This window comes from Rosa rugosa, chromosome 4 (genome assembly GCF_958449725.1).
Source record: "Rosa rugosa chromosome 4, drRosRugo1.1, whole genome shotgun sequence".
Lineage (NCBI taxonomy): Eukaryota > Viridiplantae > Streptophyta > Magnoliopsida > Rosales > Rosaceae > Rosa > Rosa rugosa.
Genome location: NC_084823.1, coordinates 29,362,511 through 29,434,599, shown reverse-complemented (window position 1 = coordinate 29,434,599; position 72,089 = coordinate 29,362,511). Strand labels below are relative to the sequence as shown.

Sequence of the window (72,089 nt, the reverse complement as noted above, 5' to 3'; positions counted from 1 at the left end):
GATAATTTCAAGGTTATCTCTATGTGGGAGAATGTAGCGGGTGGTCAGATGACTCTTGAACTCTCTCCATTTTGCTCCTGATGAGATTAAGACCATTCTTTTGTGTTCTGGACGCAACAAAAATGACAACTGCATACAAGAAAATAGCAGAAAGCACACATCAGGAAGTACTTTAACAAATAAGCATATATTTAACACATAATAGATACCAATAGAACCACAAAAAAAAAAAAAAAAAAAAAAAAAGGTGCAGTTCTCATACCTTTATGCCTTCCCAGATTTTATTTTTTTGTTCCATTAAAACATCCTTCCATGTAGGTATCGAGATTGGAATCTTCTTGCGAGCTAACACCCCAATATATGACTGCATTTCTTTACTAGCTTTCTCTATGGGTTGTCCTTTCTGGTTGAACTGAACTGTCATCCTCTTCCCAATTATTTTTCGTCTCACTATACGAGACATTGTCACACACCCTCGTTTAAGCAACTTCAGTCCTTCCCTTTTCATAGCTCTTTTACCCTTCAATCTCTTTTGTCGTTTCAATGACAACTTTGATGTAGCTTGTACTGAAGTTCCCCTTGATGTTGCTCCATTGGATCGCTTGGTATTGGTAGACCTTGTCCCTCTCAGCTGAATTTCCCTCATTCTTTTGGCCATTGCTACTGCTTGAGATGAAGGTCTTCGCGTAGAAGGTGTCATTATCTGAAAGCACAAAACCATATACAATCAGCTCTTTTCATTTATAATATTTAAATGTTGCGATAGCCTACAAAACATAAAACCAAATACAATCGAAGTTCATAACATTTAAGTGATGCGATAAGTAAATGGGAATTCAACCATTATGCATTATAAGTATTCATCAAAAACATCTCAATACATGTCAAAAGTGCATCAAAATTAATGCCTATGCTATAAAAACATATCGAAGAACCCTAAGGATCCTCTAACTTAAACATTAACTTTGATAGTAATCATTTATCAACCCATATCCCTTCGTTCCCTTCTCGCATGTAGTGGTTCTCATCATCATCAACTATATTGTCATATGACTCAATTGCTGGCATTGTTGGTATAAAGGGCTGCTGCTCCACTTCCAAATTTTCAAGCTCTTCTGCTTCATCATTATCATTTGCATAATCTCTATCAGGACAAGTTATAACTACTGACCAATCATCATCAAGAGGGTCAGCTACATACCATACTTGTTTCACATCCTTACCTAAAACAAAAGGATTATCACTCACATGACCTATCCTATTCAAGTTTACCAACGTAAACCCAAACTCATCTACTTTAATGCCTTTGGCGTTTTCAACCCAATCGCACTTGAACACAGGAATTCTAAACCGTTGATAGTCCATCTCCCAAATTGTTGTAATCACTCCATAAAATTGCATATCATCCAATTTTGGGTTTTTGTCCTTTGCACTAGCTACTTGTAAAGCACGGGCATGTAGGAAAACACCGCTGTTTTGCACTTTTCTTACATCGTCGCGTTCTTTGGTATTGAAATGAACCCCGTTAACCATGTAACTACAAAAAGTAGGTACATCTGGATTTGGTCCATCTGCAATCCACCTTAAAGTTTCAGAGATATCATTATTAGGATTGCTCAATTCTTCAAGAACCTGCGTAAACATATAAAATATATTACTGCACAGCCACTTATTAAAAAAAAATTAAACACTAATGAAGATTACTGAAACTAAATCGATAGTTTTGTTATTTACCTTCTCCTTAATCCACTTAGCAAAAATTTGATTTTGCTTATTAGTCAACCAGTTCTGATTATCTTTGAATTTAGGATAGGTAAGCTCCAAAATCTCCATATGCTTACTGTAAAAATGATATATTTGATTAGTACCAACATTAATCAACTAAACAGACATGTAGAAGTGTAAACAGTAGATAAAAATTGTAACAAAAACTTACATGAAGTATGGTCTTGCCTCCTCTGTATTCTGTAATACGCAAAGATGTGCTAGTTCCAACTCCCTTCCATAAATGGACACAACAGTAGCACCAGATAATGGTTTGGTGCAGCTTTCATCAAAAATGCCTACTGATGGGATGCCAACTGTATTTTCACCAGAAAGTATACGATCTGAGCAAAATTCCACTGCTTCTTCAACAACATATGACTCAGCAATGCAACCCTCTGGATGGTTTCGATTTCTAACATACCCTTTGAGGGTTTTCATGTACCTTTCAAAAGGGTACATCCACCTAAAGAAAACTGGTCCACAAAGCTCAACTTCTCTAACAAGATGGACTGTGAGATGAATCATGATATCAAAGAAGGATGGTGGAAAATACTTCTCAAGCTCACAAACTGTCAAAACTAGATCTTCTTGCATTTTTTTCAGCTTCCTAACATCTATCACTTTGCTGCATATTGCCTTAAAAAAGAGACAAAACCGAATGATTGCAAACCGGACTGGTTTCTCCAAACTTGAACGTATAGCAATCGGTAGTAGCTGTTGCATCACCATATGACAATCATGTGATTTGAGACCAACCAGCCTTAAGTCATCTAAGGAAACAAGGTTCCTTATATTTGAGGAAATGCCGTAAGGACCCTTCATGTTGAAAAAAGACATGCACATTGCTCTCTTCTCTTCTAGCAGCAGATTCCAACTTGCCAAAGGCAACTTGTCTTTTTTTTGCCCTGGTGTTGGTCCCAAACCAGTCCTTATGCCCATTTCCACCATATCCAACCTAGCAGCGACTCCATCTTTCGTTTTTCCAGGAATATTGAATAATGTACCAATAATGCTATCGCATACATTCTTCTCAATGTGCATGACATCGAGATTATGTCGAACCGGAAGAAATTTCCAATACTCAAGTTCGAAGAATATGGACTTCTTCTTCCAACAAGGTCTGGTTTGGTCTTCCAAACCCTTATATATTGGAAGAGGATTCTTTTTACCGAATGACCAGGTCATGCCCTCAACCCTTTCTAATACCTCTTCTCCACTTAAGGGTTCAGGGGCAGTTTCAAACTCCGGTAAGTTATTGAACTCTTTGGTCAGCCTTCGGTAAGGATGATGGCGCGGTAACCATCTCCGGTGACCAATATGGCTCATTTTCTGTCCATGAGATAGCCGATGTGGTTTTGTGTTCTCACAACATATAGGACAACCATTGTACCCCTTAGTAACACTACCCGATAAGTTCCCATAAGCGGGAAAGTCGTTAATCGTCCAAAACAAAACAGCTCTCAGTTTAAAGTATTCTCCTCTAAATGCATCATACACTCCATCTATCCCATCCCACAAAGCTTTTAAATCGTCAATCAAGGGCTGCATGTATACATCAATGTCATTTCCGGGTTGCTTAGGTCCAGAAATCAATAATGTCAGCATCATGAACTTCCTTTTCATGCATAGCCATGGACGGAGGTTATACGTAACTAGTATAACTGGCCAGCATGAATATCTACTACTTAAAGAGCTGTGGGGATTAAAACCATCAGATGAAAGTGCAAGTCTAAGGTTCCTAGGTCATTACCAAATTCTGGCCATTTTTGGTCCACTAACTTCCAAGTAGGGGCATCTGCAGGATGACGCATAAACTCATCCTTCCTCCTTTCATTTGCATGCCAAGTTAGGTTATGGGAAGTTTTTGTCGATTGAAACATGCGTTTGAAACGTGGGATTGGGGGAAAGTACCACAACACCTTCCCGGGTACCCCTTGCTTCTCAATATTATCTTTGCCTAATTTCCACCTTGACTCCCCACATGTAGGACAACTACTCGCATCAGCATGCTGTCCTCTGTACAAAATGCAGTCATTAGGACATGCATGGATCTTTTTATAGTCCATTCCTAATGTAGCCAAAGTCTTCTTAGCCTCATAATGCGAACCAGGTATCTCATTACCCTCAGGGAGAAATATTCCGATCATGATCAACATGTCAGAATAGCACACATCGGACATTCCATGTTTTGCTTTAAGGTTAAAAATCTGTATAAGTGCATTTAACTTTGTGTGCTTTGTACAACCGGGATACAAAGCTTTATCTCCATCCTCAACTAACCTCATGAAGTCATTCGATTCTACAGAATACTGCTCATCCTCACCATTTTCAAAAAACTCCTCATCTTCACTAGCCCCTTTTTCTTCCTGATCTCCCAATCCTATATTATCTACTGCATCACCATCTTCTACCATATCTACAGTAGCTTCAGATCCCCCTTCATTGGCATTCACCGTTGCCCTAGATGGTTCCCCGTGCCATACCCAATCTTTGTAAGTCTCATCTATGACCCTGGCTGAGAACACCCATCTATGCTCCCACATTTCGCACAGGGACAGCATATATTATTTACATCAGTAGCATTCTGTACAGCAAACCTAAGGAATTCCTCAACACCTAACTCATATGCGCGTGATCTTCTATCAGCATGCATCCAAGACTTATCCATTCTAAAAACAAAACACATTCAAATTCAAAGAACTTGGAAAAGCATTCCCCTCTATATCAACACAATGCAGCTACTTTAAAAGAAGAAAGCCAATTCAAATCAGATGTTTTCGACTTATAAGTATGTTTTCCATATTGCAGAATAACATAAAGAACTTGCATTAGCAGAATAAAACATATTCTGTCTTATTGTCCAAATGTAAACCATTTATAAAATTAACATTCTAAGCATTAATGTGTGGCATATATACATCGCATAACTCAAAAGCACAACCAGCAAACCACAAGGCATATATACATCACATAACTCACAAACACAAGCAGCAAACTACAAGGCATGAGTCCAATTTATAAGGTCATGTTCAAAGAAGAAACAAAGAGACATACCTTAAGGAAAGCAAGCTTAATTCAGCCCAGCAACACCAGCTGACCTTCTTCAACCCTAATATCTTTATATACGGATATGTAAACTTAAACAGAAAAAACTATTAGATCGCTTCACAAGGAATACAGATACAATTGTATAAAAATAAGAACAAGAAATAAATTAGAAATGGATCATGAACCTTTAAACTGAATGGCCACTCAATCCAAGCCTAAGTCTTCTGCACTGCATCTCAATATTTGGTATTCTTTGTATGGGGCAAGAGACTGTATTACCGAGAGCATATGAGAGAGTGCAGGGACCCAAGCTTTATATAGAGAATTGGATATTCTGTAACCTCCCATAAAGGAAACAATTCAAGTCCAAATATCTATTGTAATTGCATATCTTTTTAGGTTAACTTAATAACCATGTCATATTAGATTTCTCCATAATTTACGTGGATACACCATAAATAAAATATCGGATTAAAGTCTCAAGATTCTCCAATTACTTATTCTGCGTAAATTGGTAATTGTTGATGACTCGATGTAAACTAATGATAAAGTCCATTTTAGTCTTACATTCTCCCACTTGGACTATCATAAGTTTACTCAACAAGAATACCATTGTGATCAGATATAGTAATCAATTCTTTAGTGCGCACAAGAGAATCATGATCTTTTAAAATCTAATTCAAAACTCTGTCAAAGAACAACCACAACATAGAGCCAAGGAGGAGCTTTATGTTCAACAGAACACAAGACCTTCATAACTACTAATGTTGCAACTGTAATCTACATGAGTTACCAAACAAAAGATATATCCGTAATGTACAAAGGCTCCTCCATGTATCAAAACTTTATGCCTTGTACTTGGTCCTCTTAATGGTTTTGAATGATAAAACCTCAAGGAAACACAAGTTTCCAATGAAACTCAGCTGTATGTGTTCCTTACCATCTTGATAGATTCCATATGTTGCCTCTGCAATACGAGAACAACTAAAATCAAATAGCTATTTATATTTCAAAGCACATAATGCTTTAGCCGAAAACAACACTGCTGCAGCAAGAAATAAACATAATACCATGGAATTTTAATCATGAAATCCTTGGTAGAAAACTTCATCATAGAGCAGATATCCCAAACCAAATCTCAACAAGAAAATCATCAATCAGAAGAAGTTAATAGCTCCAGCTGAGACTATGAATTATCTCATCAGAGAGTTCTAACCTTAACGTTGCCTTAAAAATTCAAAGACAACATGAACAAGGAAAAGACTTTGAATATTCATAATCTGTGGATAATAACCAAAACCTTCTGGCATAAGAACTCGAGTCCATGGAAAAACTTAATCCAATAAATCTGGGAATGCACTTTCAAGATAATCGGCAACTTAACAAAAACAGTTGCTAAAGGAAGAACTGTAGGTCAGTAAGAAAGAAAGTACTCCCACTAAACCAAGGAAATTTAGAACTTCCACTAAAGAACATGAAAACAATCTTTATTCAGTGAAAATGGATCATAAAACAGACCACCAATTTCTTGATTTATCCTTACTTAATAGCAATATCTAAATAAGAAAATTTAACTTGTCCAAAATCTATAAGATTGGGAAAACTTCATAGGCTATTAAATAATGTCAAAACTTTAATGGAATTTTATTTATTTATTTTTTTTTTTTTTGATAAAAGAATCAGGAATATCTTTTCTCATGAAAACTTAACTTGTGAAAGTAAATCCTTACTCCCACTGTCCCTTATCAAATCCGAGCATCCATATGACCATGAAAAATGGTGAAACTGTGAAACCATAAATTACCAAGTAGTACATTTTAAGCAATCAAGTGATAAGCCACACAATTCTTTTACAGTAAACGACACACATATGTCAAATACTTTCCCCTGTGAAAAAAAAAAAAAAAATCGTTGTCTAAAAACAAAACTTTCGTACAGACAATAAGACACATAAACAAGGGAACTGTGTAGCCAAATGCTCGTTAGGATAAAAGGTGGTGATGCTATTTGAAATTTTTATGTCAATAGCCAAATCAAGTATCATAATATAAACATGCTCCTTATTGCAATTTGCGTTTAGATCAAGTAACTAAGGAACTTAAACCATGTTTATACCTTGAAAAATATACCATACAACCTTGTCAAAACATAACAGCAATTTTCTTGACAAAAAAAAAAAATCAACATATACCAGATATATTGAATACCACTAAGCATCACATTAAACATGTGAATGATTCAAACAAATAGGTTCACACTCCAAGTACTTGGAAAATTTGCTATTGTAAATTGCCATGCTCAACTTAAACCATATTGATAATTTCAACATCCATGCCAACTTTAACGTTTCTGCAGTTTGCTAGTCTCACAGGCAATGGAAAAATAACAGACAGCTTAGCAAACAATATAAATATAGTGATCACATCAAACAAGATGTACCGTAGTAAGCCCCTTTAGACAATGTCAAGCAACACCTGTGTGGCAAGAAGACATGACATTCTGAAGTTTCTTATTCACAAAACCAAAATGGATAAAAATGCTATTTTGCTAAGATCAGTCAACACCTTTAATGGCAAGAGGAAAAGATCTAGGCAAACCAAATACATTTGTATCAATTTTGTGATGTGCTGTATGTGCAAGTTAAAGCCATGTAAAGTTTGAACCTCCTTTGGGAGATACAGTCATGAAATTAAAATGCACAACACAAGTTTCTTGATCTTATAACCTTTAAAATCAATAAGAGATCCTAGTGGCGGTTTGCTGTGTGCAACATGTACCACTAAGACACCCCAGAGATCTAAGATCAAAGTTGGTTCCCGAAGTTTCGTCGAGCACAAGGCTTGATGAAAGACACCAACTGTGCTTACGGTAAAATTTAACAAGACTTACTTTGGGAGATATTTTCTTGTTATTTAATTTTACACCAGCAAATTATACACAATGATTATCAACATATGCAAGATATTCCAGATCATACAAGAGCACTAGAGATAGCATATTCACTGTAGTTATTATATGATCATCACAGAATATATATCCTAGTTTTAAAATATTCAGGGTGCATCCCTGATACACTTTAAGCATCACTTGATAATCAATGATAAAAAATTTCAAGAGTTCTTGAAAACATACCTTAATTGTCTCAAATCATGTTCAGCAAATGCATAGATATAACCCTCATAGAATCCAGAAATCTTTACAGTCTAATTTCAAGGAAAACTTATCAAAACACTTTTCTTTCAAAATATATCACTTAGTCTAAGAAAATATTGACTAACAACGTAGAGTAGTCAAGTTCTCCTTTGCAAGATAATTCAAAACCAGACATTAACACTTTTATGCTAAACTTGATTTATTACACAGCGGAAAATGAATAGAACATATCTTTATCCAAGTTCATGATATAAATTCGTTAAAAAGACTTCATATCATACATCAAAAATAGCCTTAAAATATAATTCCACGACAATAAACTCATTCACATGATTAGTCATATGAATCCTTCAGCTTATAACAATTCTTAGAAGGAAAAACCAGAGGATATGCATTGAAGGAAACTGATGCATAATCATCTGAACTTCGTGAGCCCAACTTGTGCACCGCACAATAACAGATGTGTATCCAATAACAGATACATTCATATGACATATTATAAACTTCATGAGTCTAGCATTTTTACCCATTTGTTGGCCAAATATGTCATAAATTATAAACTTTTAAGTATAAGATAGAGACAAGCGTCAACCAGACTTTGGTTTTATTTTCAGCTGAGAGCATGTAAAGAGTAAAAAAAACACATATGCAATATAACCCCTGAATGTATGTATATGAATACGTACGTACATAGCCTGACCAAAAACAAAACAATACATATAAGGGGAATATGCATACATATGCATCACAGCTTGCCATGGAAACATATTCGGCATGTTCATTTTATGGTAGCAAACCCTTCACATTGGTTCTCAAAATATCATGATCTTCATTTGGGATCATTCCTTCATGTTCTGTATTTCCAGTGGAATTAAGCTACCATTACCCTATTAACTAGCACTTGGGTGACATACACTTCACTCAAATAGCCGGCAATTTTGAAGCAACCAAAAACAACTATACTAGTTTCTAGTAATCATGCATGTAACTTACAATCATGCTCACTGTATAAAATAACAAATATTTTTACCAACAACAAAATAGATTAGTTCGGCCAAGTTTCTGCAAAGAGTAATACTATTTATCATAAATAGTCCAAGTGCCTGTTATGCAGGCATCCTCTATAAAAGTACATCCACTGCCATTTGCAGTTTCACGTATAGCAGAACTCAACATTGCACAAAAGAATTTTCAGAAATCCTTTTAAATGTCTAAAAACATACTCTTGATGGTAAAAAAATATCGTCATTAGTCTTGAGGAAATGTGGTTTCTACGTTTTGTAATATAACAATTAATCAACAAGGAGAACCACCACAATCAATTTTTCAAGACACTATGAAGGAAACCAAGAGAGATCCAAGTTTCCTTACAACTACATCATAGAAAGGAAGCCTGACATGCAAACTTTATCATGTAATTACCTCTAACAGTAGAATAAATAACCAGAAGATATATATTTTACTCATGCATATTCAAATGTACGTTGGATTGCAAGTTCCACAATGATCCTCGGTAAATACATGAAGAATTCAAATTTGCAGTGGGTAAGAACATGTCAATGATCTTATAATTTTGATTGACAATTTATTTATGTCCCAACCCCGGATATAATCATGTACAAGACAAAATTCAATGAAGTCCCAAAAATTAGTAATTTCAGCAGCCACAGTTTCAAGAAAACAGGACCTAGATTTGGTCTTTCTTATAATGCGTTCTTGATAAGGCATTACTTCCTCAGTTACCAAGCTATCGATTAGTCCATCTATTCAGTCATACACATTTGCAATCATGCTTATAAACAACATATAATACCTGAACAGAATATTCATGTGTAAAAGAAGCAATCCCTATGCAATTGCAAATACACAATGGCTGTTTGCCCAGATTAAGATGATCAATTCGTACTGTTTGTCAGAAAGTGTAAAATGCAAATATGCGAGTATTAGCATGAATATACTATATTAAAAGATCCATAGTCATAAGCCTTGCCAAAACAAGGACATGGCCTTATGTACGATTGATACATATATAACTCCTGCGTTCTTCAAAATAATGTAGGATTGAACTTAGGCCAAAATCTCAATCAACCAATTAATTACTACTGTTCTCAGTAATAATCAAAAGCATCAACAATCCGTATATCAATATTGATACAAAACTAATGTTTATATTAAACACGCTGCTTTAATCGCAAGATACGATTGCATCAATAACAATCAAATACACAGCATGTAAATATTTTCAATCGGACAGAAACCAAATTAGGATACTTAGCCTTAATAATTATCTGATAAGGAGAATAAAAAAAAATCTAGGCTTTCACTGATATATATTCATAATGTGAAGTAATCAGTAGCATATTTTTAAAAACACATTTCATTCTTTCCATGCTAAAAAAAATCATTTAGTATGTGCAAATGCAAAAAAACAAAGAAACAACCGTAAGAACACATGTTCTCAATTGTGTTCTTGATCAAGGACAAATGGTTTTCCAATTGGAAATAGTCATTTGCTGATCTCAAAGATAGACTCATACCCCTGATCATCAGTTAATTCAATAAATCTATATGCACAGACACATGTTTTCCTTCATTGAGGAACCACAATCCAAAACCAAGCATGACAATAATAAACTGTGCAGAATATCTCAATATCGGCATTTTAAAGAGTATAAGACTTCAAAACAAAAGCAATATAAATTTGCTTATCTGTTCGTTCCAGCTTTCTGAATTTGGGATTGCATGACGTTTCGACTCATCATCGTTGTCAGATCCCGCATAAGATTTCGATCACACCGTCCCCTTGACTTCAGTTTGTTTCCGTCACAGTCCACGGGGATAGCATTGGGTTTCGTCTGGTTCGACTCTATATCCAATTATAGGCTAGATCATCTACTTCTTTGGTTCGTTGTGCAGAAATAGAGTCAAACCAGTTTTTGGTTTCCTCGCATCAAAAGAAGAAATACGCATTAAAATTAAAAAGAATATATATATAATGACAAACTCGATCTGTAGTTAGTTTCCAGGCTAGGGTTCATGTAAAAACCATTTTCTTGTTACTGTAAAAATGAATATCGACAATGATCTATATTTTGTGAAGGTGGCTTTGATACCACATGTAAACTTAAACAGAAAAAACTATTAGATCGCTTCACAAGGAATACAGATACAATTGTATAAAAATAAGAACAAGAAATAAATTAGAAATGGATCATGAACCTTTAAACTGAATGGCCACTCAATCCAAGCCTAAGTCTTCTGCACTGCATCTCAATATTTGGTATTCTTTGTATGGGGCAAGAGACTGTATTACCGAGAGCATATGAGAGAGTGCAGGGACCCAAGCTTTATATAGAGAATTGGATATTCTGTAACCTCCCATAAAGGAAACAATTCAAGTCCAAATATCTATTGTAATTGCATATCTTTTTAGGTTAACTTAATAACCATGTCATATTAGATTTCTCCATAATTTACGTGGATACACCATAAATAAAATATCGGATTAAAGTCTCAAGATTCTCCAATTACTTATTCTGCGTAAATTGGTAATTGTTGATGACTCGATGTAAACTAATGATATACCAACCAACCTTCCCTATCAAGAGCAATAGATGAACTATTAAAAAACAACTCTAGCATGAGTGGGATATGAGAATATTAAAATCTCATGCCAAACGTAATATACACAATCACAGACACAACAACAGGTATTTATTTATTTTTACTTTATTTTGTTATATATATATATATATATATTTTGCAAAACTACTTGGCTGCATTATGAACACCAGTCTAAAAGCAAACTTGCAGTTTCAATTTGCTATAGAAAAGGCCAAACTAAACTTTATAAACAATACATCACATATCATCCTTAACATACTACACCCAACAGACCAAGTGTAAATTCTAGGTCCCCAACAAAATAGATGCTAGATGCCAAAGCACACAAACCAGAGGAAGCAAAAGATACAAAAGCTTTAGAAAGAGAACTAGCTAGGAATATTGCTTGCCTGAGTGGGTTTGCAAAGGAATAATTTTCGAAACACTTGCTAAACATGGATCCGCTAAACATTCTCCATTTGCAATGAAAACCAGCATGACTTGGGAGATCCCGTACCCGACTTAATATATATATATTCTTCGTGAAACACAGAAATCAAAGACTCCCATTTAATCCAAAAAAAAAAATAAACTCCCAGCAATTTCCATGGTTCTGAGGCCCTATTATATAACGATACATTAAAAACCAACAGACGAGTTGGGAGGTGAATTTGAATCCGCCATGGAAATCGAAAACGTCTACTAGATCCAACGATCTAAACAGGCACAACATATATTCAACATCTTCAAGCTGGGCAGATTTGTTGTATAAATAGAAAAGAATATACCTATATCGGAGATAGTGAGTCCTGGAGCACGTCTGACGGAGCGAGTTTGACTACAACTGGTGACCATGCAACGGATCTGCTCTGCTGATGAACCCTCGATCAGACTTCTAACCACAAGCAGGATTGTCCAAAATCACAATCTGAACAACAGTAAGGAAACAAAGGCAGGAGTTTCAAGAAGAGGAAACCTCAAAGATTAAGATAGGGAGAGCCGCTGAGAGTGAGAGCGAGGGTCGATGAGGTTGAGAGGGTGAGGGCGATTAAGGGTGAGAGCGATGGTGAGGGGGAGCACGATACTGAGTCAGCGAGGTTGAGAGCGATGGCGAGGGTGAGCGCGATTGAGGGAGGCCGAGAGAAATTAGGGAGCAAGGAGAGTGACCTAAAATTTTATTGAGTCAGAGGGAGGCCGAGAGCAATTTGGGAGGGAGAGTAACCTAAAATTTTGGCTAAGGGAGGGAAACACATGTTTTCACAAAGGCTTTAGTGTTTTTTTTTTTGGGTAATAAAGGCTTTAGTGTTTTGAGTGGGAAAAAAATAAATATAAATTAGTTTTTTTTCGTTTTTCAGACGACCGGTATTATTGTTAGTGTTGTCTGAAATCTCTCAAATATACAAAAGGGTTCATGTGTTGGATGAAGTAGAGGTCAGACGACAGGTTTAAAAAATCTGTCGTCTGAATAACTCAGACAACAGCAAAAACTCATGTGTCGTCTGATGGCTGTCGTGTGATTAAGTAATTCTAGTAGTGTAATACTGGAGCGGATGCAACAACTAGAGCAAAGGCTAATCCAGGCGGAGGCAGGCGCCCCGGCACCAATACCAAATCCACTCTTTGCGTCCAGGCCAGGACCATTCACCGCCAGGATCCTGCATGCCATCCGCCGGGCGCACGCAAAGACACCAAATATGTCACATTACAGCGGCATGACTGAGCCCTTTGTCCATATGGACACCTTCAAAAAAGTCACCAATAACAAGGGATTCGATGATGCCACCCTCTGCCACTTGTTCAGCGAAACGCTGGATAGTGAGGCGATGAGTTGGTTTTTTGAGTGCCCGCCGGGATCCATTGACTCATTCGATGCCCTATCAAATGCTTTCCTCTCTCGGTTCATCCTTTTGGCGGCCGGACACCACAGTACAACTCAGCTATTCAGCCTTAAGCAGGGGGCGGAGGAAACATTGAAGGCCTTTGTCACCAGGTGGCGAGCGGCAACGTCCTAGTGCCGCGATCTTGATAAGACAATGGCGCTGGCAGCTTTCAAGCAGGGACTCCTCAAGGGGCCATTTCTCTATCACCTCAATTACAATAATCCAAATGCCGCTTACGACCATGTCATGAGCGAGGCTGTCATCCATGCACAAGCAGAATTCATCACCTATGGAGAAACCACCCCACCACCACCAACACCTGTACAGTCCACCCAACCCTCCGCCAGCCATCAGGAAACCGCTAGCAAAACCTCTTCTGCGTCGCCAACTGATAAGAAGAGGGAGTGGCAACAAGGCAACTACCAGAGCAAGCGGTAGAAGGACCAACATTACAATAAAGACAACCGCTCATCTCATGGGGATAACCGTAATAAACAGACGGAGTCCTCTCAGCGGTACGCAGTGTTTACAATCCTCACGGCCTCGTACGAGGAAATATACGACCAGTGCAAGGACCAGATCCCGCCACCACCCCCAAGAAAATACCCAAGGACGGGAAAACCCATATACACCGGCAAGTGGTGCAAATACCACGAGGACAGCGGGCACAATACCAACAACTGCAACGCCCTCAAAACAGCCATGAGACCTTGTACCGAGATGGTAAGATGGAGCAATTCAAGGTGCACCAACCACCACCCATGATCGCCAACATTGAGCCCATGGGCCGCATCAACACCATCGACGGTGGTGCTCCAATTACCAACATGTCTCACATGGCAAAAAAGCACTATGCACGTGCTAACCACCCCAAGGAGGTGTGCAATATCCGCTATGAGAGGTCAGCTAAACTCCCAAAATCTGGTTGGGAGCCCATTACCTTCTCAGAGGAGGAGGAGCGCGGAGTGCATCTGCCCCACAACGATCCATTCTTAATCGACGCCATACTCAATAAATGGTCAGTGGGAAGGGTCCTTGTCGACAGCGGGTCCGCTGTAAATGTCATCTTCAACGGTTGCTACGACAAACTTCAGCGGAATAGAAAACTACTACAGGATCATGAGCCATTGCTTAGCTTCTCCGGTGACGTCACACAGCCATTGGGTTCTGACTACATGCGACTAGTTATCGGCGCCAGTCCATGTACGGCGGAAATCCATACAGAGTTCATCATTGTGGACTGCTTCAGTTCATATAATGCCATCATTGGTCGACCGACACTTAACAAGCTCAAGTGCATCATCACCGGATACATGCTCCTCATGAAGTTCCCTACTCCCAACGGGACAGGCTGTGTAAAGGGAAGTCAACAATTGGCACGAGAATGCTATTCCACAACCGTGGCACGATCAACGCGCCGCCATGAAATCCTAACAGTGGGAAACCATGCACCGACACCAAATATCTTTGAGGACCCCAGGGATGACGAGAAGAAATATGTCAAAAAAGAGCCTGTCAACCCAGAAACATCCTTAAGGGTTATCAGCATCTCCAACGAACACCCTGAGCGGACAGTCCGCATCGGCGCTCAGCTAGACCCAGAGGTAGCGGCTGAACTCACCCAATTTCTACGTGATAACGCCGCAGTCTTTGCATGGTCCTACGCTGACATGCCAGGCCTCTCCCCTGAGATCATCACACACAAATTAAGTATCAAACCATCCGCCTACCCTGTCAAGCAGCGGCGACGGGCCTTTGACGAGGAGAGATATCGTGCAATAGGGGAAGAGGTGGCCAAGCTCCAGAGCATTGGATTCATCCGCCAAGTCAATTACCCTCAGTGGATTTCCAACTTGGTCATGGTCAAAAAACCCAGCGGAAAGTGGCGAATGTGTGTCGACTTCAAGGGCCTCAACAAGGCATGCCCCAAGGACAGCTTCCCGCTACCTCGCATAGACCAACTGGTCGATGCAACTGCTGGGCACGAGCTACTCAGCATGATGGATGCCTTCTCCGGCTACAATCAGAACAAGATGCACCCTGGTGACCAGGAGTGCACCTCCTTCACCACCGACAAGGGCCTATACTGCTACAATGTCATGCCTTTCGGTTTGAAGAACGCCGGTGCAAATTACCAGCGGCTGATGAATGCTATGTTCGCTGAACATCTGGGCAAAATCATCAAGGTCTACGTGGACGATATGTTGGTAAAAAGCATAAAGGCCAGCGGACACGTGGCAACCCAGAATCATATTCGCCATTCTCTTGGCTTACGATATGCGCCTCAACCCAGAAAAATGCTTCTTCGGCGTCACCGCTAGCAAATTTCTAGGTTACATAGTCAGTGAACGGGGCATAGAGGCCAACCCTGACAAGGTACAAGCCATCCTCAACAGGGCAAACTAACCGCCCTTTCTCGGTTTATCTCCAGACTCACTGACAGATGTCTCCCATTTTTCAAAGTCCTAAAGACAACCCACAAGAAAGTCATCGACTGGAACCCAGACTGTGAGGCGGCGTTCCAGAGCCTGAAAGAGTACTGGGCAGCTGTTAACGTTTAAAGTTCAGCGGTAGCTAAATCTTTGATAACGCTGGTCCGGTGGGCGGACTGATACTTGTGGTGTTCTCAAAGCTTCCGCTACCTGTCAAGTAAAATACAGATAGCGTCAGAGGGAGACCGCGTTGGGCGGTCTTCACTTCTCCGATGCCTAAGTTAGTCAATGTATTTATGTTGACAAAGTAACAGTAGGTAAGTATTAAATGCGTAATTAATTAGGAGAGAAGAGAGAACCTTTTATAGGTGAAGGAGCTGATCTTCTTCATGTTTTCGATGTGGGACTGACATGCTTCAGTCCCCAGCTTCTAGAGCTTCTGATGCTGTTTTGGCGCGGCGCGTGGCGGCGCGTTAGCGGTGATCTGGGGGTAAGCCGGGGCTCAGGCGGTAGCCTGCATGGCTGTGTACCCGTAGGTCACTCCTTTGGCGGGGGTTGGTACCGCTGGCGGTAGCATGAGCGTGGCTCATTATAGCTAGGACTAATTTCAGTTTACCCCCCTGAGGTTAGGGGTCGTCATCATGTTAGTCCCTCGAGTTTCAATTTAATCAGTAACACCCTTGTACTCTCCAAATTCATCAGCCTTGTCCAATTTTTGGACCTCCGTCAAAATTGGCTGTTAAATCTGTTATGTGGGCCCCACATAGGGGGTAAAATGGTAATTTTGAGCTCCAAATTATAAAAAATATAAAAAAAAAATTATGTTTTTTCCTCTTTTTAATTTGTTCTTTTTTCTTCGTTTTTTTTTTTTTTTTTTTTTCTGTTTATTCGCTTATTATTATTATTATTTTTTAAATTTTGTCTTCAACTTATACACCACAAGTTATAATAGGTTTATAAAAACAAAAAAAAATACTCTAGGTGGTTAAAAAGTCGCTCGCTGGTCTACGATATTTGTGATATATCTCCGATAAAGCGAAAAAATTTAGGATATATTTGTAAAATATATCTATAAAATATAATAGGTTTATAAAGTGAAGAATAATATGATATATCCCCAATAAAGTGAAGAAATATTTGTAAAATATGATTAAAAAAATAAATACATATATTTCTTCACTTTATTGGGGATATATCCTAAAATTCTTCGCTCGCTGGTCTACAATATTTGTGGAACATCTCCGATAAAGCGAAGAATTTTAGGATATATCCCCAATAAAGTGAAGAAATATCTGTATTTATTTTTTTAATCATATTTTATAGATATTTCTTCACTTTATTGGGGATATATCCTAAAATTCTTCACTTTATAAACCTATTATATTTTACAGATATATCCTAAAATTTTTCGCTTTATCGGAGATATATCACAAATATCGTAGACCAGCGAGCGGCTTTTTAACCACCTAGAGTATTTTTTTTGTTTTTATAAACCTATTATAACTTGTGGTGTATAGGTTGAAGACAAAATTATAAAAAAAAAAAATAATAATAATAAGCGAAGAAAAAGAAAATAAAAAAAAAAGGAAAAAAAAATTTTTAAATGAAAAAAAAAATGCAAAAAAAAAACGAAAAAAAGAAATTTTTTTTTTTTTTTTTTTTGTCTTGAAATGACCATTTTAGCCCCCAAAAGTCAGACTTAACGGTCCAAATTGGACGGAATAGTAGAAATTGGACACGGCTGATGAATTTGGAGAGTACAAGGGTGTTACTGATTAAATTGAAACTAGAGGGACTAACATGATGACGACCCCTAACCTCAAGAGGGTAAACTGAAATTAGTCCTTATAGCTAATTATGCTTGCAAATGCCTATGTAAGTACAGCAGCAGTCCCACTCCTCTCCATTCCTGTGCAGGGGGAGACATTATATATATACCTAGCGGTATCACAGTCAGCGGTAAGCTGCGCCATTGTCCGGCGGGACGGCCATGATGAGCTCCCTGTATTCTACTCAGGCAGAGGCATGAATGGGGCTGAAACAAGATATCCCCCCTAGAGCAGCTCGCTCTCGCACTCATCGTCGCCGCTAGACGCCTCCGCCAGTACTTTCAGGCCCACATAATTCATGTCTTAACAAACCAACCGCTGAGGCAGGTACTGCAGAGCCCTGAACACTCGGGGCGCCTCAGCAAGTGGGCCATCGAGCTCAGTGAGTTCAACATCGACTACAAACCAAAAACCGCCATGAAGGGCCAGGCGGTGGCGGACTTCATTGCTGAGCTCACCGAGCGTCAGGTTGAACCCAACATAGAGGCAGAGCCCAGCACGGAAATGATAACCGCTGAAGAACCAGCCCCCCAGCAATCGGACTGGAACCTACACGTGGACGGCTCCGCTTGTGCCAAGGCCAGCGGCGCCGGAGTCATCTTGATAGGGCCAGGGGGACTGAACGTGGAATACACGTTAAAGTTCAATTTCAAAGCCTCAAACAATATGGCGGAGTATGAAGCGCTCATTGCCGGCTTACTCCTCGCCATCGACTCAGGAGCTGACAGTGTCAACATATTCAGCGACTCCCAGCTTGTCGTTAACCAGGTCAATGACAGTTTCCAGGCCAAGGACAACCAGTTAGCGGCATACTTGGGGTACGTCAAGACGCTCCTAAAAAAATTCAAATTTCACACCATCACTCAGATCCCCAGGGAAAAGAACGCCAAGGTTGATTCACTGGCAAGACTAGCAACCGCCTAGCCACACCAAAGTCCAGCGGACACAAGGGTGGAATGCCTTGACAAGCCAAGCATCACAAAAACCCTAGCGGAGATCTTCAACATTGAGGTCAATCCTAGTTGGATGGACGAAATCATCGAATACAAGCGCAATGGGACACTGCCAGAGGACAAAGTTGAAGCACGATAGCTCAAGCGGAGAGTAACCCGCTACAACATCCAGAATGGCAAGCTTTACCGCCAGGGGTTCACCCACCCCAACCTCCGGTGTCTAACCCCAGAGAGGGGAAAGGTCGTTCTGGCAATGATACACGGCGGGGAATGTGGAAACCACTCGGGCGCCAGATCCTTGGCCAATCACACAATGCGACAAGGCTACTTTTGACCTACACTCGGTGACGACGCCAGGAGGGTATCAAGATCTTGCCACAAATGTCAACAATATGCTGATCTCCCACATGCCCCGGCGGAACCACTGTCGATCATCATTGGTCCATGGATTCACTCAACTTGGGGTCTGGACTTGATGGGAAAATTCCAAACCGCCAAAGGCCAGTTCAAGTACATCATTGTTGCCATCGACTACAACAGCAAGTGGATAGAGGCGGAACCACTGACGGTAATAACTACACCCAAGGTAACTCACTTCCTCTGGAAGAACATCTACTGCCGCTATGGTGTCCCCCACACAATCATCACAGACAACGGCACACAGTTCAACAATAAGGAACTCATATCTTTCACCGCTAAACTGGGCACCAAGATGAGTTTCGCATCTGTCACTCACTCCCAAACCAACGGCCAGGTCGAAGCAGCAAACAAGATAATCAAGAAGCTACTAAAAAAGTAGCTCGACGACGCCAAGGGTTTATGGGCGGAGAAGCTTCCGGAAGTTCTGTGGGCCATCAGGACTACCCCAACTTCCGCCACTGGTGAAACACCAGTTTGCATGATGTTCAGAACTGAAGCCGTCCTACCTATTGAGATAACTCAACCTACCGCTAGGGTCGAAGGCTACTGCCCCGAGACCAACGACGAAGGCGTCAATCTCGACAAGGACCTCCTAGAGGAGAAACGACACAAGGCCCATCTGCACAATTTGCAAAACAAATAACGGGTATCGCGTTTCTACAACGCCAGGGTCAAGGCCCGGAACCTCCAACTGGGGGACTGGGTAATGAAGGAGGTCATTCCACCGCCAACGGCGCTCCGCCCAACTTGGGAAGGTCCATACAAAATTGTGGAAGTCATTAGCCCCGACACTTTCTACCTAATGGACAAGGATGGCGTCACAATGACCCACCCTTGGAATACCGAACACCTTCGGTATTACTACAAATAGTCATACCGCTACCCTAGAGCATCTTGACTTAGCTAAATTTTTGACTCAATATTTAGCTAAGGGAAGCTACCCAACGGGTACAACCCCGCTTTTTGTAAACGCTGATATATCAGCTATCAATGAAACGAGGAATTATTCAAACCATTGTCGCCAAGTCCAAGCACACAAATCAACTGGCAACGCCAAAAAAATTCGGCGGACTACGTTCGCTACATCGTGCACTTGGAACAATTTTAATCCCTTTAATGTTTCATTGAGTCACAAAACAGCAGTCAAAGCGCTAGCGGTCCATAAATATTCAAACAGTACAATCGGTAAACACATTCATCTCTGAAGCAAAGAAAAACCATCTGTATATTACGGGTCGGGACTCCCCGCCCAAATATATTGTCAAAATACAACAAATGTCACGCCCCGAATTTTGAATAATAAATTCAAATCCGAAACATGAATAATTATAATTACAAAATCCAAATCTCGAAACTTCGAGTTCATTATTACAATTCACTCTCACAAGCAATATTGTAAAGCTCAAATGAGCATAACACACCTCACAACGTACAATTGCTGTAAAACTCTAACAATTGCTCTAACCGCACGATCACCGTCCTGGTTCTCCTGTCCTGTAGGATTACCCGCTACACAATTTGAATAGTGTACCGGGAGTTGCAACAACACAAAACCCGGTAAGCTTTTTACAGCCAGTATGAGTGAACAAGAAGAACTGTTGATTTAATAAAATACATTTCCTTTAACTCAAGTATAGAAATGTAGAAACATCACAATTACAATGATCACCACAAAACCACTTCACTTTCTCACTCTCATATATATATAAATATATATATATATAAATATTATACACTTATGAGTCACTCCCCGTTACCCTCATAAGGTCACTCAACATTTGGCAGACAGACTAGAGCTCTAACTGATCGTTTCCACCTACCCGGCGCGAGGGCGTGGTTCACGATTTAATGCTATTAGTTTCCACCTACCCGGTACAAGGGCGTGGTTCACTAATAGATGCCATGGTCACCCCCGTGACCTATTGATCTCCACAGATCAATATATCTCAACAAATCAACAATTTATTGTTTCTCAACAATAAATTTAATACCTCTCACAATATTGTTGCTTTTCAACAATAAACTCAACACAACCATAACAGTACATAATATCTCACAATTTCAACAATACATATTATTTCACATAAATAATATATATATAGATAGACATTCACACAGGAATGCCCATTAATACCAACTATAGCTCACACAATGACGACAAAAAATAAATTAATTAAAAGTACTCGGTTCGTAATATGAACCATGTGAGGTTTACTCACCTCGATAATCCCGCTGCGTCTTCAATTCCGCTCAAAATACGATCCACAATCGTCCACTAACTCAAACCGTCAATCACCTAGTCAGATACGATCTTAACTTAGCAATCATTCATAAACCACACATATACGGAAATCCAACGGTCGGATTCTAATTTAATGATGATCCAACGGCCAGATCGAATTTATATGATGATCCAACGGTCGGATCCTCACGGATCGCCCTTAGGATCATCCTCCAAAATTATCACGAAGATCCAACGGTCAGATCTTCTTGAATCACTCTAACAAACATCTCCTCAAAATTATACGAAAATCCGACGGTTAGATTCTCACGAATCGCCTTCCGAATCACTATTTCACAATTATACGAAGATCCAACGGTCGGATCTTCGCCCATGACCACACAAAGCCACTGGGACAGTCATAAGATCAACATAACAAAACTACAAGTCCATCGAACGGTCTGATCTTCACAGATCACAAATCGAACGATCGAAATCGATCGAAACTTAAAAATTCATAACTTAATCATACGATATCCAAAAATTATGAATTATATATGCAAACGATCGTATCGACACGTAGAACACAAAAATGGACAGAAACTGTCCTTGGGGTGGCCGGAGGTCGCCGGAAACCACCATCACAGTGGCGGCACCGCCACCCATCCAAAGTCAAAATTAGACAAAACTCCCAACACGAAAGTTCTTCATCTTAACTCGAATTGAAACTTTCATAACTACACCAAAGTCAGATTATAAGCCAAAAAGTAGAATTTTACCTTATAAGGTTTGAAACCCGAAGAACCCTAGTTTTGAATTCGTTCCAATTCGATCTCCACAGATGAAATCGATGCAATCCACCTTAGGGGAAATGATCTACATCCTCAGAAGTGCAGAATCCTCTCAAGAATCACGGCAAAAGGTGGCCGGAGGAGGGAGAACGACGGTGGGGAAAGGAGGTGATTTCCAGCTCGACTGCACCGTGTTCTTCGACTTGTAGCGGCTACCACGTTGGTTATTTCCCCTCGATGTCTTCTACAAAGTTGTAATATAGCTCAGGCCCAGCAAAATCCCTTTTGGAATCAACTCGATTCGAGGTTGGATGAGAGAGATATCGGCCGGTGAAGGAAGAGCAGCATCGGGCGAATTCCAGCTCGAGCTGTGCAGCTTCTCGGCCTCCTAGCACCTTCCATGGTTCTTTTCTCACTTTGATGTCTTCTAGGAAGTTTTAACTGACTTCAAGGCGAATGAAAATACTTTTGGAATCAAGTCGATCGGAGGTCTGTGGAGGGAGATATGGCCGGTGGAAGAGAGAGGAACAAATCTGGGCTCGGGAGAGAATTGGGGAGAAAATATAGGTTTCTGAAATTTCTGTCCTCCAATGCAATTTCCGGAACTTTTTTTTGTATTTATAGAATTTTCCCGATTTTCAATCGCTTATAACTTTCTCATACGAACTCCGATTTTCGCATTCCATATGTCCACGAACTCGTATCGACGCGCTCTACAACTTTTATGAATGAAGTTTTCCCAAATTCCCAATGTATAAAAAGTCACTTTTTGAGACCTCCTAAATAACGTTCGTTTTCGAAAATTAATCGTTCGAACTAATTTCATAACTTCTCCAAGCCTCGTACTCGCTCCCACTATCGTGAAATCATTTCTAAAAATCCACGGAAATTAATTTGGATTTTTCGGGGTATTACAACAAAGGCCTTAGCGGCGCACAAAAAAAAAACAGGCCTCAGCGGCACTCCATAATGCTATGGAGCTATCTTCATGGATTTTGGGAGGCAGCAGCGACATCCTCGCCCTTCGGCGGCGGTTGTTGGTCGGACTGACAGCTCGTCTGATCGGACCCACGAGCGGTACGGCTTGGCGTTATAATGGTACCATCCGCTCGAGTGTGGGCGGCAAGAAAGGCAGCACGGGAGACCACAGATTGACTATGAGGTGGGGTCCGCTGAGAGTCGTCCGCCGGACGCTCACCACTCTCCCCGCTACCCTAGCGGGTACCCTCAACGTGAGCGGGAACCACACCACGCGCAGGAGGCGCTTAATGCCCTGAGGGTCCAGCGGGCTGGGACGCCTTCACCCAGTTGATGGCGCCCTTTTGGTTCAGCAGTTCCACGTTGGCGACGGAACCGGCCTTCGCCGCCTCAGTCATCGCTTTCTTGTATTCCGCCGACTGCTTAAACGCCTCCACAGCGGCGGCCGCCGCACGGTTCCCCTCAGCTCTTAGGCGAGCAACCTCGCCCTCCAGCCTCTTCACCTCAGCGGATTTGGCGACAGAATCCCGCTGAAGGATCTCAACTTTCTTAACCTTAGCCGCCACTTGATCCTTCAGCAAGGCTATATCTTGCTTTAGCTTGGAGACGTGATCATTCCGCTCCAGGTCCCGCTTAACTGCGACAACCAGCTTGCCGCGGGCATCCGCAGCATCACAGTCTGCCTTGGTCAGGCGCTGCTCCACATCCGCCAACCTGTCTTTGGCCTCCCCCAGCTCCCTCTGGAGACCCTTGATCTCCTCCCTGAGCTGCCGCTCAACCCGGGGCTGTTTCGACGCCACCAGGAACACCTCATGCAGCCCAACGGAGAGATGCCCAAAGGCCGAGTTGAAGGGCGATTGATCAACGGCGGTCGAGCGCACAATCCCTTCTAGGCCGCCAAACCCGAGCTGCTCGCAGAGGTGGAAAAGAAATTCCCGCTCATGGTCGGTCAGGAACTCTGCTTACGCGGCAAACGAGTCCAGGTCGCTCGCTTGCACCTCCCTGTCGGCGACCACAGGCACCTTAGGCGGAGCCTATCTTGCCCTCTTCTGATGGCGGGCCCCGATGGTCTCCGCGTCATCCCCTTCCTCCTCTCCATCGGAGTCATTTTGGCGACGCCTCCTCTGAAGCACCACCCGTGTGGATCCAGCAACGCCAGGCCTCGATCCCTTCTGCTGCTCCAGCCCCGCAAAGGTGACTGTTTCCGCCAGTGACACCACTTTCTCCTTCTGCGGCCCACGCCAGTTAGCGGGCATTCTCTCTTTTTGCTACAGTTGCAGCAGGGACCTTACTCCCGCCGGCAGCCCCACGGTCCACGCCAGTTCCCGCCTGAACGACGGGCGAACCATCGGCACCAAGGTGAGAGTGGTGCGGCATCGGTAGCACCACAGGAGTCTCAGACTGACTCAGCGACAGTGTTTCCGGATCAACGACGGTCTTCTGGGCCGCCAGCCCAGAGGCGTACATGCTCTCCAGGAAGTTATTGATCTCTGCGCGGTCCATGGAATTCTCAAACGCCTCGCGGCTCGCTCTGTTGCCCGGCGAAGAATCTATACAAACAACGAGTTAGCCTGACAAAAAATGAACTAAAACACATCAGCGGAAGGTACTTACCAAGGGCTCGTGTCAACTGTTGATCGACCAACAGCTCCCACCCGGTGAGTAGGCGAAGATCTAACAGGTTGCGATTCTGCCAACAGCCTCGAATTCTTGCCACACGACACTCTTCTTCACGCGTCAGGTTATACCGCAGGCCCGCTAAAAAAAAAAAAAAAACGGAACAATCGTTACAACAGAAGGAATTATTGTACAACAAAAACCAACCATGAGTAGCGGGGGCCAGCGACAACCTCGGATAGGTTGGAATTCCGACTTAATCCTAAATGTCGGCTCCCCCTCATTCGAGCCCGCTTGATACTCCTATCGGCGGTGGCAACACAGAAGGTCCCCCGCCAGGGTGACATGGAGTCCTTCAAGTTCTCGATTAGCTTGGGCGCCCCCTGGCGGCGACTCAGATTCACTTGCCCTCTGCATCCTTGGCACTTCACGTACACCAACTCGTAGAAGTGCAGCACCTCCGCCACGGTTGGACCCTCACAACTGGACAGACGCCAAAGTGAGTTGAGCGCCATCAGCAACCGCCACATATTAGGGCAAATTTGCCCAAAGGCGAGGCCAAATTCACAAACCAAAATCTGGAGATTTGGCAGCAGCGGGAATGTCACTCCCTGGTGGAAGATCGCCTCATGCACGGCGGCATGCCCGCCTGGCAGGAACGACGGTCTCTCATCCTTCAGCGGCGGTCGCAGCTTCACTACACCTGGCAGGCGGAACACCCGCTTCACACGGTTGACGGCAGCCACCGTCATCGGTCCTCCCGCCTCGTCAACCGCTGTGCCGTCGCCGAGAACCCAGGCTGACTCAACCTCTTCCCCGCCAGCCTCTCTCACCCCATCAGTGGAGCCGCTAGCGGCGCTATTGCTCGCCAGCCTCTCCTCTCGCCTTTTGGAAGTAGCGGCATCTTCTCTTGCCCTAGAACTCTCAGGACGACCAGCACGACCCATGGCAACTGCCCAGGGTATGGTCTGTAGCGGCACAATTTCTAGCGGTTCGGACAGTGAGGTTCCTGCAGGGGTAGATGGACGCAACGAGTCAATAAACACCCTATCCGCCACGTTGAGCGACTCGTCAGACCCGGAATCCTCACCGCTCGAGATCTCTAAAACGCTAGCCATCCCAAAACCCTAAAACCTAAACCAGTCAGTTCGCACAAGATCTAAGCTAGCCCTTTATCAGTTGCATCCAAGAACATCAAGAACAATTGCCCAGAAAATGCCAAAACAAGAACAAAACGCACCCATACACTCAACCCAGATTCGACCATCTAGCAAATACCTAAACCCCAACTCTCTATCAAACACCAAAACCCATCCCCAAAACTCTCTTTACACCCTCAGAGCACACCGGGGAGGAACAGATTGCACCCCAAATCGAAAACCCAGAAACTGACAGAGGTAAACACACAGAAATCCAATAAAACAGGGATGGGATTCAAGATACCAACCTCAAAGATGAAAGCTTTGGTGCGATCGAAGGCGCTTGTCTTCACTGTAGGAGATCTTCGTGCTTCAAAGATCGATAACTTCACGGAATCGTAGCAATCTTCTTCTCGGAACGCAAGGCGAAGCTTGAAGACGACGATACTAGTTCTAAGTGCCAAGTGCCAAACCACCAAGTCTCTTTTATGTCAACATCAACCCAATCTTGACCGTCCGCTAAAAAAAGACATCGCATGATAACCGTACACGTGCCTCACGCTTACACTTACTCTCCGGATTAACCGAGACGACGCCTCAGTTACAAAATCAATAATTACCCGCATTTATGGCGAGGCGACGGGCGTGCTGCACAAACATAAATCCACACGCTAACCCAATACATGTTGGCCATGTGTCGAACGCCGTCACACGAAGCGTCTATACAAGGTAACCATCGAAAAGGAAAATCATCAAACATCGGGAGACTCAGCGAGATAGTCTCCGTTAAGCGCAACTCCGCTAGCGGAACTTCTCCCCTTCCATCTTACAAGCGAGATAGTCTCCGCTAAGCGCAACTCCGCTAGCGAAACTTCTCCCTCCATCTTGCAAGCGAGATAGTCTCCGCTAGGCGCAACCCCGCTAGCGGAACTTCTCCCCTTTCATCTTGCAAGCGAGATAGTCTCCGCTAAGCGCAACTCCGCTAGCGGAACTTCTCCCTTTCCATCTTGCAAGCGAGATAGTCTCCGCTAAGCGCAACCCCGCTAGCAGAACTTCTCCCCTTTCATCTTGCAAGCGAGATAGTCTCCGCTAAGCGCAACTCCGCTAGCGGAACTTCTCCCCTTTCATCTTGCAAGCGAGATAGTCTCCGCTAAGCGCAACCCCGCTAGTGGAACTTCTCCCTTTTCATCTTGCAAGCGAGATAGTCTCCACTAAGGGCAACTCCGCTAGCGGAACTTCTCCCTTTCCATCTTGCAAACGAGATAGTCTCCGCTAACCGCAACTCCGCTAGCGGAACTTCTCCCCTCTTCATCTTGCAAGCAAGATAGTTTCCGCTAAGCGCAACACCGCTAGCAAGGGTTCTCCCTCGGCACCTTGGAAGTAAGACAGTCACCGTTGACCGCAACGCCATTCACCAGGCTACCGCCAGGCAGGTCCTCGCAACATTGCAGGCCACTTATCATCAGCGGAGGGACTTTCGCCAACGGCGATTCCCGAGGCAATGCCTCACTTTGACAACGACCGCAACGCGGCGTTACAGTCAAAACATGGTCCTCCGGGACAGGTAGGGGGACGCGTCAACACAGTCTTCGACGACCCTGATCAGGCATGTTGACTCCCTCTACTTGGGTATCAAAGATTGGGTTCGCTACCCAACACCCTTTGCTCAGCGCAACTCCCCGCAACAAACAGTACATCGGCCAAACGGAGGTCTATCTTAGCCGGGGAGTGGGGGACTCCCTAGGGGGCCTAGCAGGGGCCCACCCGAAAGGGTATAAAGCGTTTGTTCAGTAAGTCCATGGTTGACAACGCACTGACGCTCTAGGTAACTCCCCAACCAAGATTGCCCTCCTTGACTAGGGACTTGGGGGGCTTGTACTTACATAGGCATTTGCAAGCATAATTAGCTATAATGAGCCACGCTCATGCTATCTCCAGCGGTACCGACTCCCGCCAAAGGAGTGACCTACGAGAACACAGCCAAGCAGGCTACCGCCTGAGCCCTGGCTTACCCCCAGATCACCGCTGACGCGCCGCCACGGGCCGCTCCAAGACAGAATCAGAAGCTCCAGAAGCTGGGGACTGAAGCATATCAGTCCCACATCGAAAACATGAAGAAGATAAGCTCCTTCCTCACCTATAAAAGATTCTCTCTTCTCTCCTCATTAATTACGCATTCAATACTTACCTACTGTTACTTTGTCAACATAAATACATTGACTGACTTAGGCATCGGAGAAGAGAAGACCGCCCAACGCGGTCTCCCTCTGACGCCCTCTGTATTTTACTTGACAGGTAGCGGAAGCTCTGAGAATATCACAAGTAGCGGTCCGCCCATCGGACCAGCGTTAACAAAGGTTTAGCTACCACTGAACTTTAAACATTAACAAACTCAAAATCCATTAATATCAAGTTATTAACTACAACAAAAACACCAGCAAGTAATGATATAGATGATCTCTCCGTCCTCCTTCCTTGATCTCAAGTCCCGCTTTGAGTACTGTCAAAGTTTACAGAGAACCCAATCCAAATCCCAATCCCAATTTCAATTTCAATTTCGTCCTCCAAAATGAAGGACAAAGTCTTCTCGAAGCTTCGCTTGTCGAAGATCTGAAATTGGCGATGGAGTGCACCGCCGATCCTTTCGTCGAGGTCAACTGCGTCGGCGCCGTGTGCCTGAAATCGAGGAGTACTAAGGTGTTGTTGCGGGAGGAATCAGCGAGCAAAGTCAGTCTTTTTAGAGTGTGGTTGATCGAGGGGAGGAAGAAGACGAGAGGTGGAGGGGTGAAAAAATTTAAAGGTAAAAAAGGATCTATTTATCCAATCAAAAAAAAAACATAGATCCTTTTTATTAAAAATATTTTTACCAAAAAAAATATTTTAAATGTCAGTTATATGGGCAAATCAGTCATTTTACCTTCATTTTGTAGCTCACGTGTAGAGGTGGCAAACGGGCCACTAAGCACGAGCACGGCACGGGCCCGGCACGCTTAAAAGCGGCCCGGCACGGCCCAAGCCCGTTAGTGGCCCGGCACGACCCGAGCACGTTAGAATAATGGGTCGGGCTGGGCCTAAGAATATTGGCCCATTGGCCCGGCCCGGCCCGAGCCCGTAATGGGCCCAGCACGACCCGAGCACGACATATTGTGGGCCGGCCCGTTACAAACACAAAATTTCATTTTGTTTTTAAAAATATTAAAAAACTACAATGATGAGATTTGAATATGAGACCTTTTTATTTAAAATCTCATGACAATTCCACCAATGCTTTCTTTTATATTGTCAAAATAATGAAACAAAACATTATATCCTTGTTTTGACATAAGTATTTTTTCTAAATATTAAATATATGTTTATTAATAAAGACCAATCTCATAATAATACAACTATAGAATGAAGGAAAGAATAATAGATACTAAATCTTCATTATATTAATAAAGATTAATCTCACAATAATATACTAAAAACAATATATTTTGAGTTTTTTTTTTTTTCTTTCTTATAGTGGAATATAAAAAATTATTAGAAATCTAATCTTAAAATGCTAAGATTAAGAAAAATGTTGTATAACTTAAATTTATTTTAATTTTCTAAATAGTTAAATAAAATTAATTTTTATTTGTTCAAATTAAGATTTTAAAATCGTGCTTTATAGTGGGTAGGCACGAGCACGGCCCGTTATTGACCCCGCACGAGCACGGCCCGACACGTGGTAAATTTAACGAAGCCGTGACGGAAACTTGACGTGGGTACAACGGTGACAACAAAATAGAAGTTCAGGCATCACATTGATACGTTTAAAAGTTTAGGTATCATTTTGACAGTCCTCAGAGTCTCCAGATACTACTGATTGTGCATTTTTCTCTACAATTTTGTATCGGAAACTTTAGTCCAAAAACCAAAATGGGTATGTGTGTGTGATAAAGAGTCATTGAAAGATGGATGAGAGAATTAAGCACCTTTGACTGACTGGGTTAGTGGGTTTGTGGAAGCCATTTTTGGTTTTGCTTACAAGAGAGGGAGAGCTTTAGAAACTTAATTTTTTGTGAAGCTTTTGCTGTAAAGGCAGTCTTTGAGGTTTCTATTGCTATTAAAATGTCAAATTTAATGCATTTTGTTGCTTCTGTTCGCGACTCTTTATTTTAATCTGGGTTTGATAATCTTCATCATGAGGTGTGCAGCGGTGCGTTATAATTAATACAAAAGAGGTAGCCATGGTAACCATTTTAATCAAATACATATCAAATTCTTGGTCACTTCGAGTCATCCAGTGACAAAGACCTTGCCATATATTATTTTCCTCCTTCCTTGTCCATCCAATAATCCACAAACAGAGATAATTTGGTATGAGTTGTAGAGATTACATGATGGGTCAAATATTGCAGGTTTGATTAATATTCATATTTGTTACACGGGACAAAAAAGAAATCGAGTATTAGTATCCATATTTGGGAGGGAATTAAGGTCTATTGGGGGGCAATAAATTTTTTGAATTGATGTAATCTCCTCGTTTTTTTTCCTGAATCAAAGTTTTATTTGTCTAATTTTAGGGAGATTAGTTTCCATTTCGGCGACCGAAATGTCTATTGGGGGGCAATAAAGGTCTATTGGAAGGCAATACAGGTTTAGAGTTTAGGGTTTAGGGTATGAGATCTCCGACAACCTCTTTGGAACTTCCGGTGAGGTTTCATAAATCTCTATTACCCCCCAATAAATGTCTATTGTGGGGCAATAGAGGTATTGCCCCTCTACTAGGGGGCAATAGACGTCTATTGGGGGGCAGTAAACCTTTCCGGCCATCTCTTTGGAGACCTCCGGCGAGGTTTTCAGAGAAATCCAGTGGGTGGCGGCCTGTGACCGGATTCCGGTGACTGGTGTCTAGAATCTGGCGATCATGAAAACTCTGGCAACCGGTGACCGGAATCCTGCGACCGACGACCAGTGATCGAAATTCGGCGATCGGTGACCGGTGAGCGGACTCCAGCGAAGTCTCCTATGGCTTCTCTCTCTCTTTCTCTCTCTATGTAACAAAAGGGTGAGGGTAAAATAGTCTAAAAAAACATAATTGGGTATTAGGGAAGACGTTATTAGAGTTTTCATGGGTAAGGGAGAATTAAAATCCCTAGAACTAGGGTAAATGGACAATTTTTTTTTTTTTTTTTTTTTTTTAGGAATAAGAAAAAAAATTGAAACCTAAAAACGGTTGAGATGCCAAAATGTGGTCGAAAAATATATCCTACAAGAGATCTCTTAAAATGACCAAAAAAAGAGATCCTTCACTAAAATGGCCCTCACGTTACTCTCATCCAAGCAAGTTGTCATAATTTGGATGTCCACTTTTCATTTCTTTATGTCAAGGGAAAAAGAAAACACAAGTAATGTTTTTCCTTTGAGTGAAGATGCACCATCAACTGATTGATATAGGCCTCATCAAAAAGTCCACGGATCAAGTGGGCCGATGGAGACCCGCCGGCCAGGACCGGCCCGGCCCGTCAAAAAGCCCGCCATAGGCCCGGCTCGGTGGGTAGAGGGTCGGGCTTGGTTTAGGGGTTTGAAACCCGGCCCGGCCCGCCAAAAGCCCGTTAGGCCCGGCCTGTAAAACCCAATTAGGCTCGGCCAGTAAAAGCCCACAAACAAAAAATATTATATAAATAACACAAAAACTGTTGTGCAGAACACCTAACTTCGCTGAATTACTGGGAAACGCTCGGATGGAATTAGGAGCTGTACCCTATATGCACAGAAAGCCCCATGTGTCTAATTTCTGAAAAATTTTACGGTTTGCCATTCTAACTTTTCTAGAAGGAGTTATGGCAATTTAAGTGAAGGAAGTTCAGCTTGAACGAGAATCTGCAACATCTTTTTACAAGTTCATGTCTAGAACCTAATTTCGCTGAATTACTGGGAACTGCTTGAATGGAATTAGGAGCTGTACCCTGTATTCACGGAAAACTCCATCTCTCTAGTTTCTGAGGAATTTTAGGGTTTGCGATTCCGACTTTTCTAGAAGGAGTTATGGCAATTTAAGTGAAGGCAGTTCTGCTTGGACGGGAATCTGCAACATCTTTTACAAGTTCATGTCTAGAACCGAACTTCACTGAATTACTGGGAACTTCTCGGATGGAATTAGGGGCTGTACCCTATATGCACGGAAAGCCCCATGTGTCTAGTTTCTGAAGAATTTTACGGTTTGCGATTCCGACTTTTCTAGAAGGAGTTATGGCAATTTAAGTGAAGGCAGTTCAGCTTGGACGGGAATCTGCAACATTTTTTACAAGTTTATGTCTAGAAGGCCCAGCACATATATTTGGAAATCTTCAGTGTGCCACATCATCATTATTGAAGATCTAGGACTATTAGACATGTTTATATATATATATATATATATATATATATATATATATATATATATATATATATATATATATATATATATACAGAGCTGTTCCAAAGAGGACGTCCGCACTGTTGTTAAAATGCGGACGTCGACTCTGCAGCTCGGCTCGGGGTGCGACGGAGCGGCGGGGCTTGCCGGACGACTCCAGGGGTCGGACGGACCGGTCTGCAGTCGGTGGAGTCGCCGGCGACGTGGTTGCAGCGCTGCCCAGAAACCTGCAGTTGCAGGTGAGGTTGCTGCCCAGAAACCTGCAACTCCGACCTCCTCCGACCTCGAACGCTACCCAGAACCGTCCGGGATGCCTCTGGCCTCCATCCGCCAAGCCTTGTGCCGCCGTCGCCGCCTGGAACGCTGCTGCTGCGTCGCCGTCTGCACTTTAGCAAAGTGCGGACGTCCGCTTTGGAACGGGCCTGTATATATATATATATCTGTGTGTGTGTGTGTGTGTGTGTGTGTCTCGTTGTGTGAGTGTGAACTTGTTGTAATTTGGCTTATGGTGAAATTGGACGTTCTCATACTTCTATATAGAATATGTGCATATATATTCTACATGTCATGATTACGGTTGACCGATTCGATCGGATTCGAAAATATGGTGAAATTAGCTAAATTTTTTACCACACTGATAATTTTATTATATTAATCTCATCTAACGGTCAGTTTTTCCATTTTATTTGAATTGATAGATGTTGCCCTTTGGAGTGTATGATATATAAATATAGGTTTATAAGAGTAACTAAGTTTGACCTAACTGATCGAATTTGAAACGAGAACCAAATTGGCTGGATTTTCTACAACCACCATAAAACGTTACAATCTCTCCATCGAGCAGTTGGTTTCTTCGAATTCATTTTCCATTTTATGGTTGTTTTAGAATGAACCTCAACAATTTAAATGCAATGTATAAGTCAATACAACTTTAGGAGGCAAATTGGTATAGGCCAACGTCTTTGTAATTAAAATTGAAGTTTTTATCTTATGTTCACGCACATCCATCGATGGAATATTTACAGACGTGATGTGAAAAAATAAGCATGTTTCGCGGTCGTCATGCCATCAGTCAACTAAGAAGACATACAAGTGACGACGGTTGACCTATTCGATCAGATTCGAAAATATGGTGAAATTGGCTAAATTTTTTACCACACTCATAATTTATTGTAATAATCATATCCAACGGTTGGTTTTTCCATTTTCTTTGAATTGATAGAGGTTGCTCTTTAGAGTAACTAAGTTTGACCTAGTTGATCGAATTCGAAATAAGAACCAAATTGGCTGAAATTTTTACAACCACCATAAACTAATCTCCCTAAAATTAGACAAATAAAATTTTGATTAAGGAAAAAAACGAGGAAATTACATCAATTCAAAACATTTATTGCCCTCCAACAGCCCTTTATTGCTCCAGGATAAAACTGTTTTTTTTTTTTCATTCTGAGCCTTCTGCCCCCATTTTACCAAAAAACAAAAACAAAAAAAGAACAGATTGTATAATGAAAACAAGACCAAATTAGATGATGGAATTCTTTTCAAAGCTGTGCATGGTTGGTGTAAGACCTCGGAAATTTGTTATTAATTCCTAAATGTTTCATGGGATTAATAAAGTGTTCGTTTGTACGATTTCGTGGTTCGAGGGTGGAGTGGAATTATTTTCGGACGAATAATTATTCGAAGTGCACGTTTTAGGGGGTTCACAAAGGTTGACTTTTTATACGTTTAGATTCTGTGAGAACTTCCTTCACTAAAGTCGTAGAGTGCGTCGATACGAGTTCGTGGACATGTGGAACGCGGAAATCGGAGTTTGTATGAAGAAGTTATGGCCTTCGGAAAAAGTTTTCATTTTGGTTTTAATGTAAATTCCTGAACTAAACTCTATGCAGGGATTTATATGATTTCTATTGTTTGTTTTTAATGTGATCTCCTGAACTAAGTTTCTATGCAGGGATTACTGATTTTACTTAATTCAATTGTAAGTGCGGTTGTGGTTGAGATTTGTAGTGAGTTGTGAAATGAGTCGTGAGGTCATCATTTTGGGAAATTTTTATGTTGAGGGGAAGTGAGTGGGATTTTCGTAGATTTGTCGTTGAGATGGAAAATGATTTGAAACGTCACTAAGGTGACAACTACTTTTGTTGAGACAAATGAAGGTTGATTTTGTGGTTCGTTGTGTTTTAAAATGTTTAAGACATAATTGAGTTTAATTGTTTAGTTGAAGTATTGTGAAATTGGATGCATGAGTCGAGAGTCAGTGCATGTTGATTTTGATATGATATGAACTTGATGTTTGGTTGCGTTTTGTGGAGTTAAATATTGTTGCTTTAATTCATCTCACGAATTGAGAAATTATAAGCATGCGTGACGTGAGTCACTTTAATTGAGTTTACTCATACGGGCTGAAAGGCTTACCGGGTTTGTTGTTTACAATCCTGGTGCACTATTCCATGGTGTAGGGGTTATTGTGCAGGTCAGTGTAATCATCATCGAAGCTGAGGTTTTGTTGCTGTCGTAGCCTGGACGTAGTATGGTATTTTGGTTCTAGTCTTCCGCTGTGTTGTGAGTGTGGAGGGTGCGTTTACTTATTGGATTGTTATTCGGTTTAATTTGTAAACACTTGGTGATGTGATATTTGACTCTAGAGAACGAGTCGGTGTTGACATTGTGAGTTCAGTTTGTTTGTTGCTTAGTTTTAATGAAAAATTTTCTATGTGTTTTTCTTGTGTTTGTTAAGTTATTGCGTTTCGGATTTGAATTTAATTATTCAAAATTCGGGGCGTGACAGTTGGTTTCTCCAAATTCATTTTCCACTTCATGTTTGCTTTAGAATGAACCTCAACAATTTAAATGCAATGTATAAGTTATACAACTTTAGGAGGCAAATTGGTATAGACCAACTTACACAAAAAAAAAAATTGGTATAGACCAACGTATTTGTAATTAAAATTGAAATTTTTATCTTATGTCCACGCATATCCATCGATGAAATATTTACAAACGTGATGTAAAAAAATAAGCACGTTTCGCGGTCGTCACGCCATCGGTCAACCAAGAAAACATACAAGTGACTACGGTTGACCAATCCGATCGGGTTCGAAACTATGGTGAAATTGACTAAATTTTTAACCACACGCATAATTTATTGTAATAATCACATCAAACGGTGAGTTTTCCCATTTTCTTTGAATTGATAGAGGTTGCTCTTTGGAATGTATGATATATAAATATAGATTTATAAAAAAAATTAGTGTCTTTAAATATTTATTATAAATAAAGCCCACAAGGCCCGTCCCAAAAAAACCCGCAAGGCCCAGCCCGGCCAGGCCAGAAAAAGCCCGCAAGGCCCGCTTTATATGGACGAGCTTGGATCATTTAATTTACAATAAAGTCCGGTCCGGCCCAGCCCGCAATTATTTAAAAATATAGTAAGGTCCGACCCGGCTCGTTGACCAGGCCTAAATTGATACTTGTAATGTTACTATCAATTTAGGGTGAATGATTGATTACTAAACAAATGAATGGTGGAGGTGCTGAAGTCTCAACTCTCTACCGCAAAATGCAGTCCAGTACGTTTCACTTTTGTTTTCTTTGTTTGTTTTACTCATATTAGAATATAGAATTATAAAATAGATGAACAAACAGAGCAACAACTCTAGACTAATACGTCTCTTTAGAGGATTGTTGATCTCATACGCCCCTCTGAGCTTGGCACTTTGCTTTGAAAAGGAAATGTGGCAGCATGAAAGCTAGGCCAAATTGATTACTTCATTCCCAGCCATCCATGACCAAAACACGTGTTTGTTTTGACGCAAATAATGAAATAACGTAATTCATTCATTCACTGTAATCGAAAAAACAAGTAGAAACCAAGTCATTCATCTCCATCACTCGTAATAATTTTAACATTAATTGTATGATGACAGGGTACGACATGCGCTTTCTTAATTCACTTTCTCCCCACTTGCTCCTTACCTTAACATTCTATGATTCAGAATCAGTTCCAAGAAGGTTCTTCTTCACCATATCTTCAAAGGGTTTCTGTAGTCCTCAAATTTCTGAAAAGTTCATATATTTATACGCAAAGCAGAGGAGCGAGGTAGGTAGTTGAAGCCCATTTTGATTTCTGAGTGAGAGGGGGGAAGAGCTTGTAAGTTTCAGCAATGGCGCTTTTGCAGCTCTTCATCACCGCGTCGATTCCGGTCTTGAAAGTGCTCTTGATCACTGCACTTGGCTCCTATCTTGCACTTGAGCGCGTTAATATTCTGGGGGAAGAAACCAGGAAGAACTTGAACACTGTAAACCTTTTTTTTCTGTTCCATAAAAAAGACTTGTACGTTTGGTAATGGGATTATGTAGATTTACCCAGGTTAATTTTAGACATAATACAATTGTTGTGTTTGTGAGCAGGTTGTATTTCATGTATTCGGTCCAGCTCTGGTGGGAACTAACCTTGCCCAGACTATTACATATGACAGTATGATTAAACTGTGAGTTCAAATCCTTTAATTTGTTTAGTTAATATCAAAACTTACAATGATTAGTGTATTAAGTATGGTGCATATGACTCTGTGTGTATTTATATAGGTGGTTTATGCCATTGAACATCTTAATCACCTTCATTGTTGGTTCTGTACTTGGATGGATACTCATCCAATTAGCAAGACCACCTCCACATCTCCGAGGCCTCATTTTGGGTTGCTGTGCGGCTGGTAATTTTGAATTTGCTTTCAGATTTCGGAATATTAATTCGTACCAATGATTTCTGAAGTTATTACCTGATTTGGTATGAATAGGAAATTTGGGGAACATGCTCCTCATTATAATCCCAGCAGTCTGTAAAGAAAAGGGAAGCCCATTTGGAGCTCCTGATGTCTGTCACACTTATGGAATGGCTTATGCATCACTTTCAATGGCAGTAAGTAGTACACTTCTTCTTCGTCATCTTCTTCGATCTCAATAGTATTATGTATTGATGTTTCTTTTTCTGGTTTGTGTCTTTTGTTCTTCAGATAGGAGCCATTTATATTTGGTCCTATGTGTATAACATTGTGAGGATATCTTCAAAGAGGAGTACCCAAGACTCCCCCAAGTCTTTGGAGGAACCCTCCGAATCAAACCAAGTAAGTTGCACTGAGCCTCTGCTTTCTTCCAAGGAATATGGGATAGTGGAGGACAATGCCGATCAGTATGCACTACCCTGCACTATATCTCAACAAGACTCTAAGGTACTAAACTTGATTATTAAGTTGCATGACTTATTGCTCTCTGATTGTGTTAATGTACTTCAAACCATTTCAGATCTGTTCAATAATGAACAAATTGTTCACTTGCCAAACAGTCTTGCATGTTATGTTATGAGGCTATCAATCTAAACTACTAATCGATCAGCTGATAAAATTTGGATGTAGAGTTCATATTGATAGTTTGATAACATAACGTGCTTTTGGCAATGTATATTTACCTTATTTCTAACTAAGCATATTATCGTCGTTTGTCGTGGCAGATAGAACCTCCGAGTAAATCCAAGAACTGTCTAGTGAGAATGTTTCAAAAGCTTAATCTGAAAACGATATTTGCCCCTTCAACTATTGCCGCGGTATGACCTTTCAGTACTGCCTTTTGCTGCGTTTCAAATACGTTTTTGATGCTCAATGAGCACTAATTTGGGTGACAAATTGACTCACTTCTGCTTTTTTCTTTGGTAAAGATTGTTGGGTTTGCAATCGGAGTCATCCCTCAGATTCGTAAACTAATGATAGGAGATGGTGCTCCTCTACGGGTGATCCAAGACACTACTAACTTGTTGGGGTATATAGCTTGTACAGAAACTGTACCAACTCTATGATTTATTTCTGAAATTTGAACTTAATTATGGGCATCTTAAATAGCTCCTAACGTCTATTACTTGATTCCAGCTTCTATTGTCGTGCATTCAAATGAGATTACTTCTCATTTTAGCATGACTTTACTGAAGTCCATTCACATAAATAAGAACTACAACAATTGTTTGTATTACTACTTTGTTCTGTAACTTCTCTGTTTATGATTACAGAGATGGAGCTATCCCCTCTCTCACTTTGATAATTGGAGGAAACCTCCTTAAAGGTATACAGTGCCAAATACTAAGTCTACAATTCCTAGATTCATGCGTAAGGTTATTGAGTTCAACTTACTTTACATTGTTCTTCCAGGTTTGAGAGGGTCAGGGATACAGAAATCTATTGTTGTTGGGATCATATTCGTTCGTTACGTGTTCCTGCCTCTTATAGGCATATTGATCATTAAAGGGGCGCTAAAATTTGGCTTAGTGCACTCTGATCCATTATATCTATTTGTTCTCCTGATTCAGTATACACTCCCACCTGCAATGAACATGGGTAACCCTAAATAATTCACTTGCAAGATTTCTCCAGTTTTAGCAGCTTTTTGTTGCTATGTGCAACAGCTATCCCAGGTGTCACTCAAACACACTTTGCTAAATCGTCTCCTAACAACACTTATCCTTTTGTAAATGGCAGGAATGATCACCCAGTTGTTCGGAGCAGGAGAGAACGAATGTTCAGTAATACTGCTGTGGACTTACGTATTTGCATCAGTATCACTTACTTTATGGTCTGCCTTCTTCATGTGGTTTGTGGCCAGGCTAGTGTGAAACAGCTACAAAGCATCTCATTCAAGCAAAATCTAAATCACTCATCTCAGTTCTGATAGAGATTCGTTACAAAAAGACAATATTTTCCAAATTTGTAAGCAACACAGGGACAACTAGAAGTGTTGTAATTAGGTTCTGAATCAAATGCAAAGTAGCAATACGCTTTTACAGATCAATCCTAAGATAGATTTAACACAACTGCAAATATGCTCGAGGAAAGCAAAGAAAGTTCACTACAGAACATCTGTTAGCCAGCAATTCGAGAATCGATCTAAATTCCACACGTAGTGATTCTGTCATATGCTTCATCTTTCTTTTCAGAGACCAGCCTTGTTCAAATCATCAAACTAAGGGTGTCCCATAGCCTTCTCTGCTGAAATGCGTTTTCCAGGCTCATATTGCAACATTTCCTGTACATGTAATCAATTCGAGCAAGTATTATTTACAGTGCAGAGTAACAAGAAACAATTCTAAGTAAGAACAAGTGAGTAGATCGACATACCGAAATTTGAGAAATTTCGGGGTTTTGACTGATGGGTTTAGACTAGAGATTCAAAGTTGGGTGGGTTGGTGATTAGATTATTGTGATCGTTTGGACTGGATTTGTGTCTAAAGCTATTAAACAAAACCATATGGATTCTATAGAGTATCATAGCCTCACATTTTAAAGTAGTTAAACTGAGTTCAGAAGTATGTATGTTGTGGGGCAGCAAGATAAATCGTAAGGGTACCGGTCCAAACTATGAAAAGAACTTTTGAGTTTGGAATCCGTTTGGCGAAAATTCTTCAGTGCACGGTGGTGGAAGTGCACATACAAGACTGATAGACACGTGGCTCAATCCGAGACGTAGAATACGTGGGGTCAGCAGTTAAGTCATCTGAACCATTGATTAAAATGACTTTTATCTTGACAGTCAACGTCTACTGTGAACAAAAAATAGATGGGGTTGTGTGCAGGTAACAAATTTGAGATGGTAAAAAACAAAGAGGTAAATGGAAAGAACAGATCCGACCCAGTTGCTGAGACCTTGAGAAGTGAGTACCAATGTACTCTATTGCGACCAGATGGCGTTGAATTCTGGAGGGTTGGGTCATCGATTCTGGTTTTTGTGGCTCTTGGTCTTCTTTGGTTTTGGAAGTCGGAGCGATTGTCAAAGTTGGGAAGAATAGACGGATGGATCAAACTCTCTCTCTCTCTCTTCCTGTTCTTTTCTGTCCATTGATTCGCGATTGTCAATGTCTTCCTCGCTCGTGCTGAAGTGGAGGGCGGGAATCCATTGATGAGTCAAGTCGTGGACGGCGACAATGAAGGGCACCACTACGGTCACGACGGCGAATGGATGCTCAGAGCGAAGCACCTCCACCTTGTTGAAGCGCAAATTCTGCAAGTCGTACGCGAGCCAAGAGGAGCAGGACTATAGGTTCGAGGGTGTTCAAGAACAACATGAGGAAGGTGAAGAGGCTCCAGCGATTGGATCAAACGGCCTAGCACGGCGTGCTGCCGGACGGGAAGCAACACAGGTCTGGCCGTCTGGGAAAGGTATCGGGAGCGATTGGATGGTTGGAGCGGGTTTTGGGCCTTTGTTTGGCCCGGGTCTCGAGCTGACCATTGGTTTGGGCTTGGATATGGGCCCAACTATTATGAAAAGAAGAACATATGAGAAGTTTTCGGAGCGAAAGAATGCATGAGAATTGATAATATCTTTAAGTTTATGGACATTGAATATCAGCACTAAATACGTAAATAAGAATTAAGGTTAAATTCTAACTCAAGTATGTTATACAACTGAGACAGATGGCATGACGGTTTTGGAATGGCTGTTGTACTGCTCTGAAAGGTTAGATTTGAACCACTTTGGTAGTTTGATTTTCTTACTATGGGGAGTGTGGAAAGAAAGAAATTGCATAGTGTGGGAGAATAAGGTTACGAGGGCTAGTGATGTGACTTTAATGTGCTGTTCTAGACTTCAAGATTTCATTCATTATAATTCTAGTAGTCAAGGTGGGAGCACCCGGGGTGCAAACATGGTATTATGGAAGTGTCCTCCAGTGGGGTGTCTTAAGTTAAATATTGATGATGCCTTTGTCAAGGAGACTGGAGCCGGAGGAGTGGGTCTGGTACTACGTGATTCTTTTGGGCAGTTCTTGCTGGGGAAAGGAAAGTCCATGTTTGGTTTGCTTTCAGCTGAACATGCTGAATTACTGGCTTGTAAGGAAGCTTTTCAGCTCATTGTGGAATACTCTTTACAGCCTGTTATAGTGGAAACTGATGCTCTCACTGTTAAGCAACAGTTGACTGGGATGGGAAACAACTTGTCCTTGCTTGGCAGGATTTATGATGATTTGGGCTTCTTGCTCAAGGAGATGCCAAATGTTCGTTTGGTTCATACCAGGAGGGAGGCTAACCAGGCTTCTCATCTAACAGGCCTTACTTTTTTATGTTCAGAAGTTCCTTCTTTTCTTGCTTCTGTTATAACCTCTGAATCTTGTAATTAGTAGTTTCTTTTTGCTTCAATAAAAATTGACATCATTCATCTCAAAAAAAAGAATTAAGGTTAAATTATATTAATCCGAATTGATCTTTTGTTAATTTAATTCTAGAAATGAATGATTAAGAGCATTATTTTGCATAACCATTTTAATAACAATTTTTGTATTGGAACCTCTAAATTTACTCATTTAACCTCCGTACGTTTTACACCTCCTATTAAATTTTCACATACTAAATTTACTCACTAAACCTCATTAAACTTCTTCAAATAACCTCACTCATATAATTTGCAAAAAACTTTCATCTTTAAAATAAATAAAAAACTTAACTATTTCAATGATATAATTACTCTATAAATCTTAATTAACTGTTCATTCCTTAATTAGACAACATAAATCTCTTATCTAATAAAAAAAATCAAACACAAAGTATTTGCCTATTGGGTTTCAAAAATTAATTTCTAATTTACGAGAAAATGTTTTAGCATGAACTTCTTCTTTTTTAAGTATTCTTTTATGTTTTAGTTGTGCAAAAAAAAAAGAGTAATCATTTATACTTAATGTTGAACTTTTTTCTCTCTATTTCATAGTTTTTTAATTCCTAGTTTTTTTTTTTTTTTACAAATATAATGGATAGACTTAGATTTAGGTCATAATAGAATTATTTTTTTTCCCTCTCACCAATATGCGTTCAACAAATGATAGAAATTTTTCGTTTCAAAAAAAAAAAATGATAGAAATTTTTATGTCACATGATCTATTAGTTTTAATTCTTATGTCATATATATAAATGCTTTAATGAGTATGTAGTGAAATTGAAAAATGAAAATAGATAAGGAAAACAATAAAGAATGCAATTTAATATTATTGAAATGGAAACTCTAGAGAAAATAAACATAATATCTTTTTGATATAATTATTATCCTTAATAGTCATTTTATAGAAGGTTATAAATGTCATTTAATCATTCATAATAGAGTGAGGTTAAGTGGGCAAATTTGGAGGTCTCAATAGATAAATACCGGAAGCTGCCCACATCATACGGGTGTGCCCGTGTGTAGAAGTGGGTGGTCAACATTCTAGAAGTGAGTAGGTAATTTGTATAAAATAATATATATTTTTTAATTATTTATTTAAATTTTGATACTTTTATTCATGACAATTAGATAAATATATAAAAGATGTAGGGCACAAGAAGGTGTAGGCAGAATCTTTCCGCACATAACCGCACATCAAAAATGCTAGTATGAATTCTTCTATTCCCGTTTTCCATTTATCCTGATCAAGCTACCGTACTTGACTAGAACCGAAGGAAGATCTAGCACACGAAAAAAAGTAGATCTCAAAGCGTGGTATTTTTATTACTTAGTTGTTAGAGTAAAAATTTAGTTTTAGTGAATAAGTCTTTTCTCTTAATAATAGTACAAATAAAAACATATGATAATTTTGATATTTGAAGTTTATTTACATGTAATTTAATGTTTTAATGATTAAAGTCATTTTCACAACTTATTTTGCATCAATGATATAGTTTAGGCATACAAGAGTGCGGGGTTGAACAATGCATCAAGCTAGGGTTCCAAAGTTTGAACCTTTAATCCGATAAACAATGGCCATCGTCCCATCATCCCAGTACTCACTGCCATATGCTATTTCCAATCAAAACCCGTTTCAGAGAGAGCCGAGCAGACAAGATAGCCTTCGAAAAACTTTGGATCCTTCTTGGGCTTTTCTGAAAATTCTGATCACTCTGAACTTCTGTTCTGGGTATGACAATGACTAATACTTTTAGTATAGGTACTTCACTTCCATATTATATTATCCAACGGTCAAACTAATAAATTTATATGTTCACCCACCACCTCATTAGTTTTAAAAGACATTTTTTTCATCATGACGAAATTAATCCAATCCGTCATCAGCGGTTTGCTCTTTATGTGTTTATACTTCTCTAAGAGGAGCTGAACCATGAGAAGATAAACTTTTCAAAATTTTTACATTAGTTGATCTAGCTCATAATCATGAGAATGTGAGAAATGACAAATTGAAAAAAGAAGTTGTGAATGAGCGGTTATAAGTATATTAGTTTTATGTGGTATTTAAAGTTTAGGGTTGACCTAGTAGATCGAGACCCAAACGACGACGAAAATAGTTGAAATTTTGACTACAACCATTCCTTCTTATCATGATAACATCCAACGGTCAGTTTTGATAAAGTCTATTTCCTCCACATAGTTTCTAGGGAATGTATACCTTTCGATACAACTAATAAACAAGTTAGACCGTGTTAGTATACACGTAAGGATTTTGTGCGATTAAAAAAATTAAAATGGGAAATCGATAATTTTGACATTAACCATCTATTTATAGCGTATTCATATGTATTATGTAAAAAAATATATATATATGATCGGTCGTCATTTCGACATCAAACAAAGCAGTCGACCCTTTATGTGCTTATATTTCCCTAAGGAGAGCTAAACCATGAGGAGATAAACTTCCTGAAATTTTTACATTAGTAGATGTAGCTCATACCCACGAGAGTGTAAGAGCTGACATATCGAAAAAATAAGTTGTGAATGAGCGGTTATGGACATATCAGTTTTATGTGGTATTTAGAGTTTAGAGTTGATCTAGTAGATCAAGACTCAAAGGACGACAAAAACAATTGAAATTTTGACCATAACCATTTCTTCTTATCATGATAACATCAAACGGTCGATTTTTATAAAGTCTATTTCCTCCACATAGTTGCTCATAGAATGTTTACTTTTCGATACAACTAATAAACAAATTAGCCCCCATTAGTAGACATGTAAGGATTTTGTGCGGTTAAAAAAATTTGAAACTGGAAATCAATAAATTTGACATCAACCACCTATTTACAGCGCATTTATATGTATTGTGTAAAAAAAAAAAAAAAATCTGATCCGCCGTCAAACAAAGCGGTCAACCCTTTATGTGCATATATTTCCACAATAGTAGGCATGAAATAATTTCGCGCGATTTTATGACTGAGAATAAATTGGTAATATTGGTAAAGACAATTATTGAGAATAAAAATAACAAAAGCGTGTCTGCCACAATATTGACTACGTGGATGTACACCAAAATTATGACCAAAAAGAGTAATTTTCTTAGCATGACAATTTTTTCCCATAGTGATCATATACTTGCGGATCGGTCAAATTCTTTTTCCTCCACCTTTTTAGTGTTAGAAGATATACGTTTGTATATAACCAATTGACGAATTTGACCATACCAGTAGGCACATGAGGATTTCGTGAGATTTAAAAAAAATAAAAATAAAAACAAAATATTTAGTGATACCTATGTCGTTACCATCTAGTAATATGCACCAGTGAATAAATTGCAGGGGAGAAATGCTCGCCAAAAGAAGTTGTGAGCGTTTTAGTTTGATGGATATTAGTTTACCACATAGATCGAGACCGAAATGATGACCAAAGATGGTAATTTTTTTGCATTGCCGTTATTTCCCACAATGACACGTATTCACTTAAAAATTTCATCGGGAGGCAAGCGTACCCGCCTCCATCTGAAGAAAAATGGCCACTAAAATTGAAAAAGCCCTCCCAAAATTTGAAGTGAACTTAAGATTCCCTCCATACATTTTCCCCAGGCCCCAGCCATATATATACGAACTGAACAGCTCTCATTTCTTATGGAAACTAAACAAAAATTGTTCACAGACTAGTTCATGAATCTATCCACTGAGCCCAGCGCCAGCCCCCTCTCTCAAAAATCTCTACCTTCTCTGTCTCTCTTGCAACCTCGGTTCTATGGTAAGACCCACCTTTAAACCTTCACTCTTATGCTTAATTCTGCACTGTCAAACATCTCAGGAGATGCTTTAGATTGATAGACTAATAGTCTCTTATAATTGATGGTATTTGTTTCATTCTTGGAATGGTCTATTGGGTGATCCATTATTTCTCTGTTCTTAATTTGATGTGGTGCTTCCTTTTTTCACAGGTTAAGGAGGGGAATACAAGCAGCGAGGACAAGAACACTAATGTTTTTGGTTGGACGACAACTGCAAGGGAAGTAATGGCACAATTTGTTCTCCCACCTGTGATCCAGTCCCCAAGAAATTGAAAATCGATTGGTCTCAATGGTTGGCGGCATTATGTGGGTGTTTCATGAAAGGCACAAATGGTATAAAAATTCTTCTCAGTTTAAATCAACTATGGGCAATATGTAAATTTCCTAATATTTTGAATTGGATTGATGGTTTGCATCTGGTGTTGTCATGGCGATTTGAAGGGTTTAATTCCAATGATGCGAATACATTGCCCGCGGGGCTTTTAGCGATGCCAATTTAGTATATGGTGTTTTACCGTAATGCTCTAGCAATAATGCTTCCCAATTTAGTTTATGTTTGGCATATGAGGGCTGTTTGTTTCACTGGATTAGTAGGCATTGCATTATGGTTATTTGTTAATACATGTCCTGTCATGCTAAGCTCGGGTCAAAGAACACTCGTTTAAAGCCATTGTCAAACCAAACGTATGTTTCCGTGCTTTGTGCTTGTAAACCAAACTACTGTTAGAATTCAAAAAACTTCTTCTAAGTGTCTCTCTGGACCCTAAACGTCACTTTGTGTCCGTTAGCAAGAAGAAATCAGTGACATTTCATCTCTACGTGACTCAATTCCTACTCATCAAATTGGTATTGAAACTTCTAGTTTCAAAATACAACAATCTTTTACAAATTTGAGTCCCTTAGAACTTGTCTTCTGCTTAAATGGGTTTCTCAAGTCTCCAGCTCCATCAGAAGGATTTATTTGTGTAATTTTGGTAAACACAGCTCTATTGGTTTCAATTATCAAAGGCCTCATGAGATCAATCCTTTGAATAGTTGGAATTTGCCTCTCATCTTCGTTCTCAACCTCACCATCTTCAACCGCATCACAAGAGTACATTGAAGACCCCTCAGAATCATTCAAGCTCCATCTTCTTCCTCAGGCAGTTACATTGAGGAGATTCAAAGCTGCATCCCAGCCATTTGGTTAGTGTGTGTAGCCTCAAGACAGAGCACGACTGCTCTGTTTGCCTGACTGAGTGCCAACCAGAATTTGAGATAAACCACTCGACTTGTGGCATGTTTTCCTAATGATTGCTTGGAGAAGTGGTTGAACTACTGGAACATTACATTCCCTCTTTGTAGGACTCCTTTAATGCCTGTGGAAGGGACCTGTTTTTGGTGAACAACTTACAAGCATGTAAGTTAATCGGACTTCATGTGGTAGGTAGTATTTAGTGTACAGGTGGTTTTTTACAAGAATGCATCAGCTGGCCGTAGTGTATTAGTGTTTCTTACACCATACCCATGTTTGTGGGAAATAAAACTATGATAATGTGTTGATGTATCTCAGTCTCTTAGAGACCAAAAGTTTTACTGTTGTACATATTACGAAGTTATTGATGCACATCTTAAAAAAGGGGAGCTAGTTTAAGCCATGTTTGGCGCAGCATGATTAGATAGGAGGAACACAAACAACCAAATTGCTCCGACTTAAGGTATTTTCTTATGCTTCAATTGGGATTAACCAGTAGAAATTAACAGAATCCCCGTATTACCCTCACTGGATACAAGAATTGAATCTTCTTCACAAGAAGAAATTTTCCTAGTAACTGCTCCAATATTCTTGAAATATGCAAACAAGAAAACCCATAATTAACAGAAGCTCTAACACCAAATTGTAGATACCAATCCCAAATTGTAATGCATTCTCATAGTACACGACAAAGACCACTAGTATTTCATAGCACACAACTAAGTATTGATTCATAATCTCCATCGAGTTTCTTCTTAATGGCCTGATCCAGAGTGAACCTACCCCTTCAGCTATGGTAGGCAAACTGATGAGAGCTCCTTCATCTGTTCTTATCTCTTAACATTCGCTCTCAAAATAATTCTCAGAGTGATTCAAGTCAAGATCCTCATCCTAGGACCTAGGGGTCACACCTTTCAAATCCTGGTAAGATAGAAACACTGATTAAACACTATACTCTGGAGATGAAAGGTATAAACTATAATGACATTTTGCTAAAAGCAGATAACATAATCAAGTCAACAGTTTGAGGGTGCAAAATACAACTAGTTGTTCTTTTTTGTTGGGTAAGATAAGGGAAAAAAAATATAACAAAGTCCATCATTTTCTGTTTTCAATAAAATAGAAAAGGAAATTCCAATCAACCAGTAACTAAATGAACAAGTCTTCTTAATTAGAAAATATTAATGTTCCTTTTAGGTGGAAACAATTATACACCAGAAGTTGCACCTTGCGGAAGTCCCCAATTGTGAGATGTACAACCCCTGTTCAAGGGACTTCTTGCAGCAAGAATGATGTCTGCCTCACCAAAAGTAAGTCATTTGAAGAACTAGAGCAGGCATCTCCGCAAGACCTGATTGTTTGAAGTCCATGTTGTTTCACTACCCAAACATGCATTGCGACCAGCCGGATCAAGTCTCCATAGCATCACCAAGCTCATTAAGAGATTAAGAATTTCAAATGTCAGCCTTTCAATTATAGACATAAACTGACAATATATAGCAGACTCCCATCCAATCATGAAGAAAAGAAAGCTTGAAACAATAACTTTATGTACTGCCTATGCAGGATCATAGTAAAGTTTGAAAGCTAGAAATATTGACGCTAAAAGTTTTCCAAAAAGAAGGATGCATGCTAGCACAGACAATCCACTTAGGATGCATGCTAGCACAATGACAACAATCATATCAGACTATAGCCCTGTTGTTGCAAAGACTCGAGCACAATGACAACAATCATATCAGACTATAGCCCTGTTGTTGCAAAGACTCGAGCACAATGACAACAATCATATCAGACTATAGCCCAGTTGTTTCAAAGACTCGGGCACAATGACAACAAATATAGAATGTGATGCTGCCCATATTGAAGTCCGTCAAATTACATTATTGAAAGATGGTCTAAGAAAAGATATATGCCAAATTATCAAACACAGTGGAAACAAGTCCAAATGTACATTTCACCGCAACAAACTCCACCCACCAAATTAGTAGATTGACTTCATTTTTTATATAAAAAAAATTCCAACTGTTCAATAAATGCACCTCAGCAACAGAATGTTAACATGAAATACTTACACCAACCAAGATCAATAGAAAAAAGATTTGTGGGAAGTTCCATTAGCCAAGTACTTTATGAATACTGGCAGGAAGCGTGAGAAATATTAGCAGAACTAATATGCTTATAACAGAACCTGATTCATTTTCGTACTTCCTACTGCAAAATTCAGGTGAAGAGGGAAGCAGAAGATTAAAAAACTACAGCACATATTGATCAAAAGCATAATATTGATTTCTTATGCTATAAAAGAAGCTTCCCTTGACTAATACGTAAATGCATCATTGTCCTCTGTATCTTACACAATCCAGTAGCATCTATGTCAAAGGTTTTAGCAAGACAGAAAACAGGGTGGCTGCGGTCAAAATTTATGCTCATGTCCTCTAATATTCCCTCAAATCTTATTTCGTGCTGAAGATTTTCTAATTGTTTTTTTTTTCCTTCCATAATTACAAAAACAGCTAAAAATTGCTCAAGAGCTAATATAAAGTGGCAGAAATAACTCCTGTACATCAGAAAGGAGCTTTAGAAACAACAGAGGGGACATGAAGGCATACCTAATATGAGTCTACCACTAAAAAAGGGATTGTTCCAGAAAAAATAGTGCTTTAAACTAGGATATTAATATGAAGTAGAACTGACACAAGTAATTTTGAGTTCATAACAGGATTAAGGAAACAACTATTTTTCTGTAATCTAATCCATAATCATTAGTGAAACTATTATTCATTGAACATCTAATACTGAGAGATTAATCAGATTATTAGTCAATAGACGACATGAGCAAGACTTAGAGATATTCCCAAAGGGTCAAATGAGAGACAACAAAATGAATGGATATAAATTTCATACGGAGGAGGTGAAAGTAATTAACATATTCTCACGTTTCATAATTGTACATGATATCAAGAAGATCTGGAATAAAAAAAAGATGCCAATTCTATTCATTCCCAAATTAGTCAAGGAATCAGAGAGTATGTAGGCTAATCAGGTAGTAAGAGTAGACAATGACTACTAACTGACCTGATATTCATCACCAAATCCTTCATTAAAGGCTGCCTTAATAGCTTCTGCGGAAGCTCGATGACCGTCGGTGTCGCTCATCAAAATCAACACTTTTTTGAGGCTACCTGCCACCGCACTATTCACGGCTACTCCATTATCTGATCCTCCGTTGTTATCCCCACCACCAACCCCGGCACAGATGATGATGCCTCCTGAAGCAGAGATAAACAAATCATCAGAACCTCGCAACTTTCATAAAATTTTATACCTCTCAATGCGTACAATCAGTAATCTAAAAAGATTATAAATACTTTTGCAGTGGCGGTGGCGGAGAAAGAAGACGTACATATTAGACACAAATGGTATAAAAATTCTTCGGCTTGTTTTGATACAACTTTGTCAGTGGCTGCATTGAAAAAAAGAAAAGAGAAGAGAAAAAGAAGTGTACATATTAGACAACATGGTTGATTATTATGCATCATGACAAATTATAATATTTTGGTACCTTCAATGTATCAGAAATTTGCAGAATTGAGCATCTTGATTATAACAGTTGTCATTGCATTACCAAGAATGAATCTATGATGTTTAATTCGAATTCCACATAACTTGTATCAAGGATATAACTTTCCAATGAATGAGCACATTAAAGGAAGATCATAGACGAGAAAATACCTTCCGTCTATCTGATGTGAGTTGACGCAGGGTCAACCGTATCACCTGTCCATCATTATTTGGAGTCCATGCCAAGATCAGAGGCAACTATGGCCTTCTCAATAGACTTTAAGCTGAAAAAAGGGGATATGTCTATCAGATAGAAAGATAACTAAAAAATCCAGTTAGTGCCAAATACACTCCCGCAATAGAAGACACCATCTCCTGACAGCTCAGAACATTAAGGTCACTGGAAACATCTTTGTTTAATTGCTGTTCTCGAATGCACTTACAGCAGTAGTGAGAAAATTTTAAACCCATCCTTATCAGTGAAATCTACCTAGCTAGTGTTACGTTGTGCGCTCCCTCCTTTCATGTCGGAAGATTAAGTAAATAAGTAGTTACTAGCATAGCACATGTGTATTATATGAGTGTGAAATCAACATGATGCACTGATCTTCTACTTTCCCTACTACATTAATGCCTTTAGCTTATGAAATACCTGGATTTGTCGTATGGCGAAAGCAATAGGGAAGTTCCATCAGGAGAACTAATTTGAGCAAGGCTCTTCAAGCCAACTGGACTTCCATAATAGTCAACCTAGAAAAGTATACCTCTTTAAGAAAAAATAAAAGGTCGAAATTGAATGAACTATGAAAGGGGCTAGACAAACCCTAAATTAATTCTTACCTCAATCTTGCCCAGCATGGCTGGGCTTGCTCTCCCTGTCCGAATAGAATTGAAATTGGATCGTACCGTTTCAATAGTCTTTTCCATCCTGCCTTTCTGAAATATAACATACATTTTTCAATACAAATGAGCTCTTCTTGACACCATCAGAAAAACTCAAAGAGCCTTAAATACAGTTTACCCAAGCACACACACTACATGTTATTATCCGAGACCATATAGAAAAACTTACAGCATCTTTTTCAATCACAGACTTCTCCGCTTCTATTTCTTCAATAGTAGCACCCCTTACAGTTCCAGCTCTGGATATTTCATCAAAATAAATATCAGAAAGCGAATCAGTCTACACACAACGACTGACTTGGAGAAATTCCATTAACTATAGTGGCAACTCTACACACCCCAAGTCCCCATTGCATTTCAGACATAGAATCATCTTACATGGCTGAGCATGTGAAAACCAACATATGCAATTATAACCCAATTTCAAGTCCATTACAACATCAACAACAATTCCGCAACAGCCGAGAGTACAATTCTGCGGCAATAATAACTTGCCTCTGTTTGCAACAATTGCTGCTTCACGACAATGGGATTGCCAGAAAACTTAGCAACGCCACCAGGAGGTGTCACATAACTAGCAGCTGAGCTCCACGAGCACATATTAACAGCACTGGGCTGGCATTTCTTCCAAACCCGTGCACCGCCATAAGAATCTGTAAAAAAAAAGAAATTGTACAGCATTTAGTATCTGAAACAACAACACCACCCACCAATCCAAAACGAAGCCACAAAACGATTACAACACTGAAGTCCAAAAGGGTCCCTCCGAGATTGAACCAATAGCATAAAAATCGTAACTTTCTAGTATAAGAATGCAATAACTCTACAAAATGGGTAATGGGTGATGGGTACCTCGAATGGAGAGGAGGGCTTTGGGAGGGTTTAGCTTCGGTTGGAGGATGGACCGTGCAGGAGTCGCAGGGTCGCCATGAAAGGCGAAGACTTGTGCTATTCTGAGTGGATGCTTAAGTAGTGAGCGACATAAATGATCGAAACAACCAATTTCGAATTAAATTGTAAAATTGAATACAAAATTAACACCAGGAACTTAGAACCTTTCTATGACATTGGGGTTAGCGAGAGGGAGAGGAGGACCGAGCTGCCACGAATCGGAGTCGGGAACTCCGCCGAGATGCGCGAGAAGTGGAGAGGCGAGGTGCGTCGCTAAGAGCGCTTGAGGAAGAAGCCGAGGAAGCAGGAGGAGGGCAGAGAGGGTCCAGATAGAATTCGAAGGTGTTTGGTAAAACTTTGTTTTACTGCATTCTTCCGCATTTTTCTTGTTCACTAACCCCAATTCACTAATTCACTAACGCCGTTCATCAACTTTGATATCACGTGCCCAGCACATGCGCCGTGTACATCCACGGCCGTGTACTGAAGACTCTCCGTCCATTTGGACTCAAGGTTGAACCGAACCCCATTCATGACATTGTATGAAAAATGTTGGCATATATCGAAATGGACAAAAGATGGTTGAACCGTATGATTAAATTGAGAACCTGTACCTAATGAGTAATCATGATTTGTACTCTTGAGGGTTTACTGATAGGATTGAGAATATTATTTAGGCGCTCCAGCTCGTTTGTATTTGGGATCAAGGATAGGCTTGGGAGTCAAGGACAGACAAGGAAGGACCCGCAAATGAGGCTTGCACTGTAACTTGTATCCTATTGTCATATCGTATAAATGTTAATCTGTAACACGTCATCTCGTTTGTATTTGATCAATGATGGTTTGCTACATGTGTATCTTCTATGCACTATCCTATTGTCAACTCGTATAAATGCGTAACATGTCATATGTCTAGCAACCAGCAACCATTTAAAAAAACGTACTGTACATGTCTGTACAATCCAACACTCTCACCCAACATTTCTTAGGATTTTTTTGAAACTCCACTAAAAGCCATATAGTCTATTCAAGTTTATTATTCAAAAAAATCCATATAGGATACCCCACCCTTCCCCTAAGCATCCAAACCAAAAAAAAAAAAAAACATTTTTTTTTCCTGTTTGGATTTGTGGTCGAAGGTTTTCAATGAGGTTTCTAAATATATGTGACACAGGATTCTGCTATCAGGGTTTCACTACTACTAATTCAGGCTAAAACAAAGAAGGATTTTGGACAGTCCATATATATATATATGGGCAATGGCTCAAGCACCATTTGCCTCTAAGATGGTATATAGTTTTACTTTTCTTATCATCGTTCATCATTGAGTTTTTCTATTGAAACCTCCAAATATACTCACTTAACCTCCTATTAAATTTTCAAATACTAAATTTACTCACTAAACCTCACTAAAAAGTTCCTCAAGTAACCTCACTCATATAATTTGCAAAACAACTATTATCTTTAAAATAAAAAACTTAGTCATTTCAATGATTTAATTACTCTATAAATCTTAATTACATATCCATTCCTTAATCAGACAACATAAATATCTTTTTTAAGGTATTAAGTTTCAAAAATTAATTTCTAATTAACAAGAAAATAACATGAACTATTATATGTGGTTTTTTTTTTTTTTTTTTTTTTTTTTTTTTTTTTTTTCTGTTTTAGCTGTGCAAAAAAATGAAGATTAATCAGTTTTTCTGAATGTATATTTTATTTTCTCTTTTTTCTATATCTCACGGTTAATTATTTAAATATTTGTTTAGTTTTTTTTAATTGCTAGCTCATTTTTTGTTTTGTTTGAAATTGGTTAAGCATTGCCAGAGCATAGAAGAAATTTTCCGAAAATGCAGACGTTGTTTTGAAGAAAAATGTTTCGACCTAGCAAAACTCTGCTAGGGTTGGGAGAGCGCCGCCCTCGGCCATGGCCTCTCTGTACCTTTCTCCGTCCTGAATGGAGTACACCTACGGCATCTTCTTTGGAGTTGCCCAAATCTTGTCCGATTATTGCTGGTTTTTCTTTGTCGCTTGTGTATTCTGAGCCATCGTGGATCAGAGGCGTGGAGACTTGGGTTCCAGATCGATTGTCTCTTGATGTGCATCCCTATGCATCCCCCATGGTGGTGCCGTATTGTGGTGGCTTGTCTAGGCCTAGGCGAGCGCGACTCAAAGGTAGTGTCGTGATGCCGGAGGCGTTGGCAGATCTGCGTCGATCTTGGCGGGCGCGATTGGAGCTTTTGCGGTCTTCCGGGTCGGGTCAGATTTGGTCCGCGATTTCTCTCCACGACTGGCATCATTCTGGCCGTTCGGCGTCCTTTTTTCTGCTATTCGACATCAGGATTGCGGAGAGAAGTTGCGGAGTTGCTACCGGCGGCTTTCTTCTGAACAGGTCGTCTGGGTTTGTGGACCATTGTCGCCGGCTGGTGGGTGGCTCGAGCCAGAGTTGGCGCGGCGGCGGAACAGCGGCTCAGATCAATGGTGATTGGGTGCGGTGGCTGTCGGGTGCCTAGAGAGGAACTGATGCTTGGGGGCCCAGGAGCTTAGGTGCCCTCATCAGATTCACATGGGCTTGGGCTCTTGTCAAGGCTGCTGTGTCAGACTTGACTTTGGACTCGGGCCTGATTTGGATCCGTATTTGGGATCCTGGACGCTTAAGAACCCGGATCTTGGATCCGAGACAGCTGCTCATATTGATCTGGTACTGGTTCTGGTTCTTAGGAGTTCGTTTGATAATTTTCGAGTTTTTGACACCCTCGGTTACTTTCGAACTCCTGGTGAGTGAATCACCTCTTCTAGGTGATCATAACACCGGTTACGGTTACTGTTACTATTACATTTACACTGCTTTCGTGACATATGCAGTGCAGCAATGTCGTTCGACATCAAGTCACATCCTGGTTACCTCTCATTCAAGATGCGTTTGTGCATCTTATTATCCTTTATTGTTTTCTCTTTATTATAGATGCGATTGTGCATCTCATTATGCTCTTTTGTTTTCTTTCGATGCTTTTGCATCGCCTCATGTAACCTTCGGTTATTACTTAATATAGTTTGTCGTTATTCCTTCAAAAAAATAATGGATAGACTTATATTTAGGTCATAATATGATTTATTTTGTTTTCCTTCACCAATATGTATATCATACATTTTTAAGTCACATGATCTTAATCATAGTTTTAATTATTATTAAATATATATAAATGCTTTAATGAGTATGTAGTGAAATTGAAAAATGAAAATAGATAAGGAAAATAATAAAGAATACAATCAATATTATTGAATTGAAAAGTCTAGAGAAAATTAATGTAATATTTTTTTGGTATAATTATTGTCCTTAATAGTCATTTAATAATTCATAATAGAGTGAGGTCAAGTGAGCAGATTTGGAGGTCTCAATAAAAACACTCTTCATCATTATGTGTGTAGCAGTACCACCTGTCAACCAAATGAGTGTTTTTTTTTTTTTTTTTTTTTTTATAATTTTTTTAAAAAAAAATTTAAAATTTTTATTTTTATTTTTTTAATATTTTTTTTTTAAAAAGAAATGTGGATTTCATTAATGTATGACAGGATGACCATTACATATCTTTCTACTGCCTTCGACTAGACAGATCAAGAAGTTGTAGTAAGAGAACTATTGTGATACACAGAAATAGACCACCAACTTTCGAAATAACCGCTCACTTATTTTAAAAGTGAGCCTATAAACTATGGATATATAGTACAACACGTAGTAAATAGGCCCCTACCACACCTATCTATATTTTTTCCTTGCCCTTCAAGCTAGGGCTTAGGGGCTTACCCGAATACAGAACAGTTAAGACCTCATCAGTAGAAACCTTCTGACAGGACCTACCCCAGATTTCACCCTGAAATCCGAAGTGGCCCTGCGGGGCCCACCTTAGAAGAAATTCTACCAAAAATTTGGCGGAACTTCCTCTAAAAGTGGACTACCCAAAACCTGTAGAAAGACATTTACACTTCTATAATAATCCCAACCTTATTCTTCTGGAGCCACTCTGCTCCCTACAACACAACATCTCCCATTTCACAAAAACAATTCTGAACTTAAAAACATCAATCTCATGGGTTATCAGAGCAATCTAATGCACCAGGTGTACAAGAGAATAGAATACAAGATAAATGACTGATACTTTTATAATGTGGAAACTATGACAGCTATGCCTCAACCCCATGTATGCTCGACCTCAAACTAATCTGACCTGCAAACTGGGCATTTGAAACCGAAGGGCCCAGGGGAAAAGCATTTGAAAACCGTTAGAGTGAGTGGATGAAAAATAAGTAATTTCAAATGAACAAGTGAAACTTAATGCTTTCCCAAGTTATTCTCTAAAACCTCGCATGCAGTAAAAATTTTGAAAACACTCTTAATCATCATCTTTACTGAAATCTCGATCACGTAAAATAGAACATCTCGAAATCTCTTTAAAATCTCAAATCCCTCAAATACATAATGATATTTCAAACATCACCTTAAATTACTCATATCTCAAAATAGATGATGACTAAAGGGGTCTGCCGATTAGTCATCTCATGCCACCTGGAGGGGACTGCCGACTGAAATATTCTGGAGGGGACTGCCGACCAGAATGTTGTCTGGAGGGGACTGCAGACCAGACTTACCTGGAAGGGACTGCCGACCAGGTAATTGATGCATGTGCTAACTTATTTACCTCCTCAATAAACTGGAATCAACCTCTTTCAAATAATTACTTCCAGAAAGAAACTCGATATTACTTCAATAAATCATCAATAATTCACCGAAAGGATCTCGATAACTCAAAGCCAAAGCTCAATAAATCCTCGAAAGCATAAATCAAATACTCGGTAAATCAGTAAATGCTTTCGGAAAGAAATGTCAATATAACTTCAAAGCTGATAGGTGCGGAGCTCAAAACTCAAGAAATCTCGATAATTCCATCGTGCTCTAATATTTGATAAATCATTCGTATTCGTATATCATCATATAAACCGATAATCGAAATCAATAATTCTCATAGTATTTTCTTAATCAATCACTTCCCGAAAATCATTCCCCAACTCAATAATCCATTAATAAATAGCTCGAAATTCTACTAAAAGCCCTCGGGAAGGAAATTCACTAGTCTCGTAATTCATAAAGCATAAATAAATCTCAAGAAAATTAAGCTCATAAAATCATAAAATCTCAATAATTCCAATCATAAATTAAATCTCAACTGAAAAAAAAATAAAATAATAATAATATACTGCATGCACAATTAATTTAAAATAAATGTCCACTAACGGTTTGCGGCTACAACGGCCATCCAACTATCCCGTCCTCAAACTAGCATATCTGTCGTCCTGAACAATCAATATAATAAATAATTGTTTCTCAAGAACCGAGACTTAATTTACGATAATAAATTCAATACCCTAAAACCAATAAATCATTGGAGGCTCGAAATCAACACGGAACGAGCCCAAACTTCATACGTTATATCCAATCAATAATTACATCAACATATCAAAAATAGGATCGATCCAACGGTCGGATCTTCCCAAATCAAAATCCGAACTTTCAAAAATTTTGAAAATTCCGATTAATATCCAAACCTCCTCCAATTTCCACCAAACACCTATCTATATATTTGTAACAATATATACTACCCAACAGACCAAAACAACCCACCAGGAACGGACGGACGCGCCCCCACGCGCCGCCGGTCAACCACCATATCTGGCTACCAAATTTCATCCACAGCATCATCTTTCATTACTGTGGCCAAGCTCAATTTCAATTTTAAGTCATTGAAATTACCTCAAACTCGTGTGGAGGTTCTTGTAGTTGATTCGCCATAATCCGGAAAAATTGCCGCTGCCCACTAGCATGGGTCGAACCAGAATGAAGAGGGCTCTAAGAATTGGGTGGTGGTGCAGCCGGAAACGGCCGGAGCCCCGAAATGCCCACCGTGTTTGCCGCCTTGCTGCGCCGCCTACGGCCCAAATCATGCCACCAAAATACCACAGACGTGAAGAGGAGGAAGAGAGGGTTCCATAGCCGCCGGCCTTGTCCAAATCCGTGGCCGGACGAGGAAGAAATGGCTGGCCAAAGCCGACGGGGTCGGGGAGAGGGAAACGGGAGGAGAGAGAGAGAGTTACCCACTTGGTAGATTCTGATCTACTACAGTAACTTCCGATATATATAGGAAATTACCATGAACAGTAACTTTACATTTTTGCTTATAACTTTCACATATGAACTCCGATTTTTACGAGCCACATATGCACACGCTCTGTTTAACATCCTCTACGACTTTCATGAAGAAAATTTTCTCAAATTTTGACCCGAACAAAAAGTCAACTTTTAGGGCCCCCTAAAAGATCGAAACGGAGCCGAAAAGTAAATGTAAATGTCGTTTACCGATCGAAAGACTCGTAAACTGGTAAATTTAGGTTCGGGACGTTACACCTTCTTCGACTTGGGGGTATTGTTTTTGGAGCCGAAAGGCCTTCCCCTTTTCTTCTTTGCACCTGGAAACTCTAGCAATGGCTTTGGCATCATGACTTCAGCCGGCACCAACATACCTCCTGGGGTTTCAACAAGGCCCAAAGACTTGTCACTGAATTTAGATAGAATTTAGGCATTTTACCTTTTTTGCAGGGGCAACCGGGCAACCGGGCTTGTCTTCCCTTCAAGTAAATCAGACATCATGAACTGTAATTGTTTTGGGGAAGGGAAATGATCTGCCTCGCTTAGCCAGACTCTCAGCCGCGACCGGGATAAGCGTAAGGGAGTCCTCATCACTGACCGTTCTTGTTTCTGCATTCTTGATGATCACCAGCTGTCGTGGCTTACTTGCCTCAGCACCACTGAAAAGTGTACGACCTACTGGTGGCAGGATGGGAGTGGTGATGCCTTGGAACCTAAAAGTCCCCTCTTTGAACTGATGGCCATGTGATCCCAGAAACTGATTAGTGAGATCCAGTTTGCGAGCTACAGGTTGCTCCGTGCTCTTCACAGCGGGTGGCATAAAAGTTGGGTTGCAAGGGACATTCTCATGGAAAACACAATCACAGATTTGCCCACCAAATTTTCGAAACGGAAGTGCACCTCCTGCTCAACCCCCTTAGCAAACTTTAGAGTGTTTTTTTTTTTCCCAGAAAGAAAGGCTTCAGTATTAAATGGGATCGAGACACGAACTCTAATCTCCCTAATAGCTTCAAACAATTTCCCATCAATGTACAGGTATTTCCCGCCACCGGGGCTACATTGGCAATGGTTTCTGTTGTTACATTTTAATATTTTATTATTGAAATTAAATTTGGGTGAATTTATTTTGTGTTTAAATTATGAATTTATTTGTGTGTTTAAATTCAGAATTTATTTTGAATTTTATTTTAGAACTCATGGTGTTTTATTTTGATTTATTTTGGGTTTTAATTCTTGTAACCTGTGGCTTTTGGTTACTACCCTATTAATTGTAGGGAGTGTCCTAAGAGCCTATAAATAGCACCATTTGTTGCATGCTAAAATATATCCTTGCTTTTTACGTAATACTATTACAAAACACTACTATTCACCCATCAACTTTCTTTCCAAAATCCCCCAAAGTGTCTTGTGTGTTTTTTGGCCAAAGAAAGGTGTTCTTTTGGTGGAGTTTTGGGTTCCTCCAATTTGTGTAGATTGGTGTGAGCCATACAACTTGTTGTTGGGCTGTTGTATCCTGCAGGGGACAAGTCAAGAGATTTCTGGTGTACCGGCATTGTTCCACAGAGGACTTGAATCTCCTTAACGAGAGCGAGATACCCGCGCCTCAGCCTATTGTCAACGAGTTTCTCAAGAGAAATTATAATTTTTTATTGTAATTTCACCAAAAATTTTAAGGAGATTCAACAAGATGGAGCGTATTCAAGAGAAGCCGTTTGACAATGTGGGAGATCTCAACAAGTCTTTTCGCTTCAAATGTGCACATGCATTTCAAGAGATGGAAGGGAAAAATTCTCTTCTACCTTAATCTTCTCAAAGTTGCCTATGTGCTAACGGAGAAGAATCCATCAAAGAAGAGTACCGAAGGCATGAAGGATGATGAACTCCTTGCTCATGAAGAAAAAGTTGAAAATTTTCAAAAAGATGAGTATAATTGTCTGTACTATCTCTTGAACTGTCTTGCTAATCATTTTTATGATTATTATGATACAACATACTCTTCTGTCAAGAAAATTTGGAAAGCATTACAGAGCAAATATGACACCGAGGAAGCTGGTGCGAAAAAATCCATGCGTCATAAACAAAAGGAGATTTCCTTGGAGACCTTGACGACTCACATCCGCGTTGAGGAGGAAGAAAGAGGTCAAGATGTTCTTATGCAAGATACAAACAATGACACCTCCAAGTTAAATTTAGTATCTTCCAATAATAATATGCCCAATGGTCATTTTCATAAAAACTCTGTGTTTTTCTCTTTTCTTTCAAAAGAGGATCAAAAAATTTCACTCCTACCCCTATGGTGACTCGAACCCAGGACCTGGATCTTAGGTAGTGGGTGCTCTAACCACTAAGCTAATATGCCCAATGGTCATTTTCATAAAAACTCTCATATGCGGCCAAAGAAGAAAAATATGAAAAAAGTTGGTAAACCTTACCAACAGAATAAAGGCAAACCAAGCTATGTGAATAAGAACCAATATCCTCCTTCAGAAATAAGCAACAATATACTTGTTGTTGTTGTTGTTATGTTAGTGGCAAAAGTGGGCATATTGCTCGAAATTGCAATTATCGAAAACGTGAGGCTGTTCCTCAAGCTCACGTCACTGAAGAACCATATGTGGCAATGATAACTGATGTAAATATGGTTCAAAGTGTTGAAGGATGGTGGGCAGATTGTGGTGCTAATAGGCACATCTGCTATGATAAAGATTGGTTCAAGAAATACACTCCTTTTAAGGAGCCCAAACAGTTATGCTTGGAGATTCACATACTACTCATGTGTTTAGAACTGGTGAGGTGGAACTCAAATTTACTTCTGGTAGGGTGCTAAGTTTGAAAGATGTGTTGCATACACCCTCTATGAGAAAAAATTTGATGTCTAGTTATCTTCTTAATAAGGCTGGTTTTAAACAAACTATGGAATATGACCAATATGTGATCACCAAAAAAGCTGTATTTGTGGGCAAAGGTTATGCTTGTGATGGCATGTTCAAATTGAATGTTGAGAATAATAATAATAAAGCATCTACTTCAGTTTATATGCTCTCTTCTTTGAATTTTTGGCATGCACGTTTATGTCATATAAACAGTAGATATGTGGGAATCATGAGTAGCTTGGGTTTAATTCCTTTAGTGCAAAAAGATTTTAAAAAATGTGAGACTTGCAGTAAAGCAAAAATTACTAGAAGGCCTCACAAAAATGTTGAAAGGCATACCGAGCTATTGGAATTAATTCATACAGACTTGTGTGAATTTGAGGGAATTTTAACTCGTGGAGGTAACAGGTATTTTATCACTTTTATTGATGATTGTTCTAAATATGCTTATGTCTATTTGATGAAAAATAAATGTGATGCTTTTGCCAAATTTAAAGAGTTCCTCCTTGAGATTGAAAATCAATTTGGTAGAAAAATTAAAAGGCTCCGAAGTGATAGAGGGAGAGAATATGATTCTTCTGAATTCAATTCTTTTGTTCAATCTTTAGGAGTGATTCATGAAGTTACTCCACCTTATTCACCTGCATCTAATGGTGTCGTAAAAAGAAAAAATAGAACTTTGATTGAGTTAACAAATGCCATGTTGATTGATTCAGGTGCTCCCTCTAATTTTTGGGGTGAAGCAGTTTTAACTGCTTGTTATGTGTTGAATAGAGTGCCACATAAAAATACAAAAATTACACATTTTGAGGTGTGGAAGGGGCATAAACCAAATTTGGGTTATCTTAGAGTTTGGGGTTGTCTAGCCTTTGTGAGGTTAACTGACCCCTAAAAGACCAAAATTGGGTGCTAGAGCTACTACTTGTATTTTCGTTGGATATGCTTTAAATAGTAGAGCTTATAGATTTCTTGATGTTGAAAATCATATTGTGATTGAATCTAGTGATGCAATTTTTCATGAAGAAAAATTTCATTTTAAATCAAAAAATAGTGGGGGTCAAAAATCCAGAGAAAATGTTTTTACCCAACCTAGTTCTTCTTCTAATTTACATATACTAGAAACTTATGAAACTGAACCTAGGAGAAGTAAGAGAGCTAGAGTTGAAAAAGATTTTGGTCCTGACTATTATGTTTATAATGTTGAGGAAAATCCTATTTCTTTACATGAAGCTTTATCATCACCAGATGCAATTTTCTAGAAAGAGGCTGTGAATGATGAAATGGAGTCTCTAATTTCTAATAATACTTGGAAATTAGTAGATTTACCAATAGGTTTTAAAACCATTGGGTGTAAATTGGTCCTTAGGAAAAAGCTCAAACCGGATGGAAGTATAGACATATAAAGCTAGACTTGTTGCTAAAGGCTTTAAGCAAAAAGTTGATCTAGACTTTTTTGATACTTTTTCTCCGGTTACAAGGATTACATCCATTACATTATTGATTGCTATTGCTGCAATTCATGATTTGATTATTCATCAAATGGATGTGAAAACAGCTTTTCTAAATGGTGATTTAGATGAAGAGATCTATATGGACCAACCTGCAGAAGGTTTTATAGAACCTGGTCAAGAGCACAAGGTATGTAAGTTATCTAAATCCCTTTATGGTTTAAGGCAGGCTCCTAAACATTGACATGAAAAATTTGATTCCTGCATGATTGAAAAGGGTTATAAATCAAATGAATGTGACAAGTGTATGTATTATAAATCTTGGAAAAATTCACATGTTATTATTAGCCTCTATGTGGATGATCTCTTAATTTTTAGCTCAAATTGCATGTAATTGATGAGACACAAGCTATGCTTAAGAGCAATTTTGATATGAAAGATCTTGGTAAGGCTAATGTTATTTTGGGCATGAAAATAACAAAAACATGTGATGGTATTTTTCTTGATCAGTCACATTATATTGAGAAAATTTTGAAGAAATATGATTATGTTGGCCACAAGCATGTGTCTACTCCTTTTGATTCTAGTGTTCACTTATTTCCTGTTGAAAGTGAAAATGATGTGATTAATCAAAAAGAATATGCTAGCATAATTGGCAGTTTGCGTTATGCAACTGACTGCACTAGACCTGACATTGCATATGCAGTTGGAGTACTTAGCAGGTTCACAAGTAAACCAGGTAAAGAACATTGGCATGCTATTGAGCGTGTTATGAAATATTTGCTTGGTACTAAAAATTATGGATTATTTTATAAAAAATATCCTGTTGTACTTGAAGGCTTTTGTGATGCCGATTGGAATACTCTGTCAGGTGATTCTCTCTCTACCACTGGTTATATTTTTACATTAGGTGGATGTGCTATTTGTTGGAAATCAAAGAAGCAAACAATAATCTCTAATTCAAGCATGGAAGCTGAACTTATTGCTTTAGCTTCAGCAAGTGAAGAAGCAAATTGGTTGAGAGATTTATTGCATGAAATTCCCTAGTGGGAAAAACCTATCCCACCTATATTGATTTATTGTGATAGCACTGCAGCTATTGGTAGATTAAATAACCATTATTATAACGGTAAATCCAGACCTATAAGAAGAAAGCACAGTACTGTGAGATCATATCTGAGTGATGGAATTATTATGTGAATTATGTTAAATCATGTGATAATCTTGCAGATCCTTTAACTAAGGGCTTGGCAAGAGATAAGGTCTAGAGTACATCGAGGGGGATGGGATTGAAGCCTATATCGTCATGAGCCATTGTTTGTGACGAAAAATTCCGTAGAGGATTTTGACTCACCAATGAATGCGGACTGGAGCGGGAGCTAACAGGGAACAATCGAGAAGCTTCATTGGAGCGTTGACTCGAAGTTTGACCGTTGGCTCTAGGAGGGGGGGGGTACCTGCAGAAAACCCTTCGATGCTTAAGTCAGTATTTTTTTGAGTCGAGTATAAAAGTCTCAACTGGAGTTCGATGTTTTACCTGGATGTCGAGCCTCCTTTATATAGGCGATGACTTACTTGGGGAACAAGCCGCCATTATTTCTGCTTTTATGGCTGCATTTATTTTCACACTTACGATGACAATTATTACTGCACTAATAATGGTTAATAATTGTGTACTTACGACGGTCATTCATTGCGTACTTATAATTGTAATCATTATGCATAGTTATTGTTGTAATAATCGCCGCATTCATGACTGAAATTTAACGCCATACTAACTACGGAGTTATTGATAATTTATTTTTGTTATCGACGCACTTCAGACTTTACAAGTCTTTGAAGCCCTGATGGGGGGACGTTTCTGCAATTTTCTCCATCTCCGATGGAGATCAATGTCAGCTCCTCCTTTGGTGTCGTATACCTCAAGTGCGGTGCAAACCGTCTCTTCTTTTCTTCCAGTTTGCGTTTCAAAGGCGTGGTCTTCGACTACTCCTGAGGCGGCTGATTGCGATGTGCTCCCTCTCTCTCAGATCTCTACATCTTGGCATCCCAGGCTGCGTTCGATCTGGGTAGGTGGTCGGCAACCTTCCAATGGGAAATCGGAGGTTTTGGGTCGGATTCGGATCTGGGATCCAGGGACTTTGACAACTTCTTGGAATCTTGGCCGTCACTTCTTGGAATCTCTGGTAGTAGGGCTGTGGGAGGGGATCGAGATGGGAAGGCTTTCACCTCAGCCTTCAGGTGGACGGGAGTCGGATTTCTTTTCTGGTTTTTGGCTCCCAGATCGGATCAGAGGGAGTTCGTGGCAGGAGATTTCACGTCAGAGACCGACGGCTGTGCAGCAGTCCGTAGGTGATGGTGGTGTGATGTTCCGGCTCGGGAGTGGGACAGCGGTGAGGCAGTCAGGTGCGGGTTTGGGGCTCCAAGGGTGGAAAGATCTCGGATGGGGCTGTACGACTGGTGGCCTGGGTGGTGGCGCTTGGAGTTGTCTGGATGGAACAGGAGTTTGTGAGTTCTGGCGTGGCAGATCTGCAAGGGCGGTTGGTCGACGGGATGAAGCCAGGGTGCCCAAATGCTTGGGTGCCCAGATCAGATTAAGTTGGGTTTGGGCCTTTGTCAAGTTTGACCCGTCAGACTTGATTTTGGATTCGGGCCGAATTTGGATTCGCATTTGGGATCCGGGTTGTATTCAAATCCGGATCTTGGATCCGAGACAGCTGCTCATATTGATATGGTATTTGTTCTGGTTCTTGGGAGTTCGTTTGCTAATTTTCAAGTTTCTTACACCCTCGGTTACTTTCGAACTCTCGGTGAGTGAATCATCTCTCCTAGGTGATCATATCACCGGTTACGGTTACGGTTACTATTTTATTTACACTGCTTTCGTGACATATGCAGTGCAGTGATGTCGTTCGACATCAAGTCACATGGTTACCTTTCATTCTAGATGTGTCTGTGCATCTTATTATCTTTTATTGTTTTCCTACATTATAGATGCGTTTGTGCATCTTGTTATGCATTATTGTTTTTATTTCGATGTTTTTGCATCGCTCCATGTACTTTTCAATTTCACCTAATATAGTTTGTCGTCTTTCCCTTAAAAAAAAAAACTACGGAGTTAATCGCCTTAATTGCGGGCCCAGCAGAATTTGACCACTCCGACAATGCCCCCAAATTTTCTCTTTGGACACTCTTCCTAAGAGGAAATTTTCATTCTCTGGCTGTTTTGAATCTTGCCTTGAATATTTCCTCGAGCCTTGGCCGTCCCGATTCTTTCCTCGAGGCGAAGATTCACTTTCAGCATGAGACATGGAATTGCCTCCATTTCCCTTTGAATCTGATCAACAACATTTTATTCTCCTTGGCCACCGGCCTTACACATAAATTTCAACAACACTGACCGCAAATATATTTCAAATAAAAAAGGAAAAAATCAGAATATGATTACTAAAGGAAAGAACGCTAGTCTACGTTACCCAGACTTTTGCCACTTCGGGGCTTGTATTCCATCACTCCCAGTCCTTAGTGACAGAAATGAGATTTCTAATGGTGCAGCTCCCGCCATCACTTCTTAGGGAAAAGTGCTTCCCACAGACGGCGCCACTTGTTGGTGACGAAAAATTCCGTAGAAGAGTTTGACTCACCAGTGAATGCGGACTGGAGCGAGAGCTGACCGGGAAATATCGAGGAGCTTTCTTTGAGCGTTGACTCAGTAGTTTGGCCATCGGCTCGAAGAGAAGGGGGGGGTACCTGGAGAAAACCCTTCGATGCCTAAGTCAGTACGTTTCTCAGTAGTGGAGTAGAGAGAATTGGAATCAGATGGAATACCTGGACGTCGAGCCTCCTATATAGGCGATGACTTACTTCGGGAACAAGCCGCCATTATTTCTGCTTTGATGGCTGCATTTATTTACACACTAATGACAATTATTGCTGCACTAATAACAGTTAATCATTGCGTACTTACGACCGTCATTCATTGCGTATTTATGATAGTCATTCATTGCGCACTTATAATCATAATCATTGTGCGTAGTTCTTGTCGTAATAATCGTCGCATTCATGACTGAAATTTAACGCCATACTAACTACGGAGTTAATCGCCTTAATTGCAGGCCCAGCAGAATTTGACCACTCCCGCAATGCCCCCAAATTTTCTCTTTGAACACTCGTCCTAAGAGGAAATTTCCATTCTCTGGCTGTTTCGAATCTTGCCTTGAATATTTCCTAGAGCCCTGGCCGTCCCCATTCTTTCCTCGAGCCCTGGCCGCCCCGATTCTTTCCTCAAGCCCTGGCCACCCTGATTCTTTCCTCAAGCCCTGGCCGCCCCGATTCTTTCCTCAGTCCCTGGCCACCCCAATTCTTTCCTCGGGCCCTAGCTGTCCTGGCCGCCCCGAATCGTTCCTTGGGCCTTGGCCGCCCTAAATCTTTCCTCGGGCCCTGGCCGCCTCGATTCTTTCCTCGGGCCCTAGCCGCCTCGATTCTTTCCTCAAGGCGAAGATTCATTTTCAGCATGAGACATGGAATTGCCCCAATTTCCCTTTGAATCTGATCAACAACTGTTTCTAGTGGCTTTCTCCGGGTACCTCACGCAGAATGTTATACCGCCAGGGTACCGATCCAACTCCTGAATCCTTCAAAAAGGTAGTTGTATTGGTCCTTTATACTCGAGCATGGGAAAGGAGTTCCCCATTTCTTCGACGTGGGACGCGGCTTGTCCCTTTGCCGTTATATCAGCTTTCTGGTGTAATTAGATGGACTGCGCTGGCCAAGTCCGGGGCTCTTGGCGCTCGAGGTGTTGCCTCCGATGAGCACCATCATGGTGGGTTGTGAACTCGGCCCATGGTATGGTGCCTGGGTTCTCCTACGGGCCCCAGCCGATAGTGCCAAACCTTAGTGGTGAAATATTCATCAGTATGTACAACAATATTCATCAGTATTCCCACAGACGGCGCCACTTGTTGGTGATGAAAAATTCCGTAGAGGATTTTGACTCACCAATGAATGCTGACTGGAGCGGGAGCTGACCGGGAACGATCGAGAAGATTCCTTGGAGAGTTGACTCGAAGTTTGACCATCGGCTCGAGGAGGGGAGGTACTTGCAGAAAACCCTCCGATGCCTAAGTCAGTATTTTTCTGAGTCGAGTATAGAAGTCTCAACTGGAGTTCGATGTTTTACCTGGACGTCGAGCCTCCTTTATATAGGCGATGACTTACTTGGGGAATAAGCCGCCATTATTTCTGCTTTTATGGCTGCATTTATTTACACACTTATGATGACAATTATTACTGCACTAATAACGGTTAATAATTGCGTACTTACGACGGTCATTCATTGCGTACTATTATAATCGTAATCATTGTGTATAGTTATTGTTGTAATAATCGCCGCATTCATGACTGAAATTTAACGTCATACTAACTACGGAGTTAATCGCCTTAATTGCGGGCCCAGCAGAATTTGACCACTCCCACAACCATATATGAGGACACCCAACTCGGTGATTAGAGATCCTAAAAACTAGGTTCAATGGGAAAAACGAATCATAAGGTGGCCGTAAGAAAAATGCACTATATTTTCTTACTCATCCCTATGACGGCAGGGACCAATTGGGAGGAAATTGGGAGTTCGGGGACTTTTTAGGTGAAATTCGAAGGTCAGGGACTGAAACGATGAAACCCTATAAGTATAGGGAGTAAGCAGTATTTAACTGTTTTTTTTATTGTTGCTCTTTTAGTGTAGAATTTGAATTTTCTTTTGGTTCACTGGTATTCTGGTTAGTAACAATAGATGGGTTTTATAAGTTTTGCATCCATTTTCTTGTGCACCAGATGTTCTACTGAATAATGAATATGATTTGTAGAAGCGACTTGCATGTTCTAGTGATATCTTGAATACCTATGTATATATGGGAGATAGGTAACGAATGTCAATATACGTATACCATTGCTATAACTTGAGCCTCTGTCATGATGTTTCGATATGGAAACTGAACTACCTGACTTTCAGGAAATGTAATGATTTTCTTGTAGTCCAGCTAGGTAATGAATCCCTATCGCACAAAACCCCAACCCTTCTGGTTTTCCAGAACTTCCTTAACCACAAATGTTCCCTCTATGTGCAGTCTTTTTCCCACCTTCTACACAGCCACTGCAGCAAGTGAGCCTCGGTCCAAGAATCTTGAGCGCATTGCTGACAACAACTTGGACCTCACAAAGATTGAGAGGCATGACTACTCCATCCTCTTCAGCCTAAAAATGGGCCTCAATCGATATGGTCCCGCAGTTTCAGGGATAGGCCCGACATCTTCCGAATCTGGGTCTGCCTCCACAAACTCTAAGGTGGTGGAGAAGACAGCATTTGATATAGAGCTTAAGAGCAAGTCCACCCGTTGAGGTTGGCTGGTCAAGACTATTCACTGCTTTTTGCCATTCATTTCCACATTTTTTCTTGACCAGTCAGATACTGTTTACAAAAAGTCACTCTGGGTCACTTTCTGGATCAATTTCTTGACCTGCCAACTGACATTTGATGACTTTTTGTGAATAGTATCTGACTGGTCAAGAAAAAGGATGGAAATGAAAGGCAAAAAGCAGTGAATAGTCTTCACTAGCCAACTTCAACGGGTGGACTTGATCAAGAAGTTTGACGCAGCGGCAAAGATCAAGATCATAAAGGAGGTTAGGACATTAACAGATTTGGGACTAAAGGACGCTAAAGACTTGGTGGAAAAGGCTCCAGTTTTGCTGAAGAAGGGTGTCACCAAATAGGAGGCAGGCCCATTGTTGACAAGCTATAGGAGTTGGGTGCTACTGTGGTATTGGAATGAAGGGAATTGTCTTTCATTTGTTTTGCTTCATGTGGAACTGTGATCGATGGGTTCAATTATAAATGGGGATGTTGAAGAATGTTGACATTTGGTGTGCCTTGTCAAATTAAACCTAGTTCTATAATAGTAATATGAATCATTGTACTCCAAGATTATGTACTTTATAATCCCTATATATAGGGCTCCTATTATCAATGAATCCACAATCTCTCTCGAATCCTTTATTCTTAAACAAGTTATCAGCATGAGCCCTAACCTCGAAATCAGAAGCCAAATTCTTTCTGCAAAGCATCATGCTGCTCAACATCAAACCCTAGAACCCCAAAACTCTAGAAACCAGTGCACACCACCGTTGGTTGTGCACCACCTCCATCGCCGCAAGTTCTCCTCCTCCTACACACCCGTGTGCCATCATCTTCGAGTTCAAGATCAAGACCAAGAAGAAGAACAAGAAAGAAATCCAAGTAAGTTTTTATATTAAAGTTCATGCTTTCTGTCTCTAAATTTCTTTCTTTTTCCTCGGGGACTTGCAACCTCCCTTCTTCTACATCCCACATTTCTTGTAACATGGGTTCGATTCTTAAAGCGGAACCGTGGGGAGTTGACGCTATATACAAATTAAGAGCGTTCGTAAGCTACGGACTAAGAACGTTTGTTTAGCATCGAAATTGACCATATAAACATCATTGTTTCGGTCTAATCCAAATATTCTTGGAAATCGATTTCTTGGTAGCATTGAGGCTCAGAAATCTTATATTAGTTGTTGTGGAAGTTTTTAACTCCGAAACTAATCCATTCTTGTTTTCCCTTTTTAGGATGTCAAACTTGAACGAACTCAATTTTACTCCATTGGATTCTACGGGCACGGGATATTTCATGTGGGCTCATAATGTTGAGCTCCACCTTATTGCCCTTGATCTATTGCCTACAATCGAAGAGCACTATTCTGAAGGAATTGCTCAAGACTCTTAAACTGAGATAGATAATTCCAAGGCACTTACCTTGATGAAGCGCCACATGGAGATGACACTCCAGTTTGAGTACATGAATAAGGATAGCACTAGAAGCCTTTGGGTAGCTCTTCGTGAACGTTTTAACAACATTCACAATCTTCCGAACTTAGAAGCACGATGGAATAATCTCCGCTTCTCCAACTTTGACAGAGTTATGGAATATTGTTCGGAAGCTCTCCGCATCAGATCATTGATGCATGCCTGTGGAAAAACTATCACAGAAGAACAATTGATTGAGAAAACCCTAACTACCTTCCCTGTCACTGGATTAAGATTCTTTGAATTTTATCGAATCTTAATCAACGAAGGACGGATCATAAATTTCCATTAGCTAATTGGAGCTATGGCATGTGTTGAAAGGCACAGCCACAAATTTGTGAATAGAGAATATAGTTGGCCTCAAGATGGCTACCATGAGCACCATTCAATGGCTAGAAGAGGTAGCCATGGACGATATGATCCATATGATAACCTTCTCAAGAAGGTAATCGCCAAAATTGGCTAATGCATGACCAAAGGAGTCATGACGTTAAGGGTATAGGGGTTGGACACCATGGCACCACTTTTGGCCATGGTGATGCTATTCCAACGCCAATTGTCCTAGAGACCATATGTATTGTGTCAATACATCTCAATCAAGAGAGCATCCTCTTCATGGTATTTTATGGAGTACCTGATCAATGGTGATCAAGAGATCAAGTTATGGAAAATTTAAAATCTGGCGATGAAGATAAAATGCCGCAGATTTTTGTTATAATATTTTATTTTTCAAGAATTATGTAATGACAATTATGCCTTAAATCAATAAATGACAATTGTTTTGACTTTTTCACCACTAGGCTCATCCAATTAAGTATGATGTCTAGGAAACTAGTTGAGATTAGAGGTACTTACGCGAGCTTTGCTCCACCGACATCTCTTCTTAATTTCCTGGTCATGTTTAATTGGATTTGTTGGTATGCACATACCTCCTAGGCACAAGTATCGGAAGCACAAGACTCGTATCGCCAATACACAAGCAAGGTAAGCTCCCAGCCGAGGATCCCGATACCCCTCGGGGCGATATCGGGAACCCTGAGTGTCCCACACCGAAAGAAACGAAACCAAGCTCCCACAAATCTGCTACATTAAAGTCATCTCCAACAACCCAAAGAGGTAACTATTTTACTATCACTTTCCATTATCATTATCTTACACGATATTGACTTAGGCATCGAAGCGTTGAAGGCCGGCACACCCGGTCTTCCCTCTGACCTTCGTCTGTCTTGCAAATAGGTGAGACCGAGAGTGACAGTAACAGACCGATACACCCCGTGTTTAGCTGGATCAGACCCCTTGCGAGACAGCTGAAACATTTGGCGCTAGGAGGGTTTGAACCTCCATTTTCGAAAGGATTGAGTAATTACTATTTGTCTACATTTGATTTTATTATTTTGGATTAGATTTTTGGTCAATGAATTTTGATGTAATCATTGGCTATTATTATTAATAGGGAGAATTTTTCAAACAGTACCTGAACTAAATGTCACTGTGAATTAAGGTGCCTAACTTTACACTAACTACACTTTGGTACCTGAATTAATAAAACCCGACACACTTTTGGTACACGCCGTCAATAACACCGTTAACCTTATGTTATTATTCATTTTTTAAAGGGTAGTCTGGTAGTTTTACTCTCTCTCCCTCAACTCCATCTCCACATCCAAGAAGGGAAAAGCCAAGGCCAAACCTGCTGCAGCCGATTCGACTCAGTCCTCTGCTAACAAAATTTCCCGGCATATATTCGATCCGTACCTCCCTCCTCAGTCGCCATCACCATCCACGCCAAAACTGGCTCCAAACTCAAACCATCACAAGACCTCGAGAACAAAGCTGCGTCCTCTGAATCCACCTTCCAAGGCGGTAGCAGTGACGTGGCAGAGATCGG

General features: G+C 40.2%; 2 protein-coding genes, 3 long non-coding RNA genes and 1 pseudogene across 7 annotated transcripts; 2 read left to right on the top strand and 4 right to left on the bottom strand.

The window, feature by feature from the left end:
* Nucleotides 1-975: 975 nt before the first annotated feature.
* Nucleotides 976-4,310, bottom strand: LOC133744616 (uncharacterized). Its single transcript, XM_062172694.1, has 4 exons — nucleotides 3,547-4,310; nucleotides 1,937-3,460; nucleotides 1,735-1,840; nucleotides 976-1,632 (listed from the first exon to the last, which is right to left on the bottom strand). Exons 1-4 carry the CDS (start codon nucleotides 4,308-4,310, stop codon nucleotides 976-978), a joined length of 3,051 nt encoding a protein of 1,016 aa, XP_062028678.1.
* Nucleotides 4,311-36,081: 31,771 nt separating this feature from the next.
* On the top strand, nucleotides 36,082-39,050 carry LOC133746462 (protein PIN-LIKES 3-like). Of its 3 annotated transcripts, none has more exons than XM_062174642.1 (10): nucleotides 36,082-36,517; nucleotides 36,630-36,709; nucleotides 36,807-36,931; nucleotides 37,016-37,141; nucleotides 37,236-37,447; nucleotides 37,726-37,818; nucleotides 37,930-38,030; nucleotides 38,275-38,327; nucleotides 38,414-38,599; nucleotides 38,741-39,050. In XM_062174642.1, exons 1-10 carry the CDS (start codon nucleotides 36,383-36,385, stop codon nucleotides 38,872-38,874), a joined length of 1,245 nt encoding a protein of 414 aa, XP_062030626.1. In that variant the 5' UTR covers nucleotides 36,082-36,382; the 3' UTR covers nucleotides 38,875-39,050. The 3 variants fall into 3 exon arrangements, with proteins under 3 accessions (XP_062030626.1, XP_062030625.1, XP_062030628.1); XM_062174641.1 differs by having other exon boundaries at nucleotides 36,086-36,517; nucleotides 37,016-37,137; nucleotides 37,232-37,447; XM_062174644.1 differs by having other exon boundaries at nucleotides 36,437-36,552; nucleotides 37,016-37,137; nucleotides 37,232-37,447.
* On the bottom strand, nucleotides 38,872-41,171 carry LOC133746463 (uncharacterized). Its single transcript, XR_009864164.1, has 2 exons — nucleotides 39,377-41,171; nucleotides 38,872-39,284 (listed from the first exon to the last, which is right to left on the bottom strand). It is a non-coding gene; the product is annotated as an uncharacterized LOC133746463 (long non-coding RNA).
* Nucleotides 41,172-45,042: 3,871 nt separating this feature from the next.
* On the top strand, nucleotides 45,043-46,578 carry LOC133744044 (uncharacterized). The gene is made up of 3 exons (XR_009863348.1): nucleotides 45,043-45,167; nucleotides 45,358-45,540; nucleotides 46,192-46,578. It is a non-coding gene; the product is annotated as an uncharacterized LOC133744044 (long non-coding RNA).
* A 3,069-nt stretch (nucleotides 46,579-49,647) lies between these two features.
* Nucleotides 49,648-51,341, bottom strand: LOC133744615 (ribosome-recycling factor, chloroplastic-like; annotated as a pseudogene).
* A 62-nt stretch (nucleotides 51,342-51,403) lies between these two features.
* Nucleotides 51,404-52,524, bottom strand: LOC133744043 (uncharacterized). The gene is made up of 3 exons (XR_009863347.1): nucleotides 51,964-52,524; nucleotides 51,761-51,861; nucleotides 51,404-51,561 (listed from the first exon to the last, which is right to left on the bottom strand). It is a non-coding gene; the product is annotated as an uncharacterized LOC133744043 (long non-coding RNA).
* Between the last annotated feature and the right edge of the window lie 19,565 nt (nucleotides 52,525-72,089).

Excerpts from the sequence above, each read along its gene's own strand:
- LOC133744616 (XM_062172694.1), bottom strand. The coding sequence starts at position 4,310 with ATGTGGGAGCATAGATGGGTGTTCTCAGCCAGGGTCATAGATGAGACT. Across the intron at positions 3,461-3,546 it reads GCAGATGCCCCTACTTGGAA|CTCTTTAAGTAGTAGATATT; the intron begins GTTAGTGGACCA and ends TAATCCCCACAG. Across the intron at positions 1,633-1,734 it reads CTAAGTGGATTAAGGAGAAG|GTTCTTGAAGAATTGAGCAA; the intron begins GTAAATAACAAA and ends ATGTTTACGCAG.
- LOC133746462 (XM_062174642.1), top strand. The coding sequence starts at position 36,383 with ATGGCGCTTTTGCAGCTCTTCATCACCGCGTCGATTCCGGTCTTGAAA. Across the intron at positions 36,932-37,015 it reads TTTGGGTTGCTGTGCGGCTG|GAAATTTGGGGAACATGCTC; the intron begins GTAATTTTGAAT and ends TGGTATGAATAG. Across the intron at positions 38,328-38,413 it reads TGGAGGAAACCTCCTTAAAG|GTTTGAGAGGGTCAGGGATA; the intron begins GTATACAGTGCC and ends TTGTTCTTCCAG.